The sequence below is a fragment of the Molossus molossus genome, unplaced genomic scaffold (assembly GCF_014108415.1).
Source record: "Molossus molossus isolate mMolMol1 unplaced genomic scaffold, mMolMol1.p scaffold_m16_p_3, whole genome shotgun sequence".
NCBI classification, from domain to species: Eukaryota; Metazoa; Chordata; class Mammalia; order Chiroptera; family Molossidae; genus Molossus; species Molossus molossus.
Window position 1 is genome coordinate 129,450,088 of NW_023425366.1, and position 66,582 is coordinate 129,516,669.

Here is a 66,582-nt window from a genome sequence, read left to right on the forward strand (position 1 = left end):
CTGTATATCTTCTTTGGATTAATGTTCAAATCCTGTCCATTTTTTAAATGTTTTATTGATTTGAGAGAGAGAGGGAGGGAAGAGTGAGAGAAAAACTTATTGATCGGCCACCTCCTGCACGCCCCCTCACTGGGGGATCAAGCCTGCAACTTGGGCATGTACCCTGACCAGAAATTGAACTTGTGACCTTTTGGTGCATGGGACGACACTCAACCACCTGAGCCACACTGGCCAGGGCTCCTTTGTCCATTTTTTAATCAGGTTGTTTTCTTGCTGTGTTTTAGTTTTGTATAGTCTGGATATGAAGTCCTTATCAGATAATATGATTGGCAGATATTTTCCTCCATTCTGTGGGTTGCCTTTTTACTCTGTTGATAGTGTCTTTTTGATGCATACACTCTTTAAAGAGTTTTATTGTTTTAGGTCTTACATTGAAGTCCTTGATTCATTTTGAGTTAACTTTTGTATATGGTGTTAGGTAAGGGTCTAACTTCACTCTTTTGCATGTGGATGTCCAGTTTTCCCAGCATCATTTGTTGAAAAGACTGTCTCTTCCCCCATTGTGGTCTTGGAACCCTTCTCAAAAGTCATTTGACAATGTATGTGGGGGCTCATTTCTGGCTTCCCTATTCCATTCCATTGGTCTATATGCCAATACCAAACTGTTTTGGTTACTGTAGTGCTGTAATACATTTTGAAACCAGGAAGTGTGAGCCCTCCAGTTTTTTTCTTTTTCAGGATCATTTTGACTATTTGGGGTCCCTTGCTATTTCATATAAATTTTAGGATGTTTTTCTATTTCTGCAAAAACCATCATTGGGATTTTAATAGAGATTTTGTTGACTCTGTAGATCTCCCTGGGTAATGTTGACATTTTAGGCAATATTAAGTCTTTGAATTTGTGAACATAAGGTGTGTTTTCATTTATTTATGTTGTCTTTAGTTTCAGCAATTTTTGTGGGTTTTTAAATCCTCACCCAAGGCTATGTTCATTGATTTTTTTGTATTATTATTTATTTTTTATTTTAGAGACGGGAAGGAAGAGAGAAAGATTGATCAGTTTCCTCCTTATACGTGCCTTGACTAGGGATCAACCTGGGTATAACCCCAGATAGAATATAACCCACAGCACTTTGGTGCACAGTATGACGCTTCAATCCACTGAGCCACACTAGCCAGGGCAATTTTTTTGTAATTTTATTGTATGAGTCTCACCTCCTTAGTTAGGTTAATTACTATTTTACTTTTTTATGCCATTGTAAATAGACTTCTTGTAATTTCCTTCTCAGATTGTTCACTGTTAGGGTTTAGAAGTGAAACATTTTGTGTTGACTTTATATCCTGTTACTTTGCTGAATTCAATTCTTCTAACAGTTTTTTAGTAGAATCTTTTGTTTTCTACATATATCATCTGCAAACAGGTCATTCACTTTTTCCCTTCCAATTTAGATTCCTTTTGTTTCTTTTTCTTGCCTAATTACTCTGACTAGAACTTTCAGTACTATGTTAAACAGAAGTGATTCAAGTGGGCCATCCCTGCCTTGTTCCTGATCTTAGATGAAATGCTTTCAGTCTTTCAACATTGAGTATGATATCTACTGCATTTTTCAAATATGGCTCTTATTAACTTCTATTCTTAGTTTGTGGAGTGTTTTTATCAGGAAAGGTATCAACTGTTGTCAACTGCTTTCTCTGCACCAACTGAAATAACTTTTTTTTTCTTTCATTCTGTTGACGTGATGTATTACATTAATTGGTTCAAACCATCCTTGCACTCCAGAAATCCCACTTAGTCATGGCATATAATTTTTTTAATGTGTTGCCAAATTTTGTTTTGGTTTTTCACATCAGTGTTCATAAGAGATATTGGCCTGTCACTTCTTTTTCTGGCTTTAATATCAGGGTAGTGCTGGCCTCATAGACTGAGTTAGGAAATGTTCCCTCATTTTTTTTGAAAAGGCTGAGGAGGATTGGTATTAGTTCTTATTTAAACAGGGCTAGGGCTGTTCTTTGTTGGGGGATTTAAAAAAATTTTTTTCCCTTTATTGATTTTAGAGATAGAGGGAGAGGGAGATAGAAATATTGATGAGAGGGAATATCGAATGGCCGCCTCCTGCCTGCGCCCCACTGGGGATCGGGTCCACAACCTGGGCATGTGCCTTGACCGGGATCGAACTGGCGATCTCTTGGTGCATGGGTCGACGCTCAACCACTGAGCCACACTGGCCAGTCATGAACTTTTATTGATTTTTAGAGAAGGAGGGGGAGGGAAAGGGAGTAAGAAACATTGATGTGAGAGGAAACATCGATCATCTGCCTCCTGCACACCCTTATCTGGGATCGAGCCCACAACCCGGACATGTGCCCCGACCAGGAATCAAACTGGCACCCTCTGAGTGCATAAAACACCACCCAAACAATTGAGCCACAGTGGCCAAGGCTGATATCGTTTCTAAATAAAAGCATTTAAAACTATGTATTTCCCCTCTAATACTGTTTTTGCTGTCGTATGTTGGTGGTTGTTTCATTTTCATTCATCTCTGAAGTATTTTCTAATTTCTTGTGTGACTTCTCCTTTGATCATCCATTGCTTGTTTAAAAGTGTTATTTAATTCCCACAATTTAATGAATTTTCCAGTTTTACTTTTGTTATTGATTTCTAACTTTATCCTGTGGTGGTCAGAGAATATACTTTGTATAAACTGTCTTTTAAAATCTGCTGAGACTTAATTTGTGGCCTAACACATGGTCTATCCTGAAAAGTGCCCCACGTGCACCAAGAAGAATGTGTATTCTGCTGTTAGATAATGTCACAGTCATGTGTCACTTTACAGGAATAAATTCTGAGGACTGCACTGTTAGGCGATTTCAGTTGTGCAAACATCACAGCGGCACTTATACAAACCTAGGTGGTACAGCCTACTACACATCTAGGATGTATGGTGTTGCCTACTGCTCCAGGGCCACAAGCATGTTACTGTACTAAATACTGTAGGCAATTGTAACACAATGGTTTTTGTGTATCTAAATAGAAAAGGCACAGTAAAAATAAGGTGAAGTTAAAGTGGCCCTGGCCGGTTTGGCTCAGCGGTTAGAGCGTTGGCCTGCGGTCCAGAGAGACCCGGGTTCGGTTCCCGCTAAGGGCACGTACCTCGGTTGCAGCTCGTCCCCGGCCCTGGTTGGTCGTGCAGGTAGCAAACACTCGATGTGTCCCTTTCACGTTAATGTTTCTCTCTCTCTCTCTCCCAATATATCTGAACAAAAAAAAAAAAAAGAAAAAAGGAAAAATGTCCTCGGGTGAGGATGAAAAAAAAAAGGTAAAATGTGTGTGCAAACATGCCACGAATGGGCAAGGGAAAGGCGTGAAGGGAGATGCTGCTGGAGGAAGTTAGACATCGGGAGGGAGGGAGAAAGGGGAGAGAGAGAGCACAGAGCTCAAAAGACACCCAGAGATAAAACTTGAGGTGAGAAATAAGAAGAGAGGAAAGTGGAGGGAATAGGGGGAAGAAGAGATGGCTGGGAGGAAATAAACACAAATGAGTTTGTGAGCATGAGTGTTTGTGCAGACTGTGTGGGTGCATGGGTTCCCCTCCCGCCCAGCCCTCCCCACCTCTGGGGCCCCCTCCATGAATGAGCCTCATCTAATTAAACCACCTAGAGCTTAGCAGTCAATTCAACACTAGCCAGGTCCAGCCTTTTCTTTCAATATCACAAACTTTTTGCTTATAATCCTTTATAACCTTAAGGGAACACCACGGTATATGTGGTCTGACATTGAAATGTCGTTATGTGCCCTGGCCGATTTGTGTCCTCAGCGGTTAGAGCATCGGCCTGCGGTCCAGAAAGACCTGGGTTCAGTTCCTGCTAAGGGCACGTACTTCGGTTGCAGTTTGTCCCCAGCCCTGGTTGGGTCATGAGAGTGGCAACCACTCAATGTGTCCCTTTCATGTAGATGTTTCTCTCTCTCTCTCCCTCCTACTCTATCTGAACAAAATATCAAAAAAAGTCCTTGGATGAGGATAAAAAAAAAGAGTAATCTTTAAAAATTTTTTAAAAAGAAACGTCGTTATGTGATGCATGCCTGCATGTCTGTTGGTCTGGCTGGTTTATGAAGTCCTTATTTCCTTAGCTACTTCCTGTCTGTGGTTCTATCCATTATTGTGAGTGGTGTCGCCAACTATTACTATAGAACTGCTTCTCCTCGTCAGCTTTCACTTCATTTATTTTGATGTCTGTCATTATGTGTGTAAATGTTTACCATTGTTTTATCTTCTTGCTGTGTTGACCCTTTTATGGTCTTTTGTCTCATAACCTTTGCTGATTTAAAGTCTATTTTGTCTAATGTTAATATAACCACCTCTGCCTCCTTTTGGTTACTATTTCCATGGGATCTTGTCCCATCCTTTCACCTTCAACCTGTTTATCCACAGTCTCTCGTACATAGCATCTGGTTAGATCATGTACCCAATTCTGCCCATCTCTGTCTTCTCCTTGGAAAGTTTAATCCATTTACACTGGAAGTACTAACAAGGAGGGACTTGTTATTGTGCTTTATGCCTTATAGCTTTTTTGTCCTTCAATTCCTGCTTTCTTGGTTTTCTCTGTATTTAGTTGATTTTTTGTAGTGAAAAATTTTTTTTTCTTTCTTTTGTTGCCTCACCAAAGCAAGGCCACCAAAAATTGAGTTGCCCCCCACACAATAAAAATGGGAGAGAGAACATTTTTTTCTCCTTTTTTAAATCCTCACCCAATTGACCCAGTGATCCCACTTCTAGGAATATATCCCCTAAGAGGCCTGGAACCCCAATCAGAAAGAATATATGTACTCCCATGTTTGTAGCAGCACTGTTTACAATAGCTAAGATCTGGAAACAGCCCAAATGTCCATCAGTAGACGAATGGATAAAAAAGCAGTGGTACATATACAGAATGGAGTACTATGCAGCTGTAAGAAAGAAAGATCTTATCCTTTGAGACGACATGGAGGGACCTGGAAAGTACTATCCTAAGCAAAATAAGCCAAACAGAGAAAGACAAGTATCATACAATCTCACTTATTTGTGGAATATAATAAACATAACAGTCTGAGGAACGGGGTAGTCCCAGAGATGTGGAAGTGGGGTACAGACTGACAATTCCCAGAAGAGGGTGTGGTGGGGGGGAGATAAACCACAGAACTTATATGCATGTATGCATGAACAATGAACATGGACAACAAAGCTGGAGACAGGGTTGGGGGAGGGGATCAGTGGGGGGGGGACATCTGTAACAAAAATAAATTAATAAAAATAAATAAATAAATCCTCACCCAAGAATATTTTCCCATTTATCCTCAGAGTGGGAGGGGAAGAGAGAGGGAGAGAGAAACATCAATGTGAGACAAACATGAACTGGTTGCCTCCTGCATGACCCCAACCAGGGCCAGGACCGAACTGCAACCAAGGTAGGTGCCCTTGACCAGAATCGAACCCACGACTCTTTGGTCCACAGGCCAATGCTCTAACCACTGAAAAAAACTAACCAGGGCCAAATGTTTTTAAACTACAATTTTATTGATTTCAGAGAGAAGAAAGGAGAGGGAAATAGAAACATCGACTGGCTGCTTCCTGCACAACCCCCACTGGGGATAGAGCCCACAATGCAGGCATGTGTCCTGACCAGGAATTGAAGCAGAGATCTCTTGGTGCATGGATGACAATCACCAGAGCCACACAAGCTGAGCAAACTGTTTAAATTTCATTATTTCCTTTTGTGTATTTTCTACAGCCATTTTATTTGTGGTTACCATGGGGATTACATTAAAATTTTGTTTTTCTTTACTGATTTTAGAGAGATAGGAATGAAGAGGGATAGAAACATCGATGAGAAAGAACATAGATCGGCTGCCTCCTGCATGCCCCCCACTGGGGATCAGGCCCACAACCTGGGCATGTGCCCTGACTGGGAATCAAACCAGTGACCTCTTGGTGCATGGGCTGATGCTCAACCACTGAGTTACACTGGCTGGGCAATGGGATTACAATTTAACATCATAAAGTTCCAACACTAATTTGAATTTATACCATCTTAACTTAAATAACATCAAAACTCTGATCCTTGACAGCTCCATCCCCATCCCTTCCATTGTTGTCACAAAATCACCACATATATACTGTGTACCCCAAAACATAAACTGGTAGTTTTTAAGTGCATTAATCTTTCAAAGTATGTAGAAAACAGGATTTAGTTACAAATCAATAGGTGCAGTAATACTACCTTTGACACTAATCAGGTTTTTCCTTTTCCCTTAAATATATAGCTCCTAAATCATGTAGAAACTATTGTTAATAACAATACTAGGTCTTATAATTACCCATGTATTTGCCTTTCTTGAAATCTTCGTTTCTTTATATGGCTTCAAGTTCCTGTGTAGTGTCCTTTTGTTTCACCCTGCAGGACCCCCTTCAGCATTTCTTTCAGAGCAGGTCTAATGGCCACAAATTCCCTCAGCTTTTGTTATCTGGGAATGTCTTATTTTCTCCCGTTCTTTTTAAAAGATTTTTAAATTGTTTTTTAGAGAGGAAATGAGAGGGAGAAACATCAATGTGAGAGTATGACATCAATAAGCTGCCTCCTGCATGTACCCCCTGCCTGGGGATTGAGCTGCAACCCAAGCATGTGTCCTGCCTGGGATTCGAACCAGCACACTTTTGGTGCACAGGACGATGACCAACCGACCAAGCCACAACAGCCATGGCTCTCCCTCACTTCTGCTGGACATAGATTCTTGGTTGTCTTCTGGCCTCCAGACTCGTGACAAATCTATCCTATTGTGGATCCCTTGTATGTGATGATTCCCTTTTCTTGCTGCTTTATTATCCTGACTTTTTAAAGTTTGATTACAATGTGTCTCAGTGGGTCTCGAGTTTATTTCACTTGGATTTTGAGTTTCTTGAATGTTTTATATTCATATTTTTCATGACATTTGAGAAGTTTTCAGCCATTATTTCTTCAAACACTCTACCCCTTTCTCCCTTCCTCTGGGACTCACATGATGTTTGTTTAATGGTGTCCCAAAGGTCCTGTAGGTTCTGTTCACTTTTCTTCAATCCTTTTTCTAGTCCTCAAACTCAATGTCCACTATCCTATCTTCAAGTGTAATGATTCTTCTGCCTGCACAAATTTGTCTTTGTTTGAATCCCTCTAGTGAATTTTTCATTTTCAGAACTTTTTAGGTCTCTATATATTGATATATGCATTGTGTCAACATATTGTTTTCTCAACTTTCTCCACATCTTCCTTTAGTTCTGAGTATCTTTTAAATGGCTGTTTTAAAGTCTTTGTCCAGTATATCTGCCATTTTGTCCTTCAGGGACACTTTCGGTTGACTTTTTCCCCTCTGAATGAGCCATATGTTCCTGTTTCTGTACACCTTATGGTTTTTTGCTGAACACCAGACATTGGAATTGAATAATGTAGTAACTCAGGAAATAAAATTGTCTCCTTTCCCCAGCATCTGCTAGCTTTTGTTTTTAGTTTTTTAGGTTGTTATAGGCTGTCTGTGCTGAGGGTGTTTGAGGTGTAAACCCAAGTTCTTCTCTGGTCTTTCCTGGCATGCATGGATACTTTCTAATTTTTTCCATATGAGCAGTTGTTTACAAACTGTCTTTAGTGTCCAAGTCTTTAATGTATGGATCTCCAAAGGGAAAAATGTGAAAAATGATGGGGAGGTGGTGAGCATGCCAGACTTTTAAATCCCCTGGTATCACCTCAGTCACGGGGAAGGGCTTGCAGCAGTGGGGTGAGGTGCGACAATGGCGACCCCCCTTTTGTCTGCACCTCTGTCATTGGAATCAACAGTCAGAGCATAGAGTGCTACATTTGAGCACAGGGTCCTTTGCTCCAATTTAGGAACGCTGGTTCCTGCAAGCTGCTCCAGGAATGTGGCTAGGGGTGGGAATGGGTAGTTGCTACTGTGCTAAGAGCTGAGACTGAAATTAACCTCAATATACAGTCTAAGTTTTCCCCTGGAAGTTGCAAGCCTTTATTTTACGTTTAGTTGCATCAGACAGATTCCAGGTACTTCCTGCTCTACCACATTCCCAGAATCATCTTAAACATCGTTTAAAATCTACTCCCCATCACTTGAAAGAGCACTACATTTCTACATAAATTGGAACTTATTTCTATTCTAGGATCTGGTTTCCATGCATCTAGGACAATTCTTAATTGCTATGTAGGTTGATATATTTAACTGGTAAGGGGGAGCTGCCTTCATTACTTCTTCACAATTTTCCTAGATTATTTTCATTTTCTTCCAATATGAACTTTAAAATTAGTCTGACTGGTTCTTGGGAAAATATTATTACTTTTATTAAGATTAAGAAATAAGATAAATTAAAAACAGACCATGATACAGAGACTTTGACACAAAAATATGGGTTTATGCCTTCCTATTTGTTCAAATGATCTTTTGTCTCTCATCAAGTTTATACATTTTTATCATTTAGGTCCTGTGCATTTTATTTAATCCTCATCCAAGAACATCCCCTCCTCCCCCCATATTTTGTTCACATAGAGTGGGAGGGAGAGAGAGAAACATAGACATGAAAGGGACACATCGAGTGGTTGCCACCCGCACGACCCAACCAGGGCCAGGGACAAACTGCAACTGAGGTACGTGCCCTTAGCGGGAACCGAACCCGGGTCTCTCTGGACCGCAGGCTGACACTCTTAACTGCTGAGCCAAACCGGCCAGGACTGGTCCTGTGCATTTTAAAAGGTTCATTTAGATGTTACAAGGTATTTGTTATAGCCCTGGCCGGTTTGGCTCAGCGGTTAGAGCGTCCACCTGCGGTCTGGAGAGACCTGGGTTCGGTTCCCGCTAAGGGCATGTACCTTGGTTGCAGTTTGTCCCCGGCCCTGGTTGGTCGTGCGGGTGGCAGCCACTCGATGTGTCCCTTTCACATCGATGTTTCCCTTTCTCTCTCTCTTCCTCTCTCTCCCTCCCACTCTATCTATACAAAAAATGGAAAAATGTCCTCGGGTGAGGATAAAAAAAAAAAAGATATATGTTATATTTTTTAACTAATTGCAAATACAAAAGCTACTGAATCCAGTTACCTTGTTGAATTGTCCTTGAGAATAGCTTATAGTTCATCCTGTTGATGTATCTGAAAAAAAAGTTCATTTTGACTCCTTTATTTTTATACCTTTTTCCTTATTCTTTCTTTCTTTTTTTTTTTTTATCTCCACCCAAGGACATTTTTCCATTTTTGTTTAAATAGAGTGGGAGGAAGAAAGGAAGAGAGAGAGAGAAACATCAACGTGAAAGGGACACAATGAAGGGCTGCCTCCTGAATGACCCAACCAGGGCCGGGGACAAATCACAACCAAGGTACGAGCTCTTGACTGGAATCGAACCCGCGACTCATTGGTCCACAGGCCCACACTAACTGCTGAGCCAAACTGGCCAAGGCCCTTTATCCTTATTCTTATCTAGCTGCTCTAACCAGTATCCCCAGAATATTAATTACAGTGGGTAAACATGTTTGTCTCAACCATAGGACTGTGTCCAATATTTGATCTAGAATGTTAGTTTTCCACTATTTAATCACTTTAACAGACTCCATCTGTAATAACTATTTGTATCTGTAATGACTGTACATTCTTTATCCCTGATAGCTTTCATTTGGCCTGTTCATAGTGTGAACTGTTAGTGGGTACCCTGATAACATCCTTGCATTTGTTTCAGTAGTTGTTTAGTATTACCACCCTTTAATAGATATAGTATGGTAGTTATCTAGCATGCCATTGGACTACACTATTAGGATTTTTATTCATATCACTCTGCCTTTGTCAAGAATTTGGAGGCTTAATACATACTCAAGGTTAGCCCTGTTCTTTACACCTTTTTATACACTTCACCTGTGCTGCCTGAGCCCTTTCTTCTGAGAATTTGATCCATTGCAATTTTTTTCTAGCCAGTTTTAATAATTTATATTTTATAAATTGTCTAATTCCTCTGTAATGCTTCCCATTTCACCATCTGTTTGGTTTGAGCCCTTTTCTTTCATTGGTTAACTGTTGGCATATTTTATTTTACATTCATTTTTATTTGTTTTTGTTTAACAATGATTTCTTCCTGTATTTGATTATGTTTTCTAGCTCTCTGAATGCCATGTGTAGCCCACCCCTTTCTGGCTGTCAGTGTGAGTATGGTTAGGCCTGAGCACGGCACTCCACGTTCTGCTCCAAGGCTGTGCTGTTCCCGCTGCACTACAAGGGGACCCCTTTGGGAGGTGATAACAGCTGGACACTCTCCAGAGGAATTTTAGTAATGTTTTACTCTTCAGGTCCATGTATGGTAACAGAACCAGGAGCGTAGTCTACAATCAACCTGTTCAACCTGTTCAACTACGTTACCAAGTAGTAGAAGTGTTTCCTCTTTGGCAGGTAGGGTGGGGAAACGCTCAGACCATCTAAACCTTCAAACAGTGGTGGCTGTTGCCCAAATACGTTGAGGCAGAGCCTTCAGGTAGCCAAATTCCACATCTTGCCCCACCCAGCTTACTCTCTTTCTTTCTCCTGACCCTCTGGGCTGCCCCGCCCAACAGAAAAGGTCTGGGCACTTCAAGTGGCTGTGCAAACAGAATGTGCAAGTATAACACCCCAGATTTTGAAAACTTAATACAAAGAATGGTAAAATTTTTTTTATTACAGTTAATGTTTTAACTGTATTGGGCTGAATAACATATTAAATATAACTGGTTTCTTCCTTCCATCTGTGTCAACTAGAAGACACCTGCAGATGTGACAGCCCAGGGCACGGGCAGCGCAGCCTTCCTGCACCCAGCAGCACCATGAGGCCAGGTTAGTGTTAACATTTATTTTAAAAATACACAAAATATAAATTTTTTACACCAAAGTGTGATCACCTTACTTATACATTGTTCCATACTTACCTGATTTTGTTTGCATCCTTATGCAAACATTAAGAACAGGTGGGTTTGATTCTAATTTTTTGCTACGGTTCATGTAAACAGTGGAGACTGCTACATAAAGTAGGTGGTTTTACAAGGTAAAGTGGCCATAGAAACCCAACAGTAAAACAATTCAATTTGGTTTGTTTAATGAAATTGGCAGAAGTCTTAGCAGATAGATAATCAAAGACTAAATATTGGCTTCTACGCATTTTCAATATTAAAAACCTTGAGGTTTTATCTTGTAAACATAACTTAGACCTTGTTGGCATTAAGTTTGAAAAGTAAAATATTAAACCATGATTTTCATCACCCTGCCCATCAGAATACACTCTATTATGAGAATGAAACCAAGTAAGCAAAATAAATCAGGAATTTCAACTTGTACTGCAAAGAAGGTTCCGATGGTCTCTTCTGGGAGCAATGCAACTTCGGGGGGTCCTACCGCTGGCGCGTGCGCTCCGCCTGCTGGACAGCACCGGCTGCAGCACGAGCCGCTCGGTCCCTCTTGCTCCGTGTCTTCTGAAGCAACTGAGACTCTACTTCCTCTGCCGGCTCTGCTGTCCTTCCTGGACTTGGATTTGCTGGGGGTAGTGGTTTGCGACAATTGTCAAGACTGTACTGTCCCTTTAAGGTACCACATGCCACCATAGCTTACACAGCAGTCCTGTGAAAAGAGAGGAACATGTTAAGGACTAGGTGATTCTGTGCAGAATTTCACAACTGACTTAGGAATGACTAGAACACAAATGGGAGAGCAGGACCTGCCTGGTCTCCTCCGTGTTCGGGCCTCAGCCCCCACCCCTTCCTCTCCTCACAGGGGTCTTAAGAGTGAGGAACTACCAATGAATGTGCTTCATAAACACGAAACAGAAAAACAGCGGATAAGCTGACCAGAACAAAGGCCTTCGTAACCACGGTCACTACACATGGCCCGAGTTGTCCAAAGTGGCAGAGGGGGACACAGGGACCGTCACCAGCTGTCTGCGCTGCAGGGTTTCTGCAGTGGTACCCGGGGCGCAGCAGCCCCGAGCGCTGCCGGCACAGCGCACTTCGTGTTCCACACACGAGCACACCGAGCGTGAGAGAAACACAGGAAGGTGACACGGACTCTACTGGAAGTGAAGTGGGATGGCAGCGGCACAGGGTTCAAAGGGCAGTGGAGTCAGGACTCTAAAGGGTAAAGATGACCCTCTAGACTCCATGTTTTGAAGGTAGAGCCGACATCTTACTCCGTTTAGTTCTCTGCACAGATCACACCCGTGCCCATCACTGGCCATCTGCTGAGGACTGGATGTGACACTCATGGAGCGGCAGGAAAGCGCCACCACGCCACCCTCTCCACGACAGGGAAGTGCCCGTCACGGGCACCCTCGTTCTCAAGCTCGTGGTCAGAGCAGAAGCCTCTGGACGTTGTTACACACAAAACAGACGTACCTTTAGCACTTTATCCACCTCCTGTTTACTTAGATCTTCTCCACACTCTTGAGTCAACCGAGACTGGATCATGTTCCGGCGTACTCGGTAATTTTTGGAGAAAATTTCAAGCAAAACCTGTCGGTGCTTTAGGAGCAAAGACATGTGATTATGGGAAGCAGTCACCTAACAGAGAAACATCCCACACCAGAAAGCCAGGCTGTGGCCCTCACTCCACACTGCAGTCTGACAGAAGTCCTGCTCGGGAACTCTGGCGAAAGGAGCACACCTGGCCACTTGTCATCTCTCAAGACCCCAACGAAGTGAAGAGTGAGAACAAAGGCACACGCCCAAGAGAGCTGGTGCGAGCACGAGTGGCTCAGACACACTGCACGACAAACAGGAGAGGGCAGGTTCCGCAGGCGGAAGCCCACTGAGGGCCGTAAAGACAGAAAAGGGTGAGGAGGGCGTGGCAGGAAGTGTTGGCAGAGAAACAGCCTGGCCTCTAGGAAATAGGACGACATGAAAAGCAATTACATCCCCAAATAAAAATTAAATAGAGATCCCCTCAAGACAGAAAATGTGTTTTATGAGAGGAAATCTGACCTAGTATGTCCAAGGTGGGACATAAGAATTCTGAAATAATAGCAAAAACAGGTAAATTATCAAGCCTATCACGGAACTTCATACGAGGGACCCGTCTACATTACTCAGGACACAGCTGGAACGCACTGACGTACAGCACGTGCAAAGTGAGGGGAGACTATGGTGTGATCGTCACTGAACAACTCTGAAAGCTTGACTGCCATGGAACTCTCACATCCAGAGGGAAAGCGGACAGGAAGACGTGAGGACCAGAGACAGACAGACAGCCTCCTTGAGGCACCAGGGTGCAGGCAATGCCCTGCCCCTTGGAGGCCAGACGGGTCGAGGAGGAAGACACGTGACTCCACAAGCCAGTCCTGCTGCAGAGGTGCTGGGAGTCACCCCACAATGGCAGTGAGGCTGGTCTGTGTTCCAAACAAGACGTGAGTGCAAACAGGAAGTAGCAAGAAAAAGACGTGTCGCCAGGGCGCAGGCTGTCGTCTGGCCCTGGGATGAACACAGTGCAGACAGGACTGAGCACCGACGGCCCCTGACCGCTGTCTCCCAGCACAGCCGAGTCCGCGCCCACCGCCCACGTCCTGCTAACACACCCAACAGCAGTTTCAGTACAGTTTGTATTAAAAAAAAAGGGAAGCAGCCCTGGCCAGTTTTGCTCAGTGGTTAGTGTCAGCCCACGAACCAAAAAGTTGCGGGTACAATTCCGGCCAAGGGTGGCACGTACCTCGGTTGCAGTTTGTCCCTGGTCCCGGTTGGGGTCGTGTGGGTGGCAACTAGTCGATGTGTCTCTCTCCCATCAATGTTTCTCTCTCTTCCCCCATCTCTCCCTCCCACTCTATCTAAAGATAAATGCAAAAAATGTCCTCAGGTGAGGATTAAAAAAAAAAAGCAACAGCCTCACCTGGCTGGTGTGGCTCAGTGGCTGTGCGTCGACCCATGCACCATGAGTTCACCAGCTCGATTCCCGGTCAGGACACATGCCCAGGATGTGGGCCCGATCCCCAGTGGGGGACGTGCAGGAAGCAGCCAGTTGATGTTCTCTCTCATTGGTGTTTCTATCTCTCTCTCCCTTTCCCTTCCTCTCTCTCTCAAATCAATAAAGGGGGGAAAAAAAGATATGAGAAGTTTACTTAAAAAAAAAACACAACAACAGCCTCTAAGGTGTGGAAATTGGGCCGAGCATAAAGCTCTCAGTCTTCCTGGATTTTAAATACACACTTATACTTTTAATTATCCGAGTATTTGGGGAGCAGGAAACCCAGAGACCACCTATTCTGGGCAGGCACATAGGGTGGCTCTGAGACCTGCAGATGCCCCTTCTACAGCCTGCCCCACCCACCTTTATATCCTGCCCGCCAGCCACGCCCCTAAGAGGCAAAATGGAGCCAGTAGCCCAGTGGGGGCTTTTGCGCACTCCCTCCCCGACTCCTTTGGAGTCTGAGCAATGAAACCTTAATCTTAGTTGCCTGGCCGGTATGGCTCAGTGGACTAAATGTGGTCCCGTGGACTGAGAGATCCTGGTTCAATTCCCGGTCAGGACACATGCCCAGGGTGTGGGCTTGATCCCCAGTGGGAGGCACGCAGGAGGCAGCCCATCAATGTCTCTCTCTCACATCGATGTTTTCCTCTCTCTAAAAAAAAAAATCAATAAAAACATTAGAAGTTCAGGCCAGCTCCTGATTTCGGGAAAGCTTCTGGCTCTCAGGTCCATGATTACAGTCTGCTGGCTAATTCACACCTGACCCCTGGGCCCGGGACCCATCCACGGTGTGATTATAGGAAAAAAGACCACTTTCTCTACTTAAAAAAATGCAGCACCCAAGACCTGAGAAGGAACCCTTGTGATGCCTACTGCCAGAGGCCACCTGAGCAACGGGGTCCATCACTGGTTTGCCAGCCAGCTGGACACCAGAACCATCAGAAAGCTTTGCAGAAACGCAAGCACCTAGGACACTGCCCCGTTCCCAAAGGACACATTCGATGCCTGGGGTCAGTCCTGGGAATCGTGTTTTTAACAGGCGAGTCTCATGCAGCTGGTCCACCTGGCACTTGGGAACCAGATTTGGGCTCAAACAACTGGCACCTCCGGCCTGTTTGGCAACAGACAGAATGTTCGGAATGGGCAAGGGCTGGAAAATCTGAACTGCAACTGCACTCTGGGTCCCCTAAAGGCCACAGCCCTGCAGGAACACCTCCCAGCAGCAAAGACTGCCTCACCTGGTCACTCATGTCTCCGGACTCCCACAGGGCGAACACCTTCTGCTCATCCGGGGAAGCAGCCGTCTGCGGGGGAAACTAACCGAGACCCAGGTGTGAGCTGGTCACTAGTCTTTCCATGCGGCCCACCCTCCCCGCCCATCCCCCCCAGGGCCTTTGGAGGGCTGTGGCGGCGGGCATGATACCCCTGGCTTGAAGCCCAGTGCTCAGTGAGGCGGGGAAGCCAGGTCTGTCTTTCCCACTGGCCTGGCATTAACTCACTACTCTGCTTCCACATCAACGTTCTCCTTCCCCCAACATCGACCGAGAGCCTCCCCCAACTCCCTGGGGCACCCAGCCTCCTTCCCGTCCCTTCCCACAAGGGCTGTGTCAAGGTGGGTTTAAAGGCCCTGCCACCCCCCCCAAGCAATGCACACTGCTGGGTTGGGTGGGCCCAGAGATGGCCCAGACTCTGGGTCCCTGGAGAAGGGAAGCACGAAGGTGGCACCTGGCACAGTGGCTACTACCCCTAACGCCCAGGTGAGGCTCTGCGTATACGGTCTCACTGGGTCAGTGGAAACCAGAGGCAGCGAAGTGCTAGGCCCCCCTCTCCACGGGGAAACGCCAGCTCAGAGAGGGCTACTTCCTGCCCATTGTCACACAGCTAACTCAAGTCTGCACAACTCTACTTGCTCTCCCTGGCCCTCAGCTCCCCTGTATAAAACCACAAGGCTGGACAGACCTGAGGTCTCTTCCACCTTAGATATGACTGATCTGGTCCCCGCATCAGGTCCCAGGAAGGGAAAGTGACGGGCAAGCTACAGAGAAGACAGTCCACAGTGTCCCCTGCCCTGTCCCCTCCAGCCACCCAGGACAGCCTGGCCAACATCAGGCAGCACCCCTCTCCTGCCTGGCCCAGCTCAGACAAAGTTGACCCTGCAGTTAACTGCACCCATTTGCTGGGTGGTCAAGGCAGGGGGCCTCCAAAGGGCCCAACCCCAGTGCCTTCTGTACGAGACCTCACCAAGGCGGCCTCCTGCCACAGGGGCCAGCTCCCCCCAAAGCTGCAGGTGCTCTGACCCTGGCCTGCAAACACCCAGCTCCCGTGTTAAGCGGCAGCAGCAGCCCCGCCTCACCCCGTTGCGGCTTCCCCCAGGCCTCGGCCCGGCCCTCCCCCCTCAGCTGCGGGTCTCCGACACGTGCCGGGGCTCCGCTCCTCTCAGCCGAGGCAGAAGGGACGAAACGAGGGCCACCATGCTGGCACCCAGAACCCAGCTGCCACTTCCTGGCACCTGACCTTGAAACAGGCTCATCCCACTTCTCTGAAACTCGGCCGCTCCGCCTGTGGGCTGCGAAGACCAGTGACACTAGAAATTACCCTAAACATGAGAGCCAACAGGAACGAGCTGAGCTGCCGGTGGGGGCGCTAGACCCAGGTGGGCACACCTCACTCTGCCCTGGCGGATCCTGACACACACCAACGTCCGCCCACTTCAGAACAGAGCGCAGAGCCCCAGTCTGGCCGACCAAGGTCATTCACAGCCATCGCGAGAGCCAACTCTAACCCAGGCCAATGGCCTTCCCGAGTCCTCAGGCCCCTTGCTGGCTCCCCGCAAGCTGGCAGGGCTCAGGTCGCTCCGAGTGACCAGACTCCTCTCCTCTCTCCGGCTCCTTCCTGCGCCCCACCCCGCCCAGGGGCAGAAGGCAGCTCGCGTCCACGCCCAGTGGCGCAGGCCCCACTTACAGGCACCAGTATCTGCTTGCAGCCCGCGGCCAGCACTGTGTCCTGCAGCATGCGGTCCGAGATGCCACTGAAGAGTGTGTGGCCAGGGGGCAGGCTGGCCAAGTGCAGGTTGAAGAGGCGCTTGAGCTCGCTCAGCGTGAGTACAAACTGTCTCTGGAAGGTGGCCTCCACGAAGGCCCGCAGCTCCTGGGCCACTGGGGTGCTGGCACAGCCAGGGGTCGGGTGCCCATTGAAGCTGTCCCCACCTGCGGCCCACGCAGCAGGCAGCCCGTTGGTCAGCCTGCTCTGGAGGCCGCCACTGGGCAAGGTGTCCATGGGCTCGCCTCCTTCCGCGGCCTGCTCCTCCTCGTCCTCTCCCTCGTCACTCAGGGGCTCCTCCTTGATCCGCACACCAGGCAGGACTGCAGACGCCCTGGCCTGCTCCTTCCTCCGCTGCAGCTCCTGTCCCAGCAGCGTGTGGTTCTGCTGGGCCCTGCTCTTGGCTACTTGGACCCGCTGGTCCCCAGGTACCAGCCCTGCAGGCCCTGTGGGAGTGGAGGCTGCTCAGGAGGGCACAGATCAGGCAGAGGGCCCAACATGAAGGCCCCTGGCCCCTGCCCCAGGACAATCCCTTCACCCTGAGGGGACACCCTGCTGTCTAGAGCAAGGGGATAGGAATAATGCAGGCCAGCTGGGGCCCGGCTTGTCTTTCACCCCCACCTTATCCAAGAGAGTTTAGCTACCCCAACAACGAAGGAAGAGCGAGTGGAGAAAGTCAGCTTCCCACGCCCCATGCTCCACGCCAGGACGGGTCAGTGCTGAGCTTCCCCAGTTTCTCTGACCCCTCTCCCCACCTCCTGCCAACCCAAGAAAGCAAGTAGGTGCCAGGGGCCTGGAACCTGGCCAGCCCCAGGCACAGGAGGGTTCGGTCCATAAGGCTGAAGCTGCACCACACACGTCAGCCCCAGGCCGAGCCTGGACCCAGTGCCAGGTGAAGGCCTGCCCAGCAGGTAGCACACACACCTGACTGTCCATCCGGCTTCTTTGGCGTGGTTTCCTTCACGAGGTTATAGACTTTTTCTAATCTGAAAAGAAGAATCAACACTTCACTCTAAACCACATCCCTGTCATCTGCACCACCCCCAGCCCAGGGACGGCCTGGTCACTGGAGCCACCATGTGCTGGGAGCATTGCAGCACCCCTCCCTGAGCTGCCGCCGGGCCTGCTGTGGGCGCACAAGCCAGGCTGCCGCTGCTGAGCACCCCCTCCCTCTCTCCGATAGACACGCGGATTCCACCTCACCGACCCCTCTGGCCACCAAGGAGTGGCCGTGTCAGGCCCAGGCCCAGGATGTGGCCCAGACCCCTCTGCACGCCCCCCCGCACTGTGCCCAGCACCCTTACTTGGCCTGGATGCCCGTCCACAGCATGCGCTGCCGCTGGACCACGTCCGGGTGCTTCTTGATGAACTCCCCGTCGTGCGGCAGGAGGAACTCCCAGCCTCTGCTGACCCTCACCACAGCCATATGCTCCAGGAAGTCCTTCACGTCCTCCGCACAGAGCTGGGGGCAGGCAGGGTGAGGCCACAGCCCCCCGCCGCCCCCCTGCCCCGGGCTGAGACATCACTTACCTTGGTCACCGCGGCCACCTCCTTCCTCACCACCCACCGGCTCTGCGTGAACTTCCACATCTGAGGAGAGACAGACTTCTGAGATGGTCCCCAAACCCATGCCACCATCCTGTGGGCCTAGGGTCAGGCAGACCTGGGTGTGGATCAGCCATGAGCGGTCACTTCAACTCCGAATCCCAGTTTTCTCTGTAGAGGCCCGAGGGCTGTCTCCTCCAGGATGGCAACAGGACCGCCACCCCCCACCCTGACTCCCGGCCTGAGAGGTCCTGCCTGTCTGTCGCCCACCACCAGGGCCTCAACCATGCCCTCTCCAGGCCCCAGACTGGACGCAGCTCCACAAATAGAGAAGGGCCAGCAGGCAGGGAGCGAGCCTGGGGGGGCACACGCTGCATGCAGCCCCGAGGCTGACAACGCACAGCACCGGCCTGACGCCCAGGGAAGAGGCGAGGACACGCTCCTCAGCCTAAGGCTGCCTGCGCCCCGGCGTGGCGTGCGCACGTGCACAGCTCAGCCACAGCACACACTCCACGGAGACAGGCTGCAGCAGCCCGAGGGCAGGCCGAGGCAGGGTTGGAGTCCCGGGGAAGGCAGGGCGGGGCAGGGTGGACGGACGACCAGGCTCTGGCGTTGCAAAGGCTGGCAGCAATGACACCAGAGGTCGCACAGGAGGAGCAGACACACCAGTGCTGTGTGAGGTGGGGTCGTCAGTCCCATCCAGTCAGTGGGCTTAGGTCTGTGGGCCGGTCCCGCCCGACCCTCCAATTATTTATCATGAGCTAGAAATCTGGTCTGTATCATAATTTTGATGTACAAAAAATCAACAACCAAGTTGCCATTTTAAACACACCACTCAAGCCAAATGACACATGCTCCTTGGCCAGAATCCGCCCAGCAGCCTGCAGCCTGTGACGCCTGGCGAGAGGAACTCGCAGGCTCCATGCAGCCAGGACTCCGAGGGAAGAAGGGGAAAGGCGAGTCCAGAGCCCCTGCCCTGCCCTGGCCGAGGCCTTCGAAGCCTCTGCTGTCCCCGTCCCCTCCCACAGCCACCTTCCCCCACCCAGAGGCAAGAACTGGGGCACTTACCACGAAGTCTCGGCCCCGGCAGAGCACCTCGGCCGGCACCCCACTGTGAGGGCTGGAGGAGTCCTTGGGGTACAGGATATCACTGCCAAGGAGAGTGAGCGGCAGGGTCGGTCCCTGCCCAGGCTCCAGGTGAAAGCCCAGGCCGCGCACCAGGAGCCCCAGAGCAGCCCAGGCCTCTTTCCAACACAGGCTGCCAGGCCTGGATGCAACAGCTCTCCTTAGAGCCCCGCTGTGCCCCAGAGGCCTGGCTCTGTGAACACATGTCTAGGAGAGAAGCCCCCTCCCCCTGCCCCACCAAGAGTTCTTCCTTCTCCCCCTTCTTGACACGTCCAACAACTGGCCCGGCCCAAGGCCCACTGCACATCATGAAGGGGCCACAGGCTCAGAGACAGGGGAAAACAGTGGGCCCCACATGGAAAGCAGATGCAACCCCAAGAGAGAATGGTGATGGGAGGTCAGGGTGCAGGGCAGGGGGCTGGGGCCTGAGCACGCCCTGAGCCTCTCTGCATGCACGTCCACAGCACCGTTCCCAGTCCACGGACCTGCTGCCCAGGAGCACACACACCACCCGGACACCCACGCCCATGGCACCTCTGCTCCTGCTGCCCTACCCCCTCCATCCTTCCTGGTCACTAAGCTGCCCCCCAGCCTCAAGGTGGAGCTCCATGCCCACCACCTGCCCTGGCCATGCACTGGGGACAGGGTGGGCACGTGCTGCTGCAGGAGGCGGGTGCCGAATGCACGTGGCCTGGACCGCTGCCATGCCCAGCACTGCCACGCGGGGCGGAGGGCAGGCAGTGTCTGCATGGGGCCCTGCAGGGCCCCGGACAAGCAGTCACACACTGAGTAAACGCTGCGCCATCGCCTCCTGGGGACAGAGGGCAGCGCCAGGCAGAGAGCAGAGCAGGACTGAAGCACATGGGAGGTCCAGGAGCCCTGCCTTCTAGTCACAGGGGCAGGCCACCCGCTGGAAGGGCAGTGGCACGAGGGTGCTGGGCACAGCTCCAGCCCCACCTGGCAGTCTCACTACAGGGGATGGGGCGCGTCTTCTCCAGGGCATCACTGATGCCCCCGGCTCCGGCTCACGCGTGGTATGAATACACACAGGCCCCACCTAACGAGTGGAGTGACAGACCACTGAGAAGGTCTTCCACAGCGAAAGACACAGCACACATGCAGGGCCTGCGCTTCCCAGTGGAAGGGCGCCACCGTGTGGCTCTGACGCAAATAGACAGTGATGGGCTTTTTGCAGTGAATTACTTTATTTTCTTACTGATCTTGGTGCACAGGATGATGCTCCAACCAACTGAGCCACACCTGTCAAGGCTACAGAGAATTACTTTCTTTTTTTAAATCCTCACCCGAGGACATTTTTCCATTTTTTTGTTCAGATAGAGTGGGAAGGAGAGAGAGAAACATCGACGTGAAAGGGACACATCAAGTGGCTGCTTCCTGCACAACCCAACAAGAGCTGGGGACAAACTGCAACCAAGGTACGTGCCCTTAGTGGGAACCGAACCCGGTCTCTCTGGACCGCAGGTCGACGCCCTAACCACTGAGCCAAACCAGCCAGGGCTGAATTACTTTCTTAAAAATTTGTAACAGCCCTGGCCGGTTTGGCTCAGCGGTTAGAGCGTCGACCTGCGGTCCGGAGAGACCCGGGTTCGGTTCCCGCTAAGGGCACGTACCTCGGTTGCAGTTTGTCCCCGGCCCTGGCTGGTCGTGCGGGTGGCAGCCACTCGATGTGTCCCTTCACATCAATGTTTCTCTCTCTCTCTCTCTCTTCCTCTCTCTCCCTCCCACTCTATCTGAACAAAAAATGGAAAAATGTTCTCGGGTGAGGATAAAAAAAAAAAAAAAAAATTGTAACAATTCCTTTTTTTGACAGGTTTTTCACCTTACACCACACTTTCTGAAAGTGAGTGCTTTAATCTACATTATACCATTCAGAACTAACATGACCCAAATGTGCATAAAACGCAGACAGCGCCACTATGCTCACCAAGGGGTCTACCCTGTCTCAGGGACGTCGGGAATCAACAGGCAGTCCCCACCCCCTTGAAACGGACATTCTGAGGCCAGAGGCAGACAGACTAATGGGGGAATCCCAGGAAAAGAGAAACTACTGAAAGACATCAAGTCACAAATTCAAGACTTATGAACCCCAATAGAGCACATCAAAAGAAATCTGCACTCAGACATGGCTTGGTGAACGGGGAATTTAAGAGCAGCAGAGGGAAACACCAGCGCCAGAGGAGCACGCGCCAGACAGGCAGAGGCTCGGAGGTCAGAACAGTGTGGGGAAAATGGTCTCCCTAGAATTTATACCCAGCAGAAAATATCCTTCTAGAACAAAGCTGAACGAGACAACCCAGACACACAAACGCCGAGGAAAGTCGCCCCTGCAGACTTCACTAAAGGAAAGTCCACGGCACTCCTCAGCAGTGGGAAACATCCCAGCTAAGAATCAAAGACGCAGGCAGGAATAATGAACAAAGTCAAAAGACAAACATGTGACCAAACGGAAAGAATACTGAGCAGGTAACACGTCTTGTGAGACTTACAGCAGAGGGAACCACAATACACCACAGCACAGGCTGGAGGCTACATGCAACCACGCTGAGCCCTCTGGACCCGGAGGTACAGAGCAGCACTGACAGAGGAGCCGAGTCACAGGTGCTGAAACCTGCAGGGAATCACTGCAGCAGTCGAGAGGGTGGCTCCCAAATTCACAGGGACAGGGAAGCATAGAAGAATCCAGAAGGTAAGAATGGGTATGAAATGAGATGGAGGCAGAGCAAACAGAAAGCACTATGGCAGATTTAAACCCAAAACATCAGCAAACACATTTAATGTAAGTAGACTGAGTGAAGGGGCCACAGACAACTCACCTCTTCACCACCCAGTTTCCTTGGACTAACATCGCCACCTTCTGGATGCCACGCAGAACAGCCACGGAGTCCACAGAGGGGCCCAGGAGGCTCATCAAGTTGGCAAAAGGCATGACCTTCACTGAGGACGCAGAGACGTCAGACAAGGGAGAGGAGCCTGGCCCCTTCCCAGTCCCCACCAGGTCTGCAGGGCAAGCTCAAATAGCAACCCCAGAACGTGAACGACACCAAGACCCCAGCACGGCACAGCCCTGGATCTTGAAGGAAATGTCCACAGGGAAGACCGAGGAGTGCCAGGAGGCACACCACATTCCACTCAGGCCCAGAGGCTTCACAACCCCCCATAATCACCTGGCTAGTAAGTGGCAGAGCCAGGATTAGATCCCAGGCCACCAGGGTCCAGAGTCCGTGTACTTAACCACTCTGCTCTGCTCGCCCCCACCTGAGCCCCCGCAAAGCAAGTGGGCCAAGGCCCCAGGAAGGCCGTCATGCAGCCCCATGCACAGCAGGGAGCTCCCCTCTGTTCGAGTCCCGAGGCCCTCGGCGGGCACCTCAAGAGCCCAGGGCCTGGGACTCAGCTCTGAGTTTCAAAAGGCTCGTGTCCGCCACTGGCCAGCTCCAGGCCCCTGCAGGCTCTGGCCCTCGGAGTTCTCCAAGAAAAGACTAGTCCCTGCCGCTTGGGCGCCACAGCACAGCGGGAGTGAACACGTCCTTGAGAGGACCTCAGCTCACGTCCACACGCAGGGCTTAGGATCAGCCCTGGCAGCCTCGCCTTACCCCAGCTCCCAGGAGCCACCTTAGCCCCTTTCCACAGGTGAACTGGGCTCAGGAAGGTCAGTGACCTGCCCAGCTCACACAGCAGGAGTGGGGAGAGGCACAGGAAGCCTGATCCTTGAGGGGCCGCCGGGGCTGCTGCTCTGGGCAATGGGAGCCTCTGGCCTTGCCCCTTGGTCCTCAGTCTGTCCCAGAGTCAGGAGGCAGACGGCATGATGAGCACCTACCGTTCTTCATCAGGATCTTAATCTGATCGGCCAGGGGCAGGGTGCGCAGCTGGGCCATGGACAGGACATTGCTGGGGGCCACTGGCTTGTCTCTGTGGAAACAAAGGCGTGGTCAGAGGCTGCAGGCAGGGAGCCCTGGGGCGCTGGCCAGCCCACCTCTACTCACTTCTCCTCCTCCTGGCTGGGCGGCATCAACATCAGGAGGTACTCACTGCGGAGGAGAGAGGGCAGGTCAGCGCCCATGACCCCGGCTGGCCCCAGGCTGAAGCCTCCTTGCCAGCAGCCAGTGAGAGGCCCTTCCCCACCCTGCCCCCCTCTAGAGGACCAGCTCTTCTCCCCCGCCCTCCAGGGCAAGGGGCCCTCCCACGCCCTTCCCCCGGGAGGACCCACAGGTGGCAGTCCCAGCAGTCCCACCTGGGCGACTTGCCGAGCTCCGTGTTCCCGACCCCGCTGGAGCCCTGGCACAGCAGGTACTGGCGCTCGTGCTCAGAGCGGCTGTCCTGTGGGGGAGGGACCTCAGCGCAGCCCTGCGCCCCACAGCCCCACACCCCACCATCCACTTCCCGCTCCAGCCACCCACTGTGCTGCCCCAAGGCTGGCCACGGGACCCCAGCACCCGGAGCCGGCACCGCAGTGCCTGTCTGTGATACAGGGACACGAGCGCAGCGGCACGCCAGCCAGCCAGAGCGCACCTAGGCGTGCAGGCTCCGGGCCATGCTGGGACAGCACCAACTCGCCTGCCCTCAGAGTACCGCTGCCGCTGCCGGCGGGTCCTACTGTCACTGTTCCCATTTGTAGAGAAAGAACCGGATTCTGAGAGAGGAGGGGACTTGCCCAAGGTCACACACTAGGAAACAGCAGAGCTTCTGCAAGTCTGACCCTGAGACAAAGGCTCTGTCAACACAAATCTCTCCCAGGAAGGTTCCAGAAAAATCAGGACCCCTCCTCAGAGACATGCTGGGGAGCCCTAGGCCGTGGTGTGGGGAGCCCTGGGCTGTGCTGTGCTGGGGCCTCATATTCAGCGGCTTCCCTGCCTCCACCCAGTTTCAGGAACTGGCTCCAAAGTCAGTGCACAGTAATCACCTCTGGCAGCTCGGCAGTGACCCTGGGCAGGTGACAGATGGCCGACTGTCCCCAGAGCAATAGATGAAGTGTGCCTGCGTTCACCGCCCACAATGCATGAAAAATGCGTGACCAGCCAGCAGCCCCACTCTGAGCCCAGCAGGAATGCTCCCGCTGCAGAGAGCCTGGGAGCAGCAGACCCCCCTCCCGGGTGCAGAGTGGCCAGGTTATGCCAGCAGGACATAACCCCTCTCCCTGCAGCATCACCAAGCGGCCAACGGAATCTGCAGTCCGGCAGGAGACAAGGAGGCCGCACTGCCGCGCTCCCTGGGCACCGGGCTCTCCCAGGGCCCCCAGGGCAGCGCCGGGGAGCGGCTCACCCTCAGGCCGTGGTAGCGCAGGTGCACCCAGGGCTCCTCGGCGTGCTTCTTCTGCAGGAACTCGTAGGACTGCACGCGGCGCTGCCGGGCCTGCTCCGACTCGGGCCGGGAGAACCGCACCTGCGGGGGCGGCACGAGGGCCTCAGGCCTGGGACACTTCCTGGGCTGCCGTCCTGGCCCACCAGGAGGCCCGAGGACCCCATATCTGGGGCACTTCCCACCTTCCCCTCGTTTCCTCACGCAGGTCTTTTAAATCCAGTTCTAACCACGTCCCGCTCTGTGGTCTGCCCACAGGCCGGACGGGAGCAGCCTCCTCGGCGCGGGGCCCGCCTGCACCCACTCCGTTTCCACTCACTGGCGGCAGCACCCCCGTTTTCCCATGAGAAACACCAGTTCCCCTTTAGTTCCTACCTAACGTCCCCCCAAACACCATGCACAGCTACAGAGCGGGCAGGAGCCTCAGACCTGGACAGCACAACCACAAGGGACGGGCTCAGGGCTGGGTCAGCCAATGAGTCCATCCTGAACTTTGACTTAGGATTAATGACAAAGTAGTTTCTTTCCCCTGGAGGCTGGGAGGCTGTAAGCCTGGAGCTGGGACAACTCTCTCTACCACCTTGGCCAGACACCTCGCCTGAGGAAGAGGCCACAAGAGAGAGACAGAACCTGGAGAGGGAGAAACCAGTCTCAGTGACAGTCTGAATTCAGCCATACGTGAGGCTACCCTCCAGCTTCCCCGTACCAAGGACCCACACACTCCTTTCACCTGCGCCTTTGGACCTGCTGTCTGTTGCTCAGGTCCAGAAGGAGCCAAGCCCCGTGTCACTCTCCGTGAAAGGGGAGCTGGGCGCCGGCTGGGCTGGATTCTAGGATTCCACAGGAGGCCTTGAAGGCACACAGGTCCAAGAATGTCTTGTTAAAAAGGGGCCCGAGAGTCCCCAAGAAGGGAGAGAGGTATCTGAGGTCATCCAACAAGCCACGGAGAAGAAAGATGAGGCCCCACGTTGGCTGTGCCAGAGCCCACCCGCCTCAAGGACAGTCACAGCTTCAGCCACGCTGTGTCCCACGCACATCACCTGCGCAGGATTTTCCTTCAAATACTCATTTTAACCTAAACATACTTAAATGGGAGACTTTATAAGCCACAAATGGAAGGTCAATATTCTTCCAACAATCTTAAAGTACAGGAATAACTATTAAGATAGAAATTCTTCAAACGTGCGCCACTAACGAGATAGCACCACTCGGTTTGTCAGCACAGGACTGCGGCCCGCTCATCGAGGGCTTTGGACACGCAGCGTGTGCACTGGCACCGCTGGCCCGGGCTCTTACCAGCTCGCACAGACAGGGCCGCCATCCTGCTCACAACTGGGACAGCTCTGCTGGACAGACGTTAGGCTGTCTCTCCAGGCGGCCCAGTAAGAGAGTTCTGAAGAGCAGACTGTTTCTGCATCCGTTTCACCTCAGAACACAGTCTGCAGACCCTCCTGCCCCTTGCTCTCCACACCACTGAGCTGCAAAGCCAGCCTGCTGCCTCCCGGCCCACCCCTCCCTCTCAGGCCACAGCGCACCGTGATCTGCTTCACATCTTCTTCCGCCTCGTCCTGCGAAGAGTCCCCCGCTGCAAGAGAAACAGGCCTGCTCAGCCTCTGGTGGGGCCCCAGGAAGGCCCAAGCAGCAGGCCTGTGAACTGTCCTAACGCATGTCAGGGGACACTTAGAAATGCAGAGACATTCTGGGAGGTGGGTGCTACTGGCAGCCAGTGGGCAGAGGCTAAGGATGCTGCTAAGCACCTGTAACGCATCCCTTCCATACTTCCTCCGCCAATCCCTCCTGCCCAGTCACAGACAGACAGCAGGGCTGGGGCCAGAGCTCACCTTCATTAGCTGCCTCCCTCTCTCGGTGCTTGGCGTCTGCCTTATCCAGGTAGGAGAAGCTGGGCCGCAGCTGCAGGATGCCATGTAAAGGTGTCAGGTGGAGCTCACCTGGCAGAGGAAGAAAGGCTTGGACCTAAGAACTAAGCCACGCCCCCCACCCCCGCCAAGCCTGGTTAAATAAAGGTAGTCAGTCACCAAGGGCCCCAGACTCCCCTAAAGACCTTGGCCCAGTGCCAAACTACCTCCCACCTCTGACCCTAGAGCCTTGGGACTACCAGGCTGACCCCACCTGGCCCTGCTGGACACAGCAAGCACACATCCAGGATCAGGACAGGACTCCAGACTCAAATCCCCCCCACAAGCACCCAACACCCTCCGAGCACAGTCCCGCTGCGCCCCCTCCAACCAAGCAACAAACACACTGCTCTCCCGCCAGGCCTCGCTCACTCACCCCAACACACTCTGCTCTCCCCCAGGCCTCGCTCACTCACCCCAACACTCTGCTCTCCCCCAGGCCTCGCTCACTCACCCCAACACACTCTGCTCTCCCCCAGGACTCGCTCACTCTCCCCAACACACTCTGCTCTCCCCCAGGCCTCGCTCACTCACCCCAACACACTCTGCTCTCCCCCAGGCCTCGCTCACTCTCCCCAACACACTCTGCTCTCCCCCAGGACTCGCTCACTCACCCCGCCGCACTGTCTCCCCAGTTCCCACCCTCATCCTCCCACCTCCTGCCATAATCCCACCCGTTCCATGAAGAAGTCAGTACTGAATGTGGCTGGAGAAGCAGCCCCGGAGGCGGAAGAGGCCCCCCAGTCTCCGATGGAGGCCATGACTTTCCTGTGAGTCAGACCTTGCCCTGGAGGCAGGTGCATGTGGGCTCCAAAGAGCAGAACCCAAAGGCTCGGGCTCTGTCTGGACCCCGAGAGAGCAGACTGCTCCAGATAAGGAGTAAATGAGGGGATGGTCTGGTTGCCAGGGCTCTGTCCCTTGAAATGTAGAAGAGTCTAGTTGATGATTTAAAATATATATATATATTTTATATATGTGTGTGTGTGTGTGTGTTTATTGGCCTGGCCGCTGTGGCTCAGTGGTTGAGCATTGGCCCACGCACCAAGAGGTCACCAGTTTGATTCCTGGTTGGAGAACAAGCCCAGGTTGTGGGCCTGATCCCCAGTGTGGGGCATGCAAGAGGCAGCCAATTGTTCTCTCTCATTGATGTTTCTATCTCTCTCTCCCTCTCCCTTCCGCTCCCTCTAAAGTCAATAAAGAAAAAATATTTTAAAAGTATGTTTTTAGCCCTGGCTGGTTTGGCTCAGCGGTTAGAGCATCCACCTGCGGTCCAGAGAGACCTGGGTTCGGTTCCTGCTAAGGGCACGTACCTCGGTTGCAGTTTGTCCCCGGCCCTGGTTGGTCATGCGGGTGGCAGCCACTCGATGTGTCCCTTTCACATCGATGTTTCCCTTTCTCTCTCTCTTCCTCTCTCTCCCTCCCACTCTATCTGTGCAAAAAATGGAAAAATGTCCTCGGGTGAGGATAAAAAATAAATAAATAAAAAATTTTAAAAAAGTATGTTTTTATTGATGTTTTAGAGAAAGAGACAGAAACATCCATGTTGGAGAGATACACTGATCAGGCTGCCTCCTGCACGCCCCTCCACTGGGGATCAAGCCCACAACCTGGGCATGTGCCCCAACCAGGAATCAAACCAGGACCCCTCAGTCCATGGGACGACGTTCAGTCCACTGAGCCACACTGGCCAGGCTGATGCTACTCTATTTTGATTCTATTCTTTTGTTTCATAAGTGTTCAAATTAGTTTCATTTATTGCTTCATCAACTCTATAAACACCTACAGGACCTTGTACTTTTAATTGCGGTGAGATAGAATTCATATGCCATACAATTCAATGTATTATAAAATATGCAGAATTACAGAGCCAGCACCACAATCCACTGAAGAGCGTGTGGGCCGTGCCCTACCAGCCTCGCCTCTGCCCTGCTTGTCCCTGCTCTGGACGTTTCAGGTGGATGGCACCACAGAACGTGTGGCCTGGCGACTGGCCGCTTCCACAGGCCTAGTGCTCTGCGGGCACATCTGGGAACACGTGTGCATCCCTCGCTCTCTGAGATGACTGAGTGACACTCCACTGAGTGGCCACAGCACACTGCCGTCGGGCATCAGCTCAAGGACAGACGGCTGGGCGCTCACTGTCACTGTCAGGAACAGTGCACGTGTTTCCACGTGGACTCGGCTTCATCCCCCTGGTAGCTGCCGTCTAGGAGCAGAACTGCAAAGTCTCAAGTACCTTGTATTTAAAACAAAAGTCTACAACCTGTCTTACGAGTTATGCTGTGTGCCCGCGTCCCAGGAGCCCATCCCTACAAGGATGGGCAGTGGCTAGCCAGAAGTCCTTGAAGATGGCCAACGCAGCCGGGCCCCCTGACAACCTGCTATTTGCACAAGCTGCCTGGCCCCCGTAGGCGTCTAGAATTCGGCAGGGCAGGGGCTGCACACCAGGCTAGAGCAGGCTTCTGGGTCCCAGCTCCCCCACCCCCGTTCCCCGCCGTCAGCCTCAGTCGGGCCCAGCCAAGGTACCTTGCCTGTAGAGCGCAGCAGCGTAGCGGGACGTGCTACTGGTAGTCTGGGAGGAGCAGAATGTCTGCTTGTCCATCAGCTTCCTAGGAGCACAGGGAGAACGGGCATCAGGGCAGGAAGCACCAGACCGGGCCTGGCAGGCACAGCCCCCCCCCAGACACCTCCTGAAACCCAAGAGCCAGGGCCAGGCCCACAGCACAGGCTATTGTGCTGCAGGAGGAAAGCTGGGGTGGCAGAGCCCAAGGCCTGTGTAGGCCCCAAGACACAAGCAGGGGGTGGGAGGCCCCCTGGCCTTCAAGGGGCCCAGGAAGGACTTGGTGGGAGGAGCCATTTCAGGGAACAGATGCACTAGGCCATCCCCTCAGAGGTGGGGCCGGTGGGGAGCCTGGAGCCCGGGCGGCACTCACGAGGAATAGGTGCTGGTCTCGTCCGTGCAGGCGCCATCCACGTTCAGCGCGATCTGCTCCCCTTTGCTGCGGCAGTAGTTGGGGTTCAGGGTGTCGATGGCCATCTCAAGCTCGACCTGGAGGCACCAAGCACCCCCAATGGCTATGAGGACCTCAGACACAGTCCTCAGGGGACAGTCCTGCCTGCCCAGAAGAGGACAGATTCATGTCCCGCCCTGGGGGTCTCAGGCTTCAGTCTACACACAGGTCACAAACCCCAATTCTGACAGAAAAGGCCAGAGCAATTTTTGAGGGGGCAGGAGGTGGTCCTGGTAGTTTGTCCCTTCCCCCCAGCTCCACTGCCAGAGATCTGTATCTGGAGTTAAAAATCCAGAGATTTCTCATGAAAATCTTATTTTCACTTTCTCTTGAAAAGCCAGCAGCACGGGCAAAACTGGCACGGCATGTCCCTGGGATCCTGGCCCCTCCCGGACCAGCCTTCCAGGCTCTGGACCCTCACACCAAGCCCGCTCACACTGGCCCCCTCCCCGCTACTCCCTAACTGGAAGCTCACTGTCCCAGGCCTCTCTGGAGCTGCCCACCCTTTTTATTCCTGGAGACTCCCTTGCTCAGCTCTCAAGGCCCTGCAAAGGGCTGTCTGACTCTCCACTCCTTCCTCCAGGCTTCCAGTCCCCAACGGGTCATCTCCTGGCCTCCCCAGCTCCCACCTACACGCCTCCGGCACAGAGGGTAGCCCCACCTTCTGCTGCTTGGGCTTGATCTTGGCTGAGAGGTGCGGAATGTCATCGTAGGTCATCGAGGCTGGACGCACAGGGTACTGTGGAGGGGAGGGAGCCATCAGCGCAGCCTGGCCAGCCCGACCAGAGCCACTCTGGGCACTCTGGCCAACGCCCTGGTCTCCTCACCCCCCACCCCACTGGCCCCACTTGGTCTCCTTTCCAAGTGCCGGTTTAAATGTCTCTGACCTCCAGTGGACATGCCCGAGCCGCAGGAGCCCAAACCCTGGCACCCAGAGCACCGCCGGGGAGTCAAAGTGAGCTCCGCGGTCGGATGACCAGTGCAGACCACCAGGTAGGAGGACAAGGGAGCCAAGAGGGAAAACAACACTGGCCAAGTACCGCTCACTGCCGAAGCCAGATGCGGCCACGTGGGAAGTCATTACCCCAGTCTCTCTCCTTCTGCTCCGTGTGACTTTTCCAGAACAGACAGTAAGACAGAGAAGGGGGCTGGTCTGCCTGACCTCAGAGAGCCCTCTGGACACCAGTGTCATGTGTGAGGTCACGTCTACGTCACACACCTTCAGGCACTGCTCTGGACCCTCGCCTCACAGCCGCACTTCTCCGCGCCCCCTGCCCCCACGCCGCGAGGGAAGGCTGAGCCACGGCGCAACATGGCCCGGGGGGGCGTGGCGGTGCGTGAGACCAGCGCTCTAGCCTGGGAAATGGCTGTTTCCTAGACGCTCACTTCAGTAGCAGCAGTGACCCCTCTCTGCTTCCTGGGCTGGAGTCCAGCCCATCGGACGGAGCCCCTGAAAGGCCTGGGCTGGGAAGAAGGGTAGTGAAGGGCACAGAATCTGGAATCAGACAGACCTGAGTTCCGGTCCTCATTCTGCCACTTGCTACTCATGGACTCGGCCAAGCTCCTCACCTCCCCTGGCACGAGCGTCCTCACCAGAGGGCACAGGGCTTGAACACCCTGCATACCCACGGGTCACTGCCCAGCGCCAGTCCCACCATCACTGTGCAGGAGGGAGGCAGGTTCAGAAGTCCCGAGCGAGGGCCCCCAGGTCCAAAGCCTCCAGAGGGTTCAGGGTAGGGGACAGACACTAGGAGCACTGCTGTGGCTGCCCTGTCCAGGCCCTGTGCGCAGGCTACCAGCCTCCCTGTGCCTCGTCTTATCATATGCAACATGGGGACAAAGACTTAAAATAGTAACCTGATTGCCAGGAATGCAAATTGGTACAAAACAGTCTGGTGGTTCCTCAAAGTGCTGAGTTTCCACGGGACCCAACAAACCCACACCGAGGGACACACCTCCACTCAGACACTTGCACGGAAATGCTCACGGCAGCACTCACTGCTTGTGAGAGCCAAAAGGTGGAGCAACTCAAATCCCCATCAACTGACGCAAAAATACACAAAACGTGTGGTGTATGTATCTGAGCTATGGAGTTATTCCTCCACAAAAAGAACGAGGCCCTGGTATACTGGTGAACCTCGAAAGCATCGTGCTAAGTCATGGAAGTCAGACGTAAAAGGCCACACACCGTGGGACTCTGGAACAGGCAAAGTCAGAGAGAACAGGGTCAGTGGGTGCCCAGAGCTGCAGGTGGGGATGGGGGAAAGGGGCAAAACGTCCTGATAGACTGTGGTGCTGGTTGCAGAGTCCTGTGAAGAGGCTCAAATCCACCGTCTTATCCACTTAAATGGGGGAATTGTATGGATGTAGATTAGATCTCAATAAAGCTGTTATAAAATTACAATAACATTAAGCACCACAGGTCACTGTGGGGTAGAAGAGTTCGTTTTATGTCCAGTGCCGTGAACAGGTCTGCACACAGCCCACCGCAGCACCCGTGAGGCACAGGGACGACCGAGGGCACAGCCGGAGGGCTCCAGAAGGGCCCTCTCCACGCCAGCTCTGAACCATGCACACTCATCTGATCCCCATGGGAACCTGCAAATCAGGTATCAGTACCATCGCCATCTTGCAAACAAGGAAACTGAGGCACAGAGATCAAGGAACTTGCCCAGGGGCTGGCAGTGAAGCGGAAAGGGAACTGGGCTCAGTGCTGGCGGTCGGTCCGCACCCGAGCTCTCGCGGCACAGAGCTCTCCCCCGAGGCCGCATTTCACCCCCCCACAGAACCATCCAATCACACACTCAGGTCTCCCATGGTCCCTGCACCCCCTCCCACCAATACCCTCTTTACCTCCAGGTCCCACAATTACCTGAAACAGATAGAGCTTCTCTGCCAGACTTTTGGCCAAGTACACGTCGATCTGGGAACAAGGGAAGAAAACTTAATCAGGAGACCTAACCCAGGGCCTGACTGCCCCGCTGGCATGGGGGCAGTGGCCCCAAGGCAGTCTGGGGTGGAGGAAAGAGCTCAGCTGTTGCTAAAACCAAAGGAAACCAAGTCCCCAACCTGGACATATCCAGGGCCCTCCCTAGAGTTCCCAGGGGGCCAGTGCAGAAGTCTACCTAGGGTCAGTATAATCCAAAAAATGCATCTTCCCTGGGGCTGCCCAGAGCAGGCTGCACCCTGGAGCCGATTAAATGCTTTTCTGAGGTGGATAAGGCAGGGGAGGGTGTCTCCCTGTACCTTCCAGCACCCAGCCTGGATCACCTATCATCCTGACCAGCCCCACCACGCAGCAGACCTTCCTGCTTCCTAGCTCTTCAGAGGAACCATGTCCTCTCCCATCTCCAGGCCTTGGGGACTAGTCAAGGTCATCGGGTGCAGGGCCTCCTCGTGGCGGAAACAGCGCTTGTGGAAGCCTAGAGGTTCTAGGTGTCCAGAGCTGGGCCACTGAAAGTAGCTTCCCACAGTCTGCTTCTGAGACACCTCCCTCATCAGTCTCTCCCCAGAAGATCCTAAGCTGCCTGAAGGGAGGAAAAGGGAGAGACACTACCTCCTTCATTGTTGTCACAGCCCCAGGTGGGTCCAGTTGTCAGTCTCATTCATTCATTCAAAAAACAATGGCACTGATATCTATTATGTCCAAGGAACTGGACCTGGCTTTGTGGACAGGTGAACAGAATAAAAGCTCTGCTTTCCCGAGCTTACACTCCAGCAGGAGGAGGCTTATGTCTAGGGGCTAATAAGCATTGTGGCCAAGGCAAAGCAAGGCCCAGGGAAGGGGCTAGAGTGCTGGGGGTGGGGGTCAGAATGCAGAAGAACGCCACACAACCACAAGGGTGGTCAGGGAAGCCACTCTGACAAGGAGATGGTGGATCAGAGACCTGAAGGGAGTGAGAGGGTCAGCCAGGCAGGTACCTGGGGAGAGAAGGTCCCAGTCTGGCCTGAGGATGGACCGAAGGAGCCCAGCCCTACCGCCTGCAGCCCAAGGCACAGGCATTTCTCCTTGGTAGCCAGCAGAGGGTGGGGAGCAGCAGTTACCTCCTGCACGACTGGGTCATCCTCTTCATTGGCCATACTAGGGGGGAGCCCGCAGTGAGGTCCTCAGACTCGATCTGTAAGGGAGCAAAGGGCCTGGCCATCAGTCAGTTCTGACAGACATACTCTGGGAGGGAGAACCCCAAGACAAACAAGTTAATCCTCTCTCTGTATGTACCCTGGAGTCATCTGCGGAGGGCCAACTATATAATCCATCAGCCCCCCAAAAAAGAAACAAAAACAAGCACTGGGTGTGAACAGGGGGATGCAAGCTGCACCAATGGGAAAGAATGCCCAGCTTTAGGGGTATTTTTGAGTACTCACAGGACAAGTCGCCACCAGGCCTGGGGATGGAGGCTGGCTGAGCCACAGCCATGTCTACAACACTCAGGAGCTAACTGAGGCCATGGGAAGTTTTAAGAAGAGCCGGAAGCTCTGGTCCAGGCGGTGAAAAGTAGGAACAGCGGTGCTCGCCTCCTCCATGGCCACATCAAAACGCCAACTGAATTATAGCACAACCACCTTGAGAAGCACCTGAAGACTAGCTGAACAGAACTGCCATAACTAAGGAAATACAACAGAAGCTACGTTGAGACTGGTGGGGACGGGGGGACCAAAATAGGCTAGCCCCACACCCACGTGTGGTGATATCACGCCTGTGGAAGTCATCTGAGGGGTGGGGGCGTCCCAGCCTCACACCAGGCCCCCGAGCCCATAGCACCAGTGCCGGGAAGAGGAGCCCCTACAACAGCCGGCTGTGAAAATCAGCATGGACTCCACGCAGGTGAGACTAAGGGCCGCAGGAAACCCAGGTGACCTCTTAAAGGGGTGAGCGCGCGCACATGCACACTCACTCACTCTGGCTCTGGGCTTCAGCACGGGCACAGCAGCTCGAAAAGTGCCAGGGACACATGAGGAGGAACTAAAATGACCAGCTTCGGACACAGGCTGGAAGGGAAGGAGCTGGGGCAGCTCTCTCTGGGGACTGAAGTGCAGGCAGGTACCACTGCTCCCTTGTTGAGCCCTCCTCACCCACCCAAATCTTCAGGGACACGGGGGTGCTAAATCTGAGCTCTCCAATAACCGAGCAAACACCTTTCACCCCCACAGAGGTGATTCCCAGAGACCCTGTCCCACCCAGCGCATGCACCCAGACAGAGCTAATTCAGAGGCTCATCCACACAAGCAACCTGCCTTAGCTCAAGCTGAGGACTTTCCTAAGATCTCTCAAAGGTCCATAAACCTCAAGCAAGCAGCAGCTGGCCTTGGTGTGCCCTATACATCTTACTCAGTGGCCTCAAGCCCGGCACAAGTGGCAGCTGGCCTCAGCTCGCATTATGGTGCCCATCAAAGGGTCCCAAGACAAGGACTAGTGGCAGCCAGTCTGGGTCCGCAGCAAAGCCTCTCCCAATAGCCACCAAACCCAGCACAAGTGGTAACCAAATGCAGATCACTTTGTAGCTTCTACCAAGGGATGCCAAGCCGGTCACAAACAGTGCCTACACCAGAGCCTTCCTAAGAGGCTTCAGAACCAACAAACCCAGGGGCCAACTTCAGACCACAGCAGAGCACCACCCATCAGCTCCACAAACACACCAAAGGGCGAACTCGGTGGGCACCAAAGCAAATCTCATTCTGTGGGGTCAACCCCTAAAAAAGAGATTGCCCTCTAAAGCCAGCCCTCAGGTCAACCCAACCCACGGACAGGCCAACAGCAATCCAGGCGCAATAACAGGGGGACACAGGTCTCACACACAGGACTCCTGAAATCCTAGACGTAGGTGACGAGGAAAACTGTGCCTCTGAGTCTCACAAGACACCTACTACATACAGCCACTCGACCAAGGCTGGGAGATGTCACAGACCAACCTAATACACAGAAGTAAAAACAAATACAGGGAAGCAGCCAAAACAGGGTGACAAAGAAACATGTCCAAAATGAAAGAACAGAACAGAACTCTAGAAAAAGAACTAAATGAGATGGAGACAGACAATCTACTAGACAAAGAATTTGAAACACTGGTTATGAGGAAGCTCAATGAACTTAGGGGAAGTTAGGTGAACTTACACAGAGACACAGAAAACATAAAAAGCAGTCACGCTGTACCGGGAACAGGCTGTTCCTCCTTCCTGTGGGAGCAGAACACATACTACATTAAAAAGGAGTCCTCTGCCCTGGCCGGTTTTGCTCAGCAGTTAGAGCGAGAGACCCGGGTTCGGTTCCCGCTCAGAGCGCATACCTCAGTTGCAGTTTGTCCCGGCCCTGGTTGGTCGTGCGGGTGGCAGCCCCTCAATGTGTCCCTTTCACGTCGATGTTTCTCCTCTCCCACACTCTATCTGAACAAAAAATGGAAAAATGTCCTCGGGTGAGAATAAAAAAGGAAGAAAAAAAAGGAGTCCTCAGGGCTGCAAATCTGACAGTAGTAAGTTGAGTAGCAGTATACTACATTGGAAAAAAGTCAGAAATGAAGAATACAATATTGGAAATAAAGAATACACTAGATAGAATCAACAGTAGATTAGATGAGGCAGAGAATCAAATCAGTGATTTGGAAGACACAGTAGTAGAAAACACCCATTAAAACAGCAAATAGAAAAAAGAATCCAAAAAAAGAAACAGGATAGTTTGTTACTCTGGGACATCAAGAGTAACAAAATTAACATCATATGGCTCCCAGAAGGAGAGAGAGCAAGGGAAGATATTATTTGAAGAAATAATAACTTAAAAGTTTCCTAATTTGGCAAAGGAAACAGACATATAAGCCCAGGAAACATAGAGTTCCAAACAAGATGAGCCCAGTGAGGGCCACACCAAGACACATCATAATTAAAATGGCAAATTAAAGACAAAGAGAGAATCATAAAGAGTCAAGAGAAAGACAGTTAGTTATCCAGACAGTTACCCACTAGGGAGCTCCCAAAAGACTGTCAGCTGATTTCGCCACAGAAACATTTCAGGCCACAAGGGATTGGCATGAAACATACAAAGTGATGAAAAGCAAAGACCTACAACCAAGACTACTCTATCCAGCAAGGCTATCATTTAGAATCAAAGGACAGATAAAGAACTTCTCAGATAAGAAAAAAACTGAAGATGACCATCGTTAAACCAGTGTCACAAGAAATGTTGAAGGAACTTCCTTTTTTAAAAAATATATCTTTATAGATTTTTTAGAGAGAGAGATAGAAACATTGATGTGGGAGAGAACCATCAATTGGCTGCCTCCTGCATGCCCCCTACTGGGGATCAAGACTGCAAACTGGGCATGTGTCCTGACAGGGAACTGAACCAGGACCCCTCAGTCCATGGGACGACACTCAATCCACTGGGCCACATCGGCTGAGCTAAAGGAACTTCTTTAAGCAGAAAAGAATTGGTCAAAAATATAAGTAAGAAAATATATAGAGAAAAAATTGCCCACTGACAAAGGTAAACACATAGTAAAAGCAGTGGCTTAACCAACTATAAAGCTAGTACAAACATTAAAAGACAAAAGTAGTAAGATCATGTGTAATTACAATAACAAATTAAGAGCAGCACACAAGAGAAGTTAAAAAATGACCACATCATTAACGTAGAGGGGGAGTGTAAAAATTATAGTGATTTTAGAATGTGTTTGAGCTTAAGGGACTATCAACTTAAAATAGACTGCTATAGCCTGCCAGTGTGGCTCAGTGGTTGAGTGTCAACCCATGCACCAAGAGGTCACCAGTTCAATCTCCGGTCAGGGCACATGCCCAGGTTGTAGGCCAAATCCCCAGTAGGGGGCATGCAGGAAGCGGTCAATCGATGTTCTCCCTCATCGATGCTTCTATCTCTTTCTCCCTCTCTCTAAAATCAATAAAGAGCCCTGGCCGGTTTGTCTCAGCGGTTAGAGCGTCAGCCCACAGACCAGAGAGTCCCGGGTTCGGTTCCCACTGAGGGCAAGTACCTTGGTTGCAGTTTGTCCCTGGCCCTGGTTGGGGTCGTGTGGGTGGCAGCCACTTGATGTCTCTCTCTCTCACGTCTTCCCACTCTCTCCCTCTCACTCTATTCTCACTCTATCTGAAGATAAATGCAAAAATATCCTCGGGTGAGGATAAAAAAAAGAAAGGAAAACAATTTTTTAAAATAAAAAAGACTGCTATAAACATAGCTTGCTATGCATGAAGCATGTTATAACCGCAAACCAAAAAATCTACAAGTAATATACAAGAAATAAAGAGAAAGGAATCCAGCCCTGGCCAGTTTGGCCCAGCCCGCAGACCAAACAGTTTGATTCCCAATCAAGGGCATGCACCTGGGTTGCAGGTTCAATCCGCGGCCCTGGTAGGAGCACATGCAGGAGGCAACCAATTGATGTGTCTCTCTCACATGGATGTTTCTCTCTCTCTCTCTCTCTCTCTCTCTCTCTCTCTCTCTCTCCCCCCCCCCCCCCCCCGCTCTATCTGAAGATAAATGCAAAAAATGTCCTCGGGTAAGGGTAAAAATAAATAAATACATAAATAAAACAAAACCCCAGTGACATCAATGTATCATCCAAACAAAAAATCAACAGAGAAACAGTGGCCTTAAATTACACATTAGACAAAATAGACTTCATTGATATTTTAAGGACATTTCCCCCAAAAGCAGTAGAATATACATTCTTTTCAAGTGCACCTGAAACATTTTTCACAATAGACCATATATTCAGCCACAAAACAAGTCTCAATAAATATAAGACGACTAAAATCATACCAAGCACCTTCTCCAATCACAATGTTATGAAACTAGAAATAAATTACAAGAAAACTAAAGAACACACAAACACCTGGAGGCTAAATAATGCACTACTAAGCAATGAATGGGTTAACAACAATTTCAAGAGATATCAAAAGACATCTTGAAACTAATGAAAACATGATGACCCCGAAAATGAAAGAGACATGAAGACTGACATCACAGAAATAAAAAGGATTATTAAGTAAATACAACAACTACATGCCAACAAATGAGACAACCTGGAAGAAATGGATACTAAATTCCTAAAACAAAAATCCCCCAAATTGCAATCAAGAACAGAAAATGTGTCCTGGTCAGTAGCCAAGTGGTTAGAGCATCGGCCCACACAGTGAAGCGTCTTGGGTTCAATACCCAATCCTGGTGGGAGGGGCATGTGGGAGGCAACCAATTATTATGTCTCTCTCACATGATGTTTTTCTCTACCCTGCCCTCCTTCCCACTCTCTCTTAAAAAAAAATGCCCTGGCCGGTTTGGCTCAGCGGTTAGAGCGTCGGCCTGCGGTCCTGAGAGACCCGGGTTCGGTTCCTGCTAAGGGCACGTACCTCGGTTGCAGTTTGTCCCCGGCCCTGGTCGGTTGTGTGGGTGGCAGCCACTCGATGTGTTCCTTTCACATCGATGTTTCTCTCTCTCTCTCTGTTCCTCTCTCTCCCTCCCATTCTACCTGAACAAAAAATGGAAAAATGTCCTCGGATGAGGATAAAATAAATAAATAAATAAAAAATAAAAGTCCTGGAGAACTCTCTTAGCTCATCACTTTAAAAAAAAAAAAAAAAAAAAAAAAAAATCAATGGAAAATATATCCTCAGGTGAGGATTAACAACAACAACAACAAAAAACCCAAACAAACAAACACCCAGAAAGTGTAAACAGACTGATAACTACTAAATCAAATTAAATCAGTAATAAAAATAACTCCCAACAAACAAACATCCTGGAACAGATGGCTTCAGAGAATTTTACCAAACATCTACGCGTCTCAAACTATGCCAAAAAAATGAAGCACAGGGAAGGCTCCTGAGCTCATTTTACGAGGCCAGCATTACCCTGATTCCAAAACCAGATACAGACATTACAAAGAAAGAAAACTAAAGGCCAATATCCCAGGTGAACACAGATGCTAGAATCCTCAACAAAGTATTAGCAAACCAAATCCAGCAATACATTAAAAAGATCATATACCATGATCAAGTGGGATTTATTCCTGGAATGCAAGGCTGGTACAATATCAGCAAATCAATTAACATGATACACCACAGAAACAAACTGAAGGATAAAAAGCCCATGATCATATCAATAGATGCAGAAATAGCATTTGACAAAATGCAGCATCCATTTATGATAACAACACTCAGCAAAGTGGGAATAGAGGGAACATAACTAAACATAATAAAGGCCATATGTGACAGATCCACAGCTAACAACATACTCAGTGAGAAAAAGCTAAAAGTGTTTCCTTAAGATCAGGAACAAGACAGGTCAAGGAGGGTCTAGCCACAGCAATCAGAAATGAAAAAGAAACAAAAGGCACATGAACTGGAAAGAAGTAAAACTAATTATTTGCAGATGACATGATACTATGTAGAGAACCCTAAAGATTCCACCAAAAAACTATTAGAGTTGATAATTCATTAAAGTAGCAGAATATAAAATTAATATTCAGAAATTGGTTGCATTTTTAAATTTTTTTAATATGATTTTACTGATGAGAAAGAGAGAGATCAATCTGCTACCTCCTGTATGCACACCAACCTCAACCTGGGCATGTGCCTGGCTGGGAATCAAACTGGAGACCTCTTGGTGCATAGGTCGATGCTCAACCACTGAGCCACACTGGCCGAGTCGGTTGTATTTTTATACACCAATAATGAACTATCAGAAAGAGCAATTAAGAAAACAATCCCATTTACAATTGCATAAAAATAAAATACCTAGAAATAAATGTTTTGCTGTTGTTAATCCTCACCTGAGGATGCCTTTCCATTGATTTTTTTTTAATTATTCCTCACCTGAGGATATTTTTCCACTTATTATCAGATAGAGTGGGAGGGAGAAGAGAGAGGGGAGGGGAAGAGAGAGAGAGAGAGAGAGAGAGAGAAGCAGAGAAGCAGAGAAGCAGAGAAACATCGATGTGATAGAGCCACAACCACTGGCTGCCTCCCACACAACCCGACCAGGGCCGGGGATGAACTGCAACCAAGGTATGTGCTCTTGACCCAAATCGAACCCGCAACTCATTGGTCCGCAGGCTGATGCTCTAATTGCTGAGCCAAACCGGCCAGAGCAATCTTTTTTTAAAAAAGATAAGGTGGAAGAGAGGGAGAGAGAGGCATAGAAAAATCAGTCTCAGAGAGACACACTGATTGCTTGCCTCCCAAACAACCCCAACCAGGGTCAAGGAATTGAACCCACAACCCTTTGGTCCAATGGCCAACACTCTAACCACTTAGCCAAACCAGCCAGGTCCCTAGAAACAAATTTAACCAAGAAGGTAAAGGACCCGATCTCAGAAAACTATATGACCTTGAAGAAGGAGATTTTAAAAGATAAAATAAATGAAAGCATGTATCGTGTTCATGGATAGGAAGAATTAACATCATTAATATTTCCATATTACCCAAAGCAATCTATACATTCAATGCAATTCTTATCAAAATACCACTGGCATTTTTAACAGAACTAGAACAAGTAATCTAAAATTTACAGGGGACCACAAAAGACCCTTAAAAGGTCTGAGTGGCGGGAGATCACATCCACAACGCAAGGCCAGTGTAGAGCAAAATGGCTTTATTGCATGAGCCTGAGTGCAGGCGGGCTGAACCCAAAAGAGCTCAGCTCCAAGCCTTCTTTGTTCTCTGGCTTATATAGGCACAAACTACAGAAACTACAAAAAAACTACATAAAAAAAAAACAAAAAAAAACCTACATTCTTTTGGCGCTGCTTAATTGGTGCCAGGGCTGACACAAGCTGTCTCAGAGGTAAGGAGTCTGCTTCAGCAGAGGTCAGGGCAATCATTAATCTCTTTCTTTTTATGGTCCCTCCAAGTTCTTCAAGGCCACCATTAACCCCCTTATCTTTTTTTTTCCAATCCTTACTCAAGGACTTTTTTATTCCCCCATTTTTTTGTTCAGATAGAGCGGGAGGGAGACAGAGCAAGAGAGAGAAACATCAACATGAAAGGTACACATCGAGTGGTCGCCACCCACACGACCCAACCAGGGCCAGGGACAAACTGCAACTGAAGTACATGCCCTTAGCGGGAACTGAACCCAGATCTCTCTGGACCGCAGGCCAATGCTCTAACCGCTGAGCCAAACCGGCCAGGGCTAACCCCTTATCTTTTTTTTTATCCTCACCCGAGGACATTTTTGCATTTTTTGTTCAGACAGAGCGGGAGGGAGAGAGAGGAAAAGAGAGAGAGAGAAACATCGATGTGAAGGGACACATCGAGTGGTTGCCACCCACATGACCAACCAGGGCCGGGGACAAACTGCAACCGAGGTACATGCCCTTAGCGGGAACCGAACCCGGGTCTCTCTGGACCACAGGCCGATGCTCTAACCGCTGAGCCAAACCGGCCAGGGCCTAACCCCTTATCTTTATGGTTCCTCTGGGTTTCAGTCCCAGGTTTTTTTTAGAAAACTGCTCGGGTGTTTATGTGCAGGAATAACTGGTCAGAATGGAGTTTAATTTTATTAAAACATTACTAACCCTTTCAACCCTGAATCTTGAGAAAGAAGAACAAAGCTGGAGGTATGCTACCTGATATCAAACTATACTGCAAGGCCAACCAAAATAGCATGGACTGGCATAAAAAAAGACACACAGATCCATGGTACAGAACAGAGAGCCCAGAAATAAACCCACACCTAAGACAAAGGAGGCAAGAATATACAATGGGATAAAGACAGTCTCTTCAATAAATGGTGTTGGGAAAACTAAACAGACAAATGCAAAATAATAAAACTGGACTACCTTCTTCTGCCATATACAAGAATAAACTCAAAATGGACTGAAGACTTAAATGTTAAGACCCAAAACCATAAAACTCCTAGAAGAAAACATAGGCAGTTAACTCTTGGACATCACTCTTAGTTTTATATATATATGTATAATTGGCTATGTCTCCTCAGGCAAAGGAAACAAAAGAAAAAATAAACAAATGACACTACACAAACTACAAAATATTTGCACGGTACAGGAAACCATCAACAAAACGAAAAGACAACCTACCCAATCAATGTAAAAAGATATTTGCCAATGATACATCCAATAAGCAGCTACATATCCAAAATATATAAAGAACTCATACAAACTTCACCACCACCAACCCCCAAAAACAACAACAACAATCCAAATAAAATATGGGCAGAGGACCTGAATAAACATTTCTCCAAAGAGGACATATAAATGGCCAAAAGACATGAAAAAATGCTCAATGCCACTAATCATCAGAGAAATGCAAATTAAAACCACAATGAGATAGCATCTCATTCCTGTTAGAATAGCTATCATCAATAAAGCAACAAATAAGTGTTGGTGAGGACGTGAAGAAAGGGGAACCCCCGTGCACTGTTCGTAGGATTGCAGATTGGCACAGACACTATGGAGAAAGAACACTTTGGAAAGCCTTCATCCTCAAAAAATTCAATATAGAATTACCATCTGATGCAATAATCCCACTTCCGTGTATTTATCCAAAGAAATCCAAAACACTAATTCCAAAAGATATATGCACCACTATGTTCACTGAAGCCTTAGCCAAGATATGGAAGTAACCTAAGTGTCCATCAATCCACAGCTGGATAAAGAACATGTGGTACATGTATACAATGGAATATTACTTGGCCACCAAAAGGAATCAAATTTTGCCATTTGCAACAAAACAGATGGACCTAGAGGGCATTATGCTAAGTGATGTCAGACAGAAAAAGAGAAATACCATATGATTTCACTTACACGTGGAATCTAAAACACAAAACAAACAAAACAGAAATAGAAACAAAGACTAAAGGCATGGTTGCCAGAAGGGAGGGGGGTGGGGAATGAGTGAAAAAGGTGAAGCAATTAAGAAGTTCAAACAGGCAGTTACAAAACAACCATGGAGATGTAAGGTACAGTATAGGGAATTTAGTCAATAATATTGTAATACTGTATGTGCCAGGTGGCACTAGACTTATTGAAACAACTTATTGCTGCAAGCAGTTCTTTTCAAAATTTACCATCGCAAAGTCAACCGCATTACAGACTGACCAACACAGACCTGGAAAAGCAGTTGGGTGTAGCAACATCATCAACACCAGCTGACATCACAGCTTCACCAAAGAGAAGCGGTTCCAGCCATCACATTAGGGGCGAGTTATTTAAATGTCTGCCCAAATATAGCAAGCTAACTTTTAAGCTGATAATTTTGTATGGCCCGCAAATGATGTTTTAAATACCCAAATGACCCTTGGCAGAAAAAAGGTTCCCCACCACTGCCTTACAGACTAGAAGGATTTGGCCCTGGCCGGTTTGGCTCAGCAGTTACAGCATCGGGCTCATGGACTAAAGGGCAGTGGGTTCTAATCCGGTCACATACTTAGATTGCAAATTCAATTCCCCCACCTTGGTCAGGGGAGGGGGTGGTGTGGGAGGCAACCAATCTCAATCTCTCTCTCTCTCTCTCTCTCTCTCTCTCTCTCTCTCTCTCTCTCTCTCTCTCTCTCCCCCTTCCACTCTACCTAAAAAAATCAATGGAAAAATATCCTCGGGTAAAAATTAACAACAAAAAAGGATAGAACAATTTGGAGGAGCCATGAGAGCAGAGGAAAGGAGGGACTCCGGTGACACTTCAAGTACCTGGAGGAGGGACGGCTGCAAGTCTGCAGGAGGAAGGGCGAGTCATTCAGCTGAGCTGATGCTCCATATGAACAAAGGGAGGAGATGGTTTGTTTGCAAGGCACCTGGGCACCCTCCGATCTCAGCAGTCCCCAAACCTCTACTTTTGGTAAGACCCGGACAGTTTTTGTATAGTCCACTGAAGACCTGAACTATACAATATGTATATGGGCATAATACAATACCTTCACCACAGGATTCAATGTCACCTAAGTAAGACCCTTTTCTCAGCCAACATGTGAAATCATCTCACTTATTCCAAATACACGTTCTGACCTCTAAGATTGCTCAGGCCAAAACGCTGACATCATCCTTGATGCTTCTCTTCCTCTTGTCCCACAATGGCAAATCCTGTCAGTTCTACCCTCAAGTGCCTGAGACCTGGTCGCTCCCCCTGCCGCCTCCCCAGTCCAGCCAGCTCATCTCCAGCCTGTATTACAGCCACAGCCTCCTACTTGGGCTCCCTGCGTCCACCCTTGTCCCAGATGGTCTTTGCTCAACCCCAGTCACTGATGCTTTTGAAAGCAAGTCACATCATGTCATTCTTCCACCCTCAAAGGCCTCCCATTTCAGTCAGAACAAAAATCCAAGTCCTGACCACCCTCTGAGGGCCAGAAACAACCCCTCCCTGCCTTCACCTCAGGCCTCACAGCCCCTTCTCTCCTCTCCCCCCTGCCCCACCTCTGGGCTTTGGTAACTAACTGCTCTAACCCCTGATAACAGCATGGCTCCCTCCTTTACCTCTTCCAGGTTTTTGCTCAAATGTTACCTCATCACTGAGACCTTCCCTATCCACCCAATTAAAAACTGCACCCCCCTTCCCAGCTCAGGTTTTCTCCATGGCATATACCACCTGTGACAGTTTACAGCTCTGTCTTTATTACCTGTACCCACCCCCCACTGCCACTAAGCTGTAAGCTCCACGAAGACAGAGGTTTTGGTCTATGCTGTCCCTTGCTGTACCCCCAGTGCCTAGCACACTGCAGGCACTCGACACACACTGGTTGTCTGAGTAAACGAATCACAGGGATGTTATTCAATAAGGAACTTCCCAGGGCTTCTGAGTAGACAACGATCCTGTGGTGGGTGGCAAACAGCAGACAAGAGAGAGGCCACTGTGACAGTCAGGAGATGGGGTGAAAACCTGAAGCCCCAAACCCACAGCTTTAGGTGCCTTCTAAGAACTAGATAGAGGGCGATAGTTGGGACAGCTAAAGACCCCACCTGTCTTCCCTGGCTTCCAGGGGTCACAGATGTCTTCAGCTGGCTCTGTGGACAACTGAGAGACTGGGGACCTACAGGTGTGGCCTGGGAGGCTCCCAAGACGCAAGCATTCCCAATTAGAGGCTTTCTCAAACACTGCTGGGCTCGGCGGGCCTCTCCCCAGTCACAGAGGAGCTCCTTCCTCCAGACAGGACATCTGACGGGATCAAAACAGGGATTTCACCTCCCTTCATCCACCATCCCATCCAACTCCGTAGCTTTAAAAGTTTTCAACCTAAGACCCACAGTAAGAAATCCATTTCAGCCCTGGCCAGTTTGGCTCAGCGGTTGGAGCGTCGGCCTGTGGACCAGAGTCTGGGTTCAGTTCCTGCTAGGAGCATGTACCAAAAAAAAAAAAAAGATAAAAAATAAATCAATTTCATATAAACAACCTAGAACACACATACAATCACATAACGAAAACAAGGTTTTACAACCATAATTGTCCCCACTCTATACGAGGCAGTGATGCTCTCTAGTCTCACTCATTAAAATTAAAAATGCTGATTAATATCTCAAGTTGATTTCACATCCCACTAATATATCTTGACCTGCAATTTGAAAAGTACTGCTCCCACAAGTGCTCCTATAGCCCCTCCTTCCTACCTCCAATTCTAGAAACAGCCAAAATTATCCTCACAAAAAAGTAAATCACATCATCCCCCGGCTCAAAACCCTTCGACTGTCACACAGAACAAAATCTAAACTCCCTTCCGTGGAGTTTGAGGTCCTATGATCTTGCTCCTGCCTTTCTATCATCCACTTGGCCAGGTGGCCACTTGCTGGGCCTGCAAACCCCAGCCTGCCGCAAGACCTCTGCACATCATGTTTCCAGGTCTTTCCGAGGCTGGCTCCCTTTCATTAGATATTACCACCACTCCCTCCAGAAGAAGATAGGTTCCCTGACCACTCCATCTTAAAGCATCCTGACCCTCTCCGGCCAGTGTGGCTCAGTGGTTGAGCGCCAACCCATGCACCAAGAGGTCACCAGTTCGATTCCTGGTCAGGACAAATGCCAGGTTGTGGGCCTGATCCCCAGTGGGGAACATGCAGGAGGCAGCCAATCAATGTTCTCTCTCATCGATGTTTCTCTCTCTCTCTCTCCCTTCCTCTCTCTCTAAAATCAATAAAAGAAAAGAATATTTTTTTAAAAAGGCATCCCCACCCCAAAACACTTCCCAGTCACTACTGCATCTCCCTCTTCAATTTCCTATGTGGTTCTTCTCACAACCTGGAACTACCTAATCAATTTGCTTACGTGTCTATCTTTTGCTCTAGAATATAAACCCGATCAGGGCTTCTTCGTTCTTCAAGCAGAAAGTGAATATAATTACATTTACTTAATCAAGTTGTTAAGGGGATTATTCTGTCTCTTTTTTTAATTCACACAGTTCTCCCAATATCTAACAATGCCTGGCATGAAGTATACACAGTATAGTACAAAAAATAAATTAGAGCATGAGTACATGAAATCAGGCAGTCACAAAACCTCAACCCAGAGATCCTAACTCAGGCCCCAGCCAGAGGGCCGGACTCATGGTTTGGGCCTCATGGACACTCGAGAACAGACAAGGGCTGTGACCCAGGAGGGAGCAGGCTTCCAGCCACCAGGAGCCAGATTATGCCACAACAGCAGTGACCACCTGGGCTTCAACAGGGAGCTCTGTAGCCACAAGGGTACTGTGGCAGCAGCTCCATGGAAAATTCCCCCAACAGTGAAAGGCTCAACAAATGGAAAGGGGACAAGGACACCAGGTGAAGCTAAGACAGGGTCCAGAGCAGGGGAGGTACCTGAAGGCCACAGTTGGGTGTATCCATGCTGTACCCAGGAATCTAACCTGTCAGCCAATCAGAAAAGCAGAGGCAACTTCAAAAGCTCTCCAGCTACTGGAGGGAGTGAGAGAGGTCTGAGAGGACAAAGACAATGGAGTGAAGGGGAAAGGACCCGGAGGGCAAGCAGGCTCAAGGCCTGGCTTCTAGTTGGCTCTATGCCCCTAGAACCAGGCATCTCCCTCCCTTCTCTGAGTCATCCTTCCAACTCTGTTAAAGGCAGAGTTGGCCTAGGGAGCAAGAAGACCTAACTGAGGCCCTGGCCAGGTAGCTGCTCTCTGCTGGTTAGAGCTGGTACCCCAATACACCAAGGTTGCCGGTGAAGGCACATACAAGAATCAACCAATACATAAATAAATGGAACAACAAATCGAAGTTTCTCTCCTTCCCTCCCTTCCTCTCTAACACCAATCAATAACTAAATAAAAATTTCTAAAGAACGAATGAGCCATAAATGAGCGTCAGTCCCTTCTCTAAGGACTTCACATACATTCTTATTTAATCTTCTTAATAGCCCTATAAAAGTCAAAAATTATCACCCTCAAATAAGAAATGAGGAAACCGGCTGAGGCTGATTTGCCAGGTCACCGCGCTGGAGAGTGGAGAGCCGGCACGGAAACCTGGGTCTGGCTGATGGCAAAGATCCTCACCCGCATCCTTAGCCACTGCGCCGCGGCCTCCTTACCAACAGGCAGTATGGTACAGTGGGCAAGAGCCCGGGCTCCGGGCCGGAACTGCGCAGGTTCAAACCCTGCGTTTGCCGCCGAACACCGCGGCCCACCTGGAACTGCCAGGTTGCGGGTACCCCTCTTTCTTTTCATCTCCGGATTGGTCATCGCAGTACAGACTTCCAGGGACCACGGCGAGGGCCAATCACTGTAACTTGGCCATCTGTTTTCTCCAGGTCGGAGGGTCGGAGACGACGCTTCGCCAGCGCAGGCGGGGTCCCCTCCCGACCGCGGCCCATTCCGCCCTCACCACACCCCGGGGAGGTGGGAGAGGTCTGGGGGCCCATCGCGCAGACGAGGAACTGGAGCCACTGCGGAGACCTCCGCTCGCGGCCCGAGCACGACGACTCCGGGCAGAGGGACCAGAAGGGCCGTCACACTCAGGTCGGCCGACGTGCCCCATGACCGCCTGGGACCGACGGCCAGGCCGGCCGCGCACGCGGGCCCCAGGACGCCGGCGACGGCCCGAAGCAGCGAACGCAGAGCGCGGGCCGGGCGGGCCCCCTCCCGGCCCCGCCGCACGGCCCAGTGCGTTTCGCCTCCCTCGCGAGTGGTCAGGACCCCACGCAGCCGCCGCCACGGGCCGCCACGCCGGCGGGACTCCCGCAGCCTCGGGACAGGTATCCGCAGGAAGGCCGGCAGGACGGGCAAGGCGGCGCGGCCTCCCGACTCCGGGCGGAGGGCGGAGAGCGCGGCCCGCTGGGTCCGGGGCAGGCTGCCCGGCCTCCCGCCCAGCCTCGCGGCCCCGGCCCTTGGGCGCAGCGCGGCCTCCCGGCCTACCCCGCCGACCGCCCCGGCCCACCTCGCGAGCGGCCGGCTCCAGCGCGGCGGCCGCGGGCACCGCGGCGCTCACCTCTGCGGCGGCCGCGCGGGCGGCGGCAACGGCCAGGCTCCCGCAGTCTGCAGAGGTGGCGGCGGCCCGGTTCCCCGCTCAGGCAGCAGCCATGTTGTTGGTGAGAAACTCCAGCGGACACGTGGGGTGAGCTGGGCCGGCCCCACGCTTCCTTTTACCCACAACACCCCGCGCTGGCGCGCTTGGCCCGCCCCCTCCGCCGCTCCATTCACCCGGCCCGAGCTGTGCCTGGCGGCAGGGGGCGCTGCTGCGCCCGCAAAACGGCAAAACCCTGTTTAGGGACAAAAGGAAGAGTGCTTGGCAGCGGTGGGATTCGAACCCACGCCCCCGAAGAGACTGGAGCCTTAATCCAGCGCCTTAGACCGCTCGGCCACGCTACCTAGGTGCCACATACTTCTCCCAGAGGCCTAGTTAATACCTTGGAGAGAAATTGCAGTGCAATTTTATTATAACAATACATTATTTTATTTGATTGTAGAAGTAATATTTAGAAATACTGTGGAAAGTAGTATGGCATTCTTTGAATATTAAAAGTTGAATTGCATATAATCCAGAAATTCCAATTCTGGGTGTGTACCATGTAGTGAACAGAAAATATTTACTCAGATATTTAAACCCAGACTTGTTCCAAATGGGTGTTAGAGCAAAAGGCAATTGAAGAATCTGTATTCTGAGTTCAGTGGTTAAGCAGGAGACCTTAGGTTAACCCACACGACCCAGGAAGGAATCTCAGGGAGGAATGATGGATTCAGGCAGTAACAGTCCCCTTCCCTCTCCCCCTCAAACTTCCTAGGGCTCAGAGAGTCTGGGCACAAATGATATGTAAATTATTGCAAAGTATTAAAAAACTTTGGACCCCCATCCTATGCCCCTCCGAAGAGGTAACCATTACTATCAGTTGTATGTATCTTTTGCTGTGAATTTATATGGATATATTCATATGGATATACAGATGTATCTGTAGAAAACAGATGTTTTGTTTTTATTGACTATGGTTTTTTACATAAATATGATCATACTGTTATCTACAATCGACTGTTTTTTTTACCCTTCTGTTATTTTTAAATATCTATCCATATTGATGTACATAGGTATTTAAAATACAGAAAAAGTACATAGAAAAAAATAATTTTAATTCTCATCACCAATTCTTTATGTGTATACAGTACTTTTTATTAAAAGTTAAATAGGGAATGGTATGAATATGCTGTGCTTTTAAAAATCCATTAAAAGGACTTCCGGTCAAGATGGTGGCGTAGGCAAACTCGGTATCGCATCCTCCCACAACCACATCAAAGTTACAACTAAACTACAGAACAATCATCATTCAAAACTGCCTGGAATTGAGCTGAATGGAAGTCCTACAACTACGGAATTAAAGCAGCAGCCACATCGAGATGGTAGAAGGGTGGAGGGGACGAGCTGGTCCCACACCCACATGTGGTGTTGTAACCCAGGAGATCGACCAAACTCAGACGCTGAGATGGGGTTTAACAAAAGGAGTTTATTGAGCTAAGTCCACAGGCACCTGCAGTATGTCCCACACAGGAGTAACTGCGGCGGCGGAGAGCTAAAATGGCTCCTTTTTATAGGATTTTGTAAGAGGGGTGCTACGTGTAAGCAAGCATGTTACAGAAGCGGAATTTAGCAGTTAGTTAATTACCTGTTATTCAGTTTCCCAGACATCTCAAAGGTCAAGATGTTTTCAATAGATTATCCCTGGCGCCGACCCCAGGATTACTCAAGGGTTAGTTATTACCCCAGGGTTAGCGATTACTTAGGGATTAGTTAGTGAAGAATGTTCTTCAGTAAATGAGTAAACTGACAACCCCTTTGGTTGTCGTGAAGGCCTCTGGGAGTTTGGGTCAATGGCACTGAGTTATAACAGTGGTGGATAAAAATCAGGAGGATACCTCAGCTGGGAAGGTCCTCCCTGAGGACTGAGGGGTCCCCGTCCCACACCAGGCACCCCACTCAGGGTTCCAGTGCCAGGAAGAGAATCCCCATCACTTCTGGCTGGAAAAACCAGTGGGAACTGAGGCTCAGGGAGGCTGAGGCGGCTGGAGCCCCAGGCAGCTCCTCTTAAAGGGCCCGCGCACGGACTTATCGGACTCTCTCCCTCTAAGCTTGGAGGGGAGGCAGCTCGAGGGGCGCCAGAGACATACAGGGAAGAACTGTAAAGGACAAACACAGGACCTTGTCCCCTGGATTTTAAGGGAATGGCAAGAACTATCTGCTAATAGATAACTACTGTATTGTGTAGATAACCATTGCTTTGTGTACACAGAGACTGATTGTTCCCTCGGACATAACAGCTAAGTGCAAATATCTGCCTCTGTACGTGCTTGCTCGCTCACATACCCTTAATCCAAATTCCTTAACAGGGGCTAAGACAACTATATAAGCAACCTACCCCCTGAGCTCGGGGCTGCTCTCTCCTCTGTGTAGGATGGGACAGTCGCCAAGCGGCTAATAAAACTCTCTTAATTTGAACCCAGTTCGGAGTGTGAGTCTGGTCTGTCTCGTTGGTCTACAACATTTGGAGGCCCCAGGGTGATAGACAAACGAGGTCCCCCACATCGGTGGGTTGACCTCCTCAGACCCCGGGAGACAGGTCCATCCGGGGAGCAGACAGGCAGTCTAGGGGAAGGCCTCGGAGAAGACTTTTCCTCCGCCCCAGACGCCATTCTGCCCTGGAATTGTCTCCACTCCAAATTCCATCTGGAGAGCATCTGGAAACCCTGGGCCCAGGTTCGGTTCAGCAGACCAGTCGTCCCTCGGTAAGTCTGTTTCTGAAAACTCTGCAGAGTGAGGGGAAGTGGATCTGCTGGACGCTGCACAGAGATCCATCCCCAGGGCCATAGCGGGACGTCGCTTTTGGCCCCGGTTCGGTTTGCTGTTTTTCTGTCTGTCTTATTTGTTTGTCCTTTTACCTTTTGTGTTTTGTGTTTCTGTGCTGTGTCGGCCTGTGTTCTTCAAAATGGGTCAGGGACCTTCAGGACCTGGGACCCCTCTTCAATGTCTCCTTGATAACTTCTCAGACTTTTCCAAGTGCGCCTCAGGTTACAGCATCTCAGCAGACCCTGGATTCTTGCGCACTTTGTGTGAATGGGAGTGGCCCACTTTCCAGGTCGATTGGCCCTCCCAGGGCACTTTTCACTTAAGCTCTTTGTTTGCAGTTCGAGGCGTCATCTACGGGACTCCCGGACACCCAGACCAAACTCCTTACACTGATGTTTGGAACGACATAGCTACTGACAAGCCTAATTATATTAAGAAATGTTTGTACCCTAATAGGGAGAAGATTTTAATTGCCCAGCTTCCACAGAAGCCTCAGAAGCCCTCGGCTCCTGCTCCCTCCCAAAGGCTTTACCCTGTTCTTTCAGGTCCCCCAGAAGACCCCCTCACTGACCCTGTGGGGCCACCCCCTTATCGGCCACCGCCACCTGGCGCCATTGCTTGAGAGGCTGAAGCCCTTCAGCCGCTCAGTCCTCCCCATACCCGTGGCGGCACCCCTTCTAACCCCCCTCTGCAGGCGCCAGACTCCTCGGCTGCCATCCTGCCCCTCCGTCAGGTTGCTCCACCACCGGTGGAGACCAGACTCGGCCCTTCATGGTTTATGTCCCCTTCTCAACTAGCGACCTGTATAATTGGAAACAACAGAACACTTCCTTCTCTGATAAACCCCAAGTTGTTTTTTTTTTATCCTCACTCAAGGACATTTTTCCATTCTTTGTTCAGATAGAGCGGGAGGGAGAGAGAGGAAGAGAGAGAGGGAGAAACATTGACGTGAAGGGACACATCGAGTGGCTGCCACCTGCACGACCAACCAGGGTCGGGGACAAACTGCAACCGAGGTACATGCCCTTAGCGGGAACCGAACCCGGGTCTCTCTGTACCGCAGGCCGACGTTCCAACTGCTGAGCCAAACCGGCCAGGGCAAACCCCAAGTTTTAATCTCTCTCCTAGAGACAGTCTTCCACACCCATCAGCCCACTTGGGATGATTGTCAGCAATTGTTGAAGGTCTTGTTCACCTCCGAGGAGAGGGACAGGGTCCACAGAGAGGCAGCAAAATCTGTCCTTGGGCCAGACGGTCAACCCGTCACAGATCCGGCCCAAATAGGAGCCTACCTCCCAACTACCCGACCCAATTGGGACCCGAACACTGATCAAGGTAAGGAGGCTTTAACCCAGTATCGCCGATCTCTACTCCAGGGCCTCCGCGGAGCAGCCAAAAAGCCAACTAACCTGTTTCAGGTAAGCGAGACTGGTCAAACCGCAGGGGACTCCCCAGCGGCCTTTCTTGACCGTCTCATGGAGGCTTATCGCCTCTTTACTCCCATAGACCCAGAGGCCCCTGCGAATAGACGGGCAACTAATATTGCTTTTGTCACCCAGTCGGCCCCAGACATTAGGAAGAAACTCCAGAAATTAGAGGGTTTGGAAGGAAAGAATCTTAGTGAGTTAGTTGAAATAGCTCAGAGGTATTTAACAACCAGGAATACCCAGAAACGGCCAGTACTAAAAAAGTCACAAGAGTAATCACAGCCGCTCTTCAAGAGAAGCAAAAAGGGCAACAGGGAAATAGGCCTAAAAACACAGGGCCAGCCCCACGGAGACCTAGGCAACGATCTCGGCCACCTCCTGACCCTAACCAGTGTGCCTACTGCAAAGAATATGGTCATTGGAAAAAGGACTGCCCTAAAGGGGGGGGGGGGGCAACAGAAACCTAAGGACCTCATCTGCCAATACCCGATCTCCATAAAGGCCAAACTATGCATATTAATAGACTCAGGGAAGCTGGTATTTTAAAACCTTGCCAGTTGGCCTGGAACACTCCCCTCTTGCCGGTTAAAAAGCCTGGAACTGAGGATTTTAGGCTGGTCCAAGATTCAAGGGAAGTAAACACTCGGGTGGAAACCATCCACCCCATGGTTCCGAACCCTTACATGCTTCTGAGCCTGATCCCTCCCAGCCGTGTTTACTATACTGGACACCTTCTTTCCAATTCCCTTATCGCCTCTCAGCCACCCCATCTTCGCCTTCGAATGGGTTGATCCAGAAAGGGATTCTCAGGACAACTGACCTAGACCCGACTGCCTCAAGGATTCAAGAACTCTCCTCCATCTTCGATGAGGCCTTGAGCAAGGACCTCCAACTGTTCCGGGAAAGGTACCAACACGTCACCCTGCTACAGTATGTAGATGATTTGCTTCTAGCAGCCGCTTCTCTTCCTGAATGTGAGGAGGCCTCGAAGGCTCTCCTACTAGAGCTAGAACACTTAGGGTATCGGGTCTTGGCCAAGAAGCTCAATTATACACCACCACCACGACCTACCTAGGTTATGGACTCAAAGAAGGAAAACGGTCGCTCCCCAGTAGCAGGATAGAGGCGGTCATGAAAATCCCTACCCTCACAACCAAGAGACAGGTACGGGAATTTCTTGGGGCTGTAGGGTACTGCTGCCTCTGGACCCCTAGCTTTGCCGAGATCGCTAAGCCTCTCTTACCAGCACAGGGGGAAAGACAATGCCTTAACCTGGACTGAGATAGAACAACAGGCCTTTGAGAAACTAAAAATGGCCTTAATGTCTGCGCAGAGGCACGTCCTAGCTGTGCCTGATGTCACTAAGCCCTTTCAGCTCTTCCTCTCTGAGACTCGGGGCATTGCCAAAGGGGTCCTAACCCAGTCATCAGGGCCCTGGAAGAGACCAGTTGCCTACTTATCTAAGAGATTAGACTCGGTAGCCTCCGGTGGCCCGGCTGCCTGTGAGCCACAGCAGCTACTGCTATTTTAGTTAAAGAAGCATCCAAGCTGACCCTAGGGCAAGACCTCCAGATTATTGGGGCACACTCTGTTGAGGCTCTCCTCAGGACCAGTGGGGCCACTAGAGACCTTCCAGTCCTTCCAGGGAAAAGCTTCCCCAAAGAGCCCTCTTATACCCAAGAGGTAGATGTCTAACACCTGGATCACTCAATACCAGGTACTCCTCTTAGACTCCTCCTGAATCCAGTTCCTGAAGACCTCTGCCCTCAACCCAGCTACCCTGCTGCCTGACGATGATCCTCAGGCTCCCCTTCATGATTGCTCAGACATTCCTGAGACTCTAACTAACCTGAGGTCTGACCTAACTGACAACCCTCTCCCAACTCCAGAGTATGCTCTCTGTACAGATGGGAGCAGCCTCATCTGGGAAGGGGTCCGATATGCGGGACCAGCAGCAGTCACACAAGACAAGGTCATCTGGGCCCTCTCCCAACTCCAGAGCATGCTCTCTGTACAGATGGGAGCAGCCTCATCCGGGAAGGAGTCCGGTATGCGGGACCGGCGGCAGTCACACAAGACAAGGTCATCTGGGCCCAGCACTAGGGCACGGGACTTCAGCTCAGACGGCTGAACTAATTGCTCTCACTCAGGCTTTAAGGGGCGAAAGGCAAGTCAGTAAACATCTACACTGACAGCCGCTATGCCTTCGCCACAGCCCATGTCCACGGGGCCCTCTACCAAGAAAGGGGACTCCTAACCTCAGGAGGGAAACACCAAAAATAAAGAAGAAATTCTTGCCCTCCTAGAGGCCATTTGGCTACCAACAAAAGTGGCCATTATCCACTGCCGGGGCCACCAGAACTCTGACACCCCTGAAGCTAAGGGGGACGCCTTCGCCGATCAGACAGCCAAGGAGGCTGTCCTAAGACCAGTGGGGCCACTAGAGATCCTTCCAGTCCTTCCGGGGAAAAGCCTCCCCAAGGAGCCCTCCTGTACCCAAGAGGAGGAAGAACTTGGATGGAGGCTCAACTCCAACCAGGGGCCACATGGCTGGAGACTTCTCCCCGACGGGAGGATCCTCTTGCCTGCGGCCCTAGGCCGAGAGCCGATCCCTCAGTTCCATCAGGGCACCCACCTTGGCAAGACTAAACTCTAGTCTCATAGCCCAGAACTTTTATGTCCCAAACCTCAACAGATGGACAGAGCCTGAAATAAGGAGATGCCCTGCCTGTGCCCAAGTCAACTCTCACCCTTGAGAAAAAAACAGACCTCAGGGCCCGAGAACGAGGCACAGCTCCTGGTGACCGCTGGGAAATTGACTTTACTGAGGTCACCCCTGGCCAATACGGCTATAAATATCTGCTTGTTTTCATAGATGCCTACTCCGGCTGGGCTGAGGCTTTTCCTACCAAGACTGAAACTGCAGTAGCCCGGTTACTGCTCTCTGAGATAGTCCCCCGATTTGGCCTCCCTCTAGATCTGGGGTCCGACAATGGTCCGGCATTCATTGCTCAAACCACAAAATTGTTAGCTAAAGCTTTAGGGATTACCTGGAAATTGCATGGTACCTACAGGCCTCAAAGTTCAGGACAGGTAGAAAGAATGAATAGGACATTAAAGGAAACTTTAACTAAGCTCCACCTTGAGACGGGCGATAGATAACTAGGTAAGGCTCCTTCCTTTTTCCCTACCCATTATCTTAAGGGTTCACCCCATTCGAAATCATGTTTGGCCGACCTCCCCCTATTCTAACCAAAATCAGGGACAAGGTCTTAGCCAACCTAGGTAACCATAACCTCCTCAGCTCTTTGCAGGCAATCCAGGGGCTGAGAGAACAGACCCAACAGCTAATCAAGGACACCAGACCCCAACTGGGGACACCCCAGATACCACCACCGCACGACTTCACCCCCGGTGACTGGGTCTGGGTCAATAAACATCAGCCTGCTTCCCTCGAGCCTCGCTGGACCGGCCCTTTTCCTGTTATCCTGACTACGCCCACCGCTCTGAAGGTAGCAGGACGGAAATTTTGGATTCACCATACTCAGGTAAAGAAAGCACACCCTGAGCAAATACCTGAACAATGGGCCTTACAGCGGACCGAGGATCCCCTGAAGATAAAGCTCTCCAGGGTTTCCTCCTAGTCTCTTTCCTGACTCTGATCACTGGTAAGGCACCTACCCAATTTGGATGCACTCAAGGGCGGCCACTGCTATGAAGGTACGGGCCCCTGCCTGACCCTCGGAGTCCTACAAAGACAGGGGACATGCTTCATCATCGGCAACTACGACCTAAGCTCTTCCCCTTACGCGGACTTATACGGGGATGCTACCACCCCAACCCCATTAAGCCCCTCATCACAAGAGACTTGGGTCTGACTGCACCCCCCGGGACTTGGTTTGCTTGCGCCTCAGGACTGACTCCCTGCGTCTTTCCCATTGGAACCAAAAACTTATGTATTCTTGCTAGCATTATTCCACAGGTTTATTTCTTCTATGTTTAGCCTTAGGAGAAACCTGTTGCTTTTATGCTAACCAATCTGGTATTATTAGAGAAAGCATAAAATTAGTTAGACAGTGACTAGATGAACGAAAACAGGTTCAATCCACCTCTAAGAATTGGTATGAGAACCTCTTTAATTGGTCCCCATGGTTCACTATTCTTATCACTGGCCTTGCGAGCCCCTTAATCCTCCTCCTATTAATATTAACTTGTGGCCCAATCCTAAGTAATTGCTTAATGCAATTATTTAGAGAAAAAGTACAGGCTGTTAAGCTCATGGTTCTTAGCACTCCCTATCAGACGCCAGCCACAATGGAAGAAATTGAAGACGCTTTAGAATCAAAGATTTGATTTAACCATAAGACCAGTGGGGAATGTAAAGGACAAACACATGACCTTGCCCCCTGGATTTTCAGGGAATGGCAAGAACTATCTGCTAATAGATAACCACTGCATTGTATACATAACCATTGCTTTGTGTACACAGAAACTGATTGTTCCCTCGGGCATAACAGCTAACTGCAAATATCTGCTTCTGTACTGCTTGCTTGCTCACATACCCTTAACCCAAATTCCTTAACAGGGGCTAAGACAACTATATAAGCAACCTCCCCCTGAGCTCGGGGCTGCTCTCTCCTCTGTGTAGGATGGGACAGTCGCCGCGCGGCTAATAAAGCTCTCTTAGTTTGAACCCAGTTTGGAGTGTGAGTCTGGTCTGTCTCGTTGGTCTACAACAAACTGAGCTGTTTGGCATTGGAGGGGGCTTTCTCCAGGACAAACGTGCTGTCAGAGGCCTTTGTTCCTTTGGTGAGCCCTTCCCTGGGGCGGCAGACAGTCCCCATAACTGGGACTCCAGCAACCTGGCTCACACTGGTAGCCCCGCCCTGGTGACTCCCTGAGGCCCTATCCCACCCAACTTTCAGGCCCACCCAAGCTGTTGCTACTTGCTTAACCATAGGATTGGCCTGTCTTAGATCCTGCTTCAGGTTTTCCTAAATTCTTTCAAATAAGCAGCATCTGGTCTCAGCGAGCCCCATACCTCTCATTAAGTAATACACAGAAACAAACACAGGGAGGCAGCCAAAATGAGGAGACAAAGAAACAGGTCCCAAGTGAAAGAACAGAACAAAACTCCGGGAAAAATACTAAGCGAAATGGAGATAAGCAACCTCACAGATGCTGAGTTCAAAATACTGCTTATAATGCCCAGTGAACTTAGTGAGGGCCTCAAGAGCATAAAAGAGAACCAGTCCTTCAGAAGGAGGCACTAACTGAAATAAAGAATAATTTACACAGATTCAATAGTAGAGTAGGTAAAGCCAAGAAGCAAACCATCGATTTGGAATACAAGGAAGCAAAAAACACCCAATCAGAGCAGCATAAAGAAAAAAGAATCTAAAAAAATGAGGATAGTGTAAGGAGCCTCTGGGACAACATCAAGCGTGCCAACATTTGCATCTTGGGGGTGCCAGAAGGAGAAGAGAGAGAGCAAGAAATCAAAAACCTATTTGAAACAATAATGGAAGAAAACTTCCCTAACTTGGTGAAGGAAACAGACATACAAGTCCAGGAAGCACAGAGAGTCCCGAACAAGATGAACCCCAAGAGGCACACACCAAGACACATCATCATCAGAATGCAAAAGGTTCAAGACAGAGAGAATCTTAAAAGCAGCATGAGAAAGGCAGCTAGTTACCTACAAGGGAGTTCCCATAAGGCTGTCAGCTGATTTCTCAAAAGAAACTTTGCAGGCCAGAAGGGAGTGGCAAGAAATATGCAGAGTGATGAAAAGCAAGAACCTACACCCAAGATTACTCTATCCTGCAAAGCTGTCATTTAAAATTGATGGCCATATAAAGACTTTCCCAGACATGAAAAAGTTAAAGGAGTTCATCACTACCAAATCATTATTGTATGAAATGATGAAGGGTCTTTTTGAAGAAAAAGATAAAATATATGAACAAACAAAATGGCAATGAATACATATCTATCGGCAATGGAATCTACAAACAAAATGAACAGGCAGAACAGAAACATTCTCATAGGTACAGAGAACATTTTGTTGGTTGCCAGATGGGAGAGGGGTTGGGGAAATGGGTGAAAAAGGTGAAGGGATTAAGAACAACTTGGTTGCTAGACTGACAAACCTCCAAGGGAAGGGGGTTCGGGGGTGGGAAGAAATAAACCAAAGAACTTATATGCATAACCAATGGACACAGACAACAGTGTGGGAAAAGGCGGTAGGGGGGTGAGAGTGGGGAGGAGGGGGTCAATGGGGGAAAAATGAGGAACATCTTTAATACATTCAACAAAAAAGATGAAAATAATAATAAAAAATAATAAAACATCAAAAAAAATTTAAAAATTTAAATCTGTTAAATATTAGACCACTACAAATAAAAAGAAATCTCCCTTCCCCAACATCCTCCCCTGGTTATAACTATTATCATGAATTTGATGTGCACCCGTCCAATCCATTTCTTATACTTCCATATATATATATCTATACACACACACACACACACACACACACACACACACACAGAGACATGTTAGGGGTGGAGGGCAGAGGGAGAAATAGAATAGTGGGGACTAGCTATAGTTATAAGAAATATTAGTCATGTTTTATTAACAGTAATTGCTTTGTCCTGGTTCAAGAAAGCACATTCTGACCTGGCTGGGGATTTACGCCCCAGGACCTCCAAGTTAACCTCGAAATGCTAAACACAGCCCATCCTTAACCAAGAACTCTCCCCTCTTCGTGGAAAGACTAACAACCTTGGAGCACTGGAGGCGGTGCACTGGAGACCACCCCTCCTAGCCCCAGCCCACATTACTTCCCCACGCCTGTAATCAATCTGTGACAGTTTTTCCCACTGTTATTCCTTTTGCCTACTTCCCCACATAATCTTTGTCCTTACTAAATATAAATAGTTGGTTTATGGGGGAAAGGGGAGAGCAGATTTTTCAGGGATGACCCACTGCTCTCCCATACTGCTGGCAATATTGAAATAGATGCTCATATACAATGCAACCTTGTCTCTGTGTAATTGACCGGAGTAGTGAGAGGTGGCCCAGACCCATTTCATTGTCCGGTTTCATATATATCTATATGTATATAGATACACACACACACACACACACACACACACACACGTGCTTATATACACCATGAATAATAAATAGTATTGAAAGGGGCAGGAGAGAGTAATGGAGAACTGATCATAGTGGAGTACTAGCCATAGTTACAAGAAATGTTGAACATCCTTACTCTGTTGATTGCTTTGTGCTGATTAAAGAAGGCCTATTCTGACCTGGCTGGGAGCTGTACGCCCTGGGAGTTTATCTTGTGATAATTGTCCATTCTTCTTACCTGAGGACTGTCCCCCTCCCCCCATCATGGAAAGACTAACAACCTTGGCGTCTTGGAGGTGTGCACTGGAGACAGCCCACGTTCCCCAGCTCCCATTACTTCCTCAGGCCTGTGATCTGTAACTGTTTTACTTGTTGTTCCCTTTGCCTACTTCCACAACCATCTTATCCACTGATAAAAAACTATTCTTTTTGCCTACTTCCTCATGTAATATCCAATATAAGAAACTGGCTATAGAGGGAGTACAGAGCAGATTTTTGCAGGATGACCTGGCTGCTCCCCCATATTGCCACGATATTGGAATAAACGCTCATGTAGGATTCAACCTTGTCTCTGTGTAATTGGCTCAAGTAGTGACAGTCAGCCCAGATCCATTTGTTGTCCGGTTTAAGTTTGGTCTTTTATATGCCTTTCATTTACATAAACATTACTTCATTGCACCAATATTATTCTGCAGCTTGTTTTTGTACTCCAACATTGTGTTTCAGGCCTGTTATGACACATGTAGATCTAATTTATTCCATGCTATGAAAATGGACATCTAAATTGTTTAAAGCTAAATGAGGGCCCTGGCTGGTTTGGCTTAGTGATTAGAGTGTCAGCCCTCGGACCAATGAGTCACGGGTTTGATTCTGGTCAAGGGGACGCGTACCTCGTTGCAGCTCCTCCCCGGCCCTGGTCCGTTCTTGCGGGAGGCAACCAGTTGATGTGCCCCTCTCACGTCGATGTTTCTCTCTCTCTCTCCCTCTCTCTCCCTCCCTCCCACTCTATCTGAAGATCAGTAGAAAAAAATGTCCTTGGGTGAGGATTGGAAAAAAATAAATAAAATAAAATGAATTAATATTTTAAAAAATAAAATAAAATAAAATAAAGCTAAATGAGGACTAGTCCTTGAGATCAGTGGAAGCACTGATCTAGTCATGATGCTGTAATACCCAGGACTGTGTCTGTGAGTTGCGTGCTGGGTTTTCTAACGGGAAATACCCCCACAGTGAAAGACAATTGCTGGTGCTGGAGCCTCTGCCTAATCCCACTTTCCTAGGAATTGCCTGACCAGACAGTGAACCTCTGGTACATCCCTGCTCCCGCTCCACGGCCCTGTGGGAGACAGAGAACTCAGGTTGAACCAGTCAGTTTCTCTTTGGAGAATCTGAACTGGGACATGGTAAGGTAAGCTCCTGATTTGTCCAGTGACTGTTTTGTTGGAGCTAGTCTCTGAGACTGACTGGAACAAGGGAGAAAGGGGCTGGGGTGGCCACAGTCTGAGAGGGGTTAAAGAAGGAGAGAAAGCCAGTGCGTGGACAAAGAAAGTGATAAAATGGAAAGATCAGAGTCATAGAGAAAGCGAATGGTTTTTTGGCTCCCAGCTCAAGACCCTTCCCAGGGCCCAGCGGAATTCACATTCTTGAAGACATCCTTTTATCATTGTAATAAATTCCCCTTTTATGCTAAAGCTAGTGTACCTGATAGCTATCAATTGTAACCAAAGACGTCCCTCGACACTAGAGATATTCCTGCCAAACATTCTGGAGCAAGTCGGTCTATCCCTACTGATACATACTGAATGGGATACTTAACAAGGGGTTTCTTTCGGTCTTGCAGCCCCATCACACAGCTGTCTGGTGACGATAGAGGTGGAGCTGTTATAGAATAGTAAGAAGCCAGGACAATTTCAGGACAAGCAGAACAGGGAAATTAACCTGGACAGTTAAACAGCAGTTCGCAGCCGCTCGAAAGTCCTGTCTTCCCTAAACTGGGGACACCTAAGAGTAATGGTTTGCACTTCTCCTCCCCAACCAGAGGGTAAGTAGCTTAGATCACCTGCTCGGGGAGACAGACAGCAGAAGTCCAATTAGTGCCATTTGCTAACCACACTCAAGAATAGACAAATTAAGAGAATAACTCTCATTTTGGTACATCAGCATAAAGCTGGTGAACGTTCCATTGATTCTCCCCTAAGACCTCCCCTAAACGCCCAGCCTTGAAAACCCCTGAACGTGAAGGTCCCAGTGCCTCCTTCCTAGGAGCACGCCTGTACCCTCTCTTCTCCCTCTCTGTCCCCCACAGGCATGTATCTCCTAAACTCCAAGGGTCCTCAGGAGACTTGCAACCAGAGGAGCAAGCGACAGCTGCCGCTCCCCCAGCTAACTCCTGAGCCTGTCTCCAGGCCGCTCCTCCGACTCCCGTGAGCCGCAGCAGCCCAGCCTGGGCGCGCCTCTTGCTTGCTCTACGCTCTTTCTTGTTTCGCTGCCCTGAGTCTATTTTTTCTGCGGTCAATACATTTTTGCTTGTTTTCTACACTTTGCCTCTTGATTGAAATCTTTCCTTCAAGAAGACAATAACTGAGGTCTTGTCACCTCACCGGTAACAAGGAGAAAGAGCAGGAGAAGCAGAAAGTCGCATCAGAATCCTGGACCCACAGGGTCCCAGCAGCTTTAGGGAGGGGGAAGAAGGGAGGGCGGAACCCTGGCTGGCCCTTGGTGTGCCTCCTTCTCTGCCCCGGGGCAGGTGGAGGGGAGAACAGCACCACGGATCAAACACTGACCATTTGTCACCCCCAATCTGTGGGCTTTCAGGTGGAGAGTGTCTCCATGTCATAAGCCCTCAGCTGTGGGCAGTGAGGATGGGCATGGGGGCTCAGTCCTGGGTGCCCTTCAAGGGGATCTCTTGCCAAGGAAAATCAACCAACCTGGCCTGAGACCAAATCTTACCACATGAATCTCCTGGAAAGAAATGAACATTCCTGATAAAATGCTTAAGCATTTTCCTTATGACATTTAATAGCATCGAGATTTGTATTGGGAAACTAGTTCTGTAACCAACCAGTTAACTGTCGGTTGTCAGATAAGAGTCTAATGAACTTAAACTGAACATTATTTTGGACAAACTGCAACAGAAGTACGTGTCCCTGGCCGGAATCGAACCCACAACTCATCTGTGGGCTGACACTCTACCACTGAACCAAACAGGCCGGGGCTCCTTTCCTTTTTATTTAATCATTCTCTTGTCCTATAAAATGTCTCTACCAAAATAAAGACCAAAAGAGCGGTCACCATAGGTGGGGAAGGCTGGGGTGCTTTGCCTGAGAGGGGCCCGAGGGAGCTTTCTGGGGTGCTGCAGAGTTGGAAACTCATCGAGCTGCACACGTAAGACTGTGCAATGCACTCGATGTAGGTGAGGCTGTAAAAAAAAAATTATTATTTTGAAAAAGTCCCTATCAAGTGTGATTCTTTGGATTAGCCTCCAGGAGGGTTTACAGCTGCAGCAAAACTGTAATACAATTTTGCAACACCACCACCTGAAAAGGTTTCTTCAAGGTCCTTTTCCTCTTCCTCCCCAAAGGGAATAATACGCTCTGTGGGTGAGAGTCTGTTATTTTTGCCTTCCCAGAAACCTTTTCCCCATTTTCTATTCCCAATACTGATTTTTACTTCGAGGAAACACTCCTCTCTTCAGTCCTAGAGAAACTCTATTCAAGTGCTAAGGGGCGGGGGGGAGGGGCCAAAACCCAAACATGGCCAGTCAGAGGCGGTGTCCTGGAAATCTGAATCCGGGCACCAGTGGTTCAGCTCCACGGCAGGGCTTGCAGAGGACTTTTCGGTTCGGTCCTTCCACTTCCGAGAGCTCCAGTTGCCTGGCACCCCCTTTTCTGAGGCCTGATTCTTTCACTTTACCTTCCATTCTGTAAATGACTTCCTTCCCCCAAAATTGCTTCTTTGCTGAAGTTAGCCAGCCTTGATTTCTGTTACCCACAGCCAGGAAACCCACTTGATCACCTAGGCCTCCCCCAGAAGAACTTTGTTCTTGCGGAGGAGTTGAGTTGTGTGCAGAGCACACATCTTTAGCAGGGTGACCAGCAAATTTTTCCCTGTAACAAATGCTTCATCCAAGGGCATAAATTAGGTCTCCCCTTCAAAAACTGGGCCATCTAGCAATTTGTTCATTCAAAGTTCCACCTAGCCCTGGCCGGTTGCTCAGTGGTTAGAGCACTGGACCTTGACTGAAAGGTTGAGGGTTTGAAATCTGGTCAAGGGCATGTAGCTGGGTTGCATTTTGATCCCTAGCCTTGGTCGGGGTTGTGAGGAGACAACCAACCAATGTATCTCTCTCACATTGATGTTTCTCTCTCTCCCTCCCTCCCTTCCACTCTATCTAAAAAAAATCAATGGAAAAATATCCTGAGGTGAAGATTAATTTTTTAAAAGTTCCAGCCAGGCGCGGTGGTGCACGCCTGTTGCCCCAGCTACTCGGGAGGCTGTGGCTGCAGGACCACAGGAGCGGGGGACTACCAGGTTGCCGAAGGAGGGGTGAACCGGCCCAGGTCAGAAACAGAGCAGATCAAAAGTCCCTCGCTGATCAATAGTGCCTGTGCATAGCCGCTGCACTCCAGCCTGGGCAACGTAGCGAGACCCCGTCTCTTAAGCAAAAGTTCCACCTAAATTGACAGACCTAAGTGAGATTCGCTGTATTGAGTCAAGTTAAGCCACAGGCTCCACGACTCATGGCAAACTTCTGTCAATTCCTTCACATTTTAGCTTTGCAAACTCATTCCTGGTGTCCCCAGAAGGTGCTGGTAGGTCTTGCGAATAACGCGTCAGTTGGTATTATGTTGGAACTATGAAGATATGTGATCTTCAAACCTCCAACTTTCCTCCTTGATTAATGAAAACATTCTTAGCAAATGCTTTCCTTATGGGACCCCTTTAAGCCTCATTTGTAAAATAGTCACAAAAATAACGAGGTGTGTTGCAGTGTTAGAGATAATTGTATATGTCCACACACGCCCGACATGGTATATGTCATTGTTTCTAAGACACATTTTTTTCACATTTCAATGTCTCTAAAATTTACCTGCATCATGATTAATGGCACATAGTTAATTTTCAGTTTTTTATTGATACATAAAATATGGTGCATCTTAAGATTAATTTTGTTTTAGATTCAGTAAAACAGAGTATGCAATACATTAATCACTATAATGAAGTTTTAATTTAGCAAATTTAATTTAGTATTTTTAACTTTTTATATATTTTAAATTCTTAATTTTATCAAAGTTGTACATGTGTATAGTATCAATTCTACAAAGCTTATTGTAAAAATTAACAGTATGACTGCCCCTTCCACCCCAGGTAACCACTTCCCACTTTTAGGTGATTCTTCTGATATTTATCTTTATGTGTCTAGACAATATGCTAACATTGCCTTTATTTTTTCCTTTCAGTTTTAGGAATTCCCTATTGACTTCCTACTAAGGAAGATAAGTATTTAACTCTAACCACTCTACCTCCACCACCACAAACATTCCCCTTACCCAGCCCTACTCACAGAGTCATGCTGTAATATCATTTGAGCAATAATTAGTAAATGTTATTTCCAAACTTGATCTTAGCTGTACACTCAACTACAATAATTTTTCCTTTTTTGAAAAATATTGTTTACTTTTTAGTTAATAATTCCTTTTTTTAAAAAACAACCTAGCCCTGGCCGGTTTGGCTCAGTGGTTAGAGCATCGGCCCATGGACCAGAGAGATCCAGGTTCAGTTCCCACTAAAGGCATGTCATACCTCGGTTGCAGTAGGTCCCCAGCCCCAGTTGGGGTCATGTGGGTGGCAATCAGTCGATGTGTCTCTCTCATATCAATGTTTTTCTCTCTTCCTTTCTCTCTCCTTCCTG

The 66,582-nt window shown here is 49.8% G+C and overlaps 1 protein-coding gene and 1 non-coding gene across 4 annotated transcripts; both read right to left on the reverse strand.

The window, feature by feature from the left end:
- Window positions 1-10,805: 10,805 nt before the first annotated feature.
- Window positions 10,806-49,287, reverse strand: POLR3E (RNA polymerase III subunit E). 3 transcript variants are annotated; one of them, XM_036279793.1, is made up of 21 exons: window positions 34,274-34,582; window positions 33,953-34,026; window positions 32,781-32,831; window positions 30,570-30,647; window positions 29,831-29,946; window positions 29,424-29,506; window positions 26,823-26,930; window positions 26,517-26,566; window positions 24,946-25,065; window positions 23,918-24,003; window positions 23,670-23,714; window positions 23,504-23,595; window positions 22,503-22,623; window positions 19,612-19,693; window positions 18,529-18,588; window positions 18,303-18,460; window positions 17,923-17,984; window positions 16,921-17,444; window positions 15,198-15,275; window positions 12,399-12,524; window positions 10,806-11,628 (listed from the first exon to the last, which is right to left on the reverse strand). In XM_036279793.1, exons 2-21 carry the CDS (start codon window positions 33,986-33,988, stop codon window positions 11,572-11,574), a joined length of 2,133 nt encoding a protein of 710 aa, XP_036135686.1. In that variant the 5' UTR covers window positions 33,989-34,026; window positions 34,274-34,582; the 3' UTR covers window positions 10,806-11,571. The 3 variants fall into 3 exon arrangements, with proteins under 3 accessions (XP_036135686.1, XP_036135685.1, XP_036135684.1); XM_036279792.1 differs by lacking the exons at window positions 10,806-11,628; window positions 12,399-12,524; window positions 34,274-34,582 and adding an exon at window positions 49,267-49,287 and having other exon boundaries at window positions 14,540-15,275; XM_036279791.1 differs by lacking the exons at window positions 10,806-11,628; window positions 12,399-12,524 and having other exon boundaries at window positions 14,540-15,275.
- Window positions 49,288-49,564: 277 nt separating this feature from the next.
- TRNAL-AAG lies at window positions 49,565-49,646 on the reverse strand. Its single transcript has one exon. It is a non-coding gene; the product is annotated as a tRNA-Leu (tRNA).
- Window positions 49,647-66,582: the final 16,936 nt, after the last annotated feature.

Bases quoted from the DNA above. Each gene is read 5' to 3' on its own strand.
- POLR3E (XM_036279792.1), bottom strand. From the start codon at position 33,988: ATGGCCAATGAAGAGGATGACCCAGTCGTGCAGGAG. The intron at 26,931-29,423 runs GTACCTTGGCTG...TTCCTCTGCCAG, and splicing joins TGCTGCGCTCTACAGGCAAG to GTGAGCTCCACCTGACACCT. The intron at 22,624-23,503 runs GTAGGTGCTCAT...CTGCGTCCTCAG, and splicing joins TAAGATCCTGATGAAGAACG to TGAAGGTCATGCCTTTTGCC.